General features: G+C 38.0%; 3 protein-coding genes across 6 annotated transcripts; 2 read left to right on the top strand and 1 right to left on the bottom strand.

Annotated features, from left to right (window-relative positions):
• Positions 1-15,413: 15,413 nt before the first annotated feature.
• Positions 15,414-48,757, top strand: LOC109148959 (mediator of RNA polymerase II transcription subunit 34). 4 transcript variants are annotated; one of them, XM_019297735.1, is made up of 21 exons: positions 15,414-15,666; positions 16,297-16,407; positions 16,902-17,125; positions 17,856-18,002; positions 18,082-18,297; positions 29,077-29,181; positions 29,264-29,368; positions 29,521-29,643; positions 29,837-29,925; positions 30,238-30,274; positions 30,350-30,383; positions 34,109-34,161; positions 34,228-34,305; positions 34,382-34,447; positions 41,843-41,909; positions 42,004-42,057; positions 44,627-44,734; positions 46,094-46,158; positions 47,398-47,476; positions 48,024-48,241; positions 48,379-48,757. In XM_019297735.1, the coding sequence occupies exons 2-21, from the start codon at positions 16,335-16,337 to the stop codon at positions 48,559-48,561; spliced, it is 2,124 nt and encodes a 707-aa protein (XP_019153280.1). In that variant the 5' UTR covers positions 15,414-15,666; positions 16,297-16,334; the 3' UTR covers positions 48,562-48,757. The 4 variants fall into 4 exon arrangements, with proteins under 4 accessions (XP_019153280.1, XP_019152480.1, XP_019154403.1 ...); XM_019296935.1 differs by having other exon boundaries at positions 16,305-16,407; positions 48,379-48,677; XM_019298858.1 differs by lacking the exon at positions 16,902-17,125 and having other exon boundaries at positions 16,305-16,407; positions 48,379-48,677.
• A 10,099-nt stretch (positions 48,758-58,856) lies between these two features.
• On the bottom strand, positions 58,857-60,170 carry LOC109171998. The gene is made up of 3 exons (XM_019321158.1): positions 60,024-60,170; positions 59,770-59,898; positions 58,857-59,672 (listed from the first exon to the last, which is right to left on the bottom strand). Exons 1-3 carry the CDS (start codon positions 60,168-60,170, stop codon positions 58,857-58,859), a joined length of 1,092 nt encoding a protein of 363 aa, XP_019176703.1.
• Positions 60,171-66,167: 5,997 nt separating this feature from the next.
• On the top strand, positions 66,168-67,532 carry LOC109171920. Its single transcript, XM_019321053.1, has 2 exons — positions 66,168-67,097; positions 67,215-67,532. The coding sequence occupies exons 1-2, from the start codon at positions 66,168-66,170 to the stop codon at positions 67,530-67,532; spliced, it is 1,248 nt and encodes a 415-aa protein (XP_019176598.1).
• Positions 67,533-72,089: the final 4,557 nt, after the last annotated feature.

Here is a 72,089-nt window from a genome sequence, read left to right as displayed (position 1 = left end):
AAGCTTCGGAAGGGTGATGGTCAGTGGGCTGTGGTGGACTTTCGCTATGAGCGCCTGCCGACTTTCTGCTTTATATGCGGTGTCATTGGCCATGGCGACAAGGTCTGTCCGAAGATCGCACAAGGGGTTGACCCGAAAGCGGACAAGCCTTACGGGGCCTGGCTAAGGGCGGGAACAAGGAAGAATGCGCCTATTGTAGGCCAACGGTGGGTGGCCCCAGAGTTGGATGATGACCGCAAGGAGTGGAAGGCGCCAGGCTGGTGCGACGATGTCGCTACCACGTCGGCTGAAGCATTGGGCAGCGGTGACACAGATGTCGTGCTTGTCGACCCGAAGCGAAAGAGGGTCGATATGGAAGGAATGGAATGTGAGACGGAGGATCCAATGGACAATCAAACGGCGGGACTTGCGGGGCAAGCCCGCCGAGCATTATGAGTCTCCTAATTTGGAATTGCCGGGGGCTTGGCAACCCGACGGCAATTCGCGTGCTAGCGGACTTGGTCCGCTCGAAGAGGCCGCAGGTGATTTTTTTGATGGAAACTTTTTTGGATACGCAGAGAATGGAGCCAATAAGGGTTCAGCTGGGGTTTGACAGTCTGTTCGTGGTGGATGCCGATCGCCATAATGGGGGGTTGGCTCTTCTTTGGTCTAAGGCCGTGAACCTTACTATCATGGGATACTCGAACAATCACATCGACTGTTACGTATCTTTGGATGTGGGCAGCCCAACATGGAGGTTTACGGGGTATTATGGATACCCCAAACGACAACATAGGCGCAGTGCGTGGCAGTTTATGAGGCAGCTGGCAGCGCAAAGCATGTTACCGTGGTTGGTGATGGGGGACTTCAATGACCTCCTCGACCAATCTGAGAAGCGAGGCCGAGCACCGCATCCACCGTGGTGTATCAGGGGCTTCCGGGAGGCTGTGCTGGATTACGGCTTACAGGATCTTCCTTTCTCAGGCTACCAGTTTACATGGCATCGGTCGCGTGGAACTCCCAACATGGTGGAAGAAAAGCTGGATCGTGTTCTATGCTCTGACAGTTGGTTAACCATGTTTGATCACGCCACAACTAGCTCCATCCATTGCCCCTATAGCGATCATTTGCCCATAATTCTAAACCCGACAGCGGAGCAGCGTGAAACAAGGAGGGCCCGGTTTTGTTTTGACAACATTTGGCTGCGGGAGGACATGTGTCGAGAGATTATGTCGCACAGCTGGGAGAAAACAACGGGACTTGATACTTTAACAAGGATAGCGCGGTGTAGCCAGGATGTGGGGCGGTGGGGCCGTAGCTACAACAAACAGTTCCAACGGAGAATTGACCAATGCAAGGTTCGCATGGAAGCACTCCGCTCGTGGCGTGATGCGCGGGGGTTTGGCGAGTATGCTGCTGTTGAGAAGGAGTACCTTTTCTTGCTAGAACAACAACACGGGTACTGGAGGCAACGGGCAAAGGAATACTGGTACAAGGGAGGGGATGTTAACAGTAAATTCTTCCACAACTCCCTAAAAACAAGGCGTCACAGAAACAAGATCCACCAGCTGAAAACTGATGATGGCCGCTAGATTACGAACGAGATTGAACTGGGGGACCTTATGGTTGATTATTTCAGCAACTTATTTACTGCAAACCAAGGGGACATGGAAGAGGTTATTGATTGCATTAGTCAGAGTGTAACGCCGCATGAAAAAGACATGTTGCTCCAACCGTTAAGCAGGGACGAGGTACATGAGGCTGTGAATCAGATGCATCCGGATAAGTCTCCGGGACCGGATGGGTTCGGGCCGGGGTTCTACCAGCATTTCTGGGACATTGTCGGGGGCGAGGTGACTGTGTTCTGTAGGGACTTCATGCAAACCGCGCAACTGCCGGCTAAGGCTAGTGATACACTGATTGTCCTAGTGCCGAAAAAAGATACACCTGAATCAATGAAGGACTTGCGCCCTATTGCATTATGTAACGTGCTGTACAAAATAGCTGCTAAAGTATGTGCTAACAGGCTGAAGCCCCTTCTGCATAAGTTGATTAACAGTGCGCAGAGTACGTTCGTACCAGGTCGCTTAATAACCGATAATGTCATGCTGGCTTATGAGGTGCACCATTTTCTGAAACGAAAGACACAGGGTCGTAAGGGGATGGTTGCGATGAAGGTCGATATGAGCAAAGCATACGACCGGGTGGAATGGGGATTCTTAGAGGCTGTTATGGGGAAGATGGGGTTCTCACGCCATTGGATTGATATTATTCTCGGGACAGTGACGTCGGTGAAGTATCACGTGCTACACGCGCAGCATCAGCTTGGTCCTATAACCCCCAGCAGAGGCATTCGACAGGGTGACCCACTGTCCCCATACCTCTTTCTACTAGTCACTGAAGGGTTGAGCGGGTTAATAGAAAAGCAAATGAGAGCTAGGAGACTACATGGGATATCCATTGCCAGGCACGCACCACCAATCTCCCACTTATTGTTCGCAGATGATTGCTTCCTATTCTTAAGGGCAAATATCCCTGAGAGTCTGAACATGAGGTATGTACTAGACACCTACGCTGCAGCTTCGGGACAACATGTGAATTACGACAAGTCCACAATATACTTCAGTGCAAATGTTGGGCAGCAACACAGGGGAGAAATCATTGACGTGCTTGGCGTGACGGAAGGGGACCCTAGTGGGAAATACTTAGGCTTACCAGCTGTGGTTGGCCGGAAGAAGAAACATATCCTGGGGTTTGTGAAGGACCGTATACTAGCAAGGATTAGAAGTTGGAACGCTAAACTACTATCCCGGGCTGGCAGGGAAATCTTGCTGAAGAATGTAGTTCAGTCAATGCCGGTGTACGCGATGATGGTCTTCCTATTACCGGCAGGCCTGTGCAAGGAGATAGAGACGATTATGAACGAGTACTGGTGGACCGGTAGGCTGGGGAATGGGAAAGGGATGAGATGGCGCTCCTGGGCGGGGTTATGTGCCCCGAAGGCAAGCGGTGGCATTGGCTTTCGACGACTACACGAGATGAATCAAGCTCTCCTGGGCAAGCAGGCATGGCACCTTATAACCAGGCTAGCTTCCCTTGTGTCGCGTGTGTTCAAAGGTAGGTACTTCCCGAACACCACCTACTTTGGAGCCCCGGAAGGTAGCAATCCCTCGTTCATCTGGCGCGGGATACTGGCAGTCAGGGACATCATGAGGCAAGGATGTAGGCGGTATATAGGGGATGAGCGAGACACCATGATAGGTTCTGAACCATGGCTACCTGTGGGGGATGATCCATATATCCACACTGGTCTGCCCATGGTTATTGCTGAAGCACCAGTCTTTTCTTTGATGAATGTACAGGGCATGGGGTGGGATATCGATTGTGTCCAGGATGTGTTTGATACACGAGATGCAAATTTAATTCTCAGCATCCCTATTAGCTTGCGCAAGCCGCCGGACGGCTGGTATTGGTTTTGGGATTCAAAAGGAGCTTACACTGTGAAATCATGTTATAAACACGTTACACTCGTTGATCACGACGCACGCCCCTGGCTGAAGTTTTGGAACACCCATGTTCCGCCAAAAGTGAAATCGTTCTGCTGGCAGTTGGTTTCGGGTTGTCTGCCGACCAGGGATGCCTTAAATGCGCGGAGGGTGAGTGTTGCGGTCCAATGCCACATGTGTATGAATGAGGAGGAATCAACGACCCATATGTTTGCGTTTTACCCAAGGGTGGTAGTGGCATGGAGTAACCTAGGGATACACATACGTTCGCCCAGCAATGATGCCAGTTCGTGGTTTTTCGCTGGTGTGTAGGCGTTAAAGGACGACCAGCTGGCCAAGTTCATGATGATTCGTTGGGGTATATGGCTGAGTAGGAACGAATATGTATGGAAGGGTGCTGCCTTTGACATGGATCACATGTTGCGTCGATCGTTGGTCTATCTTGAGAATTGGTGTGCAGCAAACCTGGATTCCACAGCTACGGTGCCACGCATGCATGCAGACAAGTGGGTGTGGCCACGGAGAGGCATGATCAAGTTGAACACCGATGCAGCTTTCCGTAGTAATGAGGTAGGATGTGGCTGGGTGCTACGTGATGATGATGGCAGGTTCCTGGCTGCGAAAAACATGTGTTTGGCTGGGAGCTACTCTGTGAATAAGGGTGAGGCTTTAAGTGTACGTGAGGCGCTCAGCTGGCTGATGGGTATAGGGATGGGCAATGTAGAAGTAGAAGTAGATTCTCAAATTGTGTTTAATGTTGTACGTTCTGTTCCTTTTGTTTCTGCTTTTGGGTTATTAGTTGGTGACATTAAAGAGTTGGCAGCCACAGTAGGTGGTGTTGAATTCTCTTTTGTAAGACGGTCTGCGAATTGTGCCGCCCACGCTATTGCACGGGAGGCCTTTTCTGTGCCAGGTCGTGGAGAGTGGTTTGATATACCACCTCCTTTCCTTGTCAGTTGTCTGGATTATGATTTAATGAATTAGCATGTGTTTTGATAAAAAAAAAAAAACTAATAATTTACTCAAAATTAAATATGATCCCTAGATATAATTCACTGAACACTGATATTTAAAATCTCTAAAGTTTCAGCACCGGATGCGTACATCTAACATTGACTACGGATGCGTACATCTACGACTATTAATTGAGCGATTATTTGATCGAATTCAAAGATAACATCAGAAAATACCATCAATCCAACTCAATTCTTCAATGAATTAATATTTGATGCACCGCCGGTGTATAGATGCTATACACTAGCAGTTAATGAGAAAATGACACATCATTAAAAAATAAAATTAATTTTAACAGGGTCCTTTTTTACAAAATATCTAATACTTGTATTTTTTAAGAAACTCTTTTATTTCTAATTAACAAAATATATCTACTTTTCTAAATATATTTATTACTTAATTATTATATATATCTAATTATCTAATTATTAATAATGATAACAATTCTAAAACCTTGAAAAGAATTAGACATTCATTACAAGTTTTAAAAGCTGTTATCTTTTGGGGTTATATCTATCTTTAATTAAAACAGATCCTAAAACCGTAAAACAAATGGAATTAACAATGTTAATTAAACTATTATATTATAATTAATAATTTTAATTGATATCTAAAAATAAATTTCTAAATTATTATATTTATAATTAAGAATTCTTTAATTTTAAGTAACAAAAACCATCTAATTTCTTATATCTATCTTAACTCCTAAATCTATTTAAACCCCTAAACTCCTAAATTTATATTACAACCTTAGTCACTATTAGAAACAATTGCAACATCTTGTAAGAATATATATATTCAATAATGTAAAAAATCAACACTTAATCAAATATTATGTAATAGTCAACTGGTGTCTACAAAGGATCAACACTTAAGAATATACATTTTTCTTGATAAGAACCATCAACGGGTGTCTACTCAAGAACTTTTTCCCATTCTACTTCAAAGTCATTAGGGATATATATCCTATGGATACAATGTGAAATTTGAAACTTAAAATTATCAAACTTATGATAAACATGGCTAAGATTTTCTGGAAATTTTTTCTCAATATGCCACATGCAAAAATGATGTGCAGTATTTGGCAAGACCTTTGCAACTGCAGTAGTTATAGCTGCATCTTGAGAGATGAAAAATATAGTCATTACAATGTTCATCATTCCTAGCCACTAACAAAATTATACATATTATGCTCTTAAAATTTAAGACCCAAAACCCATAAATCACTTTACAAACTCAATCTTTCCACTTTACATGGCGTTTTGTTGGAAGGAGGGAATTATGTGGGAAAGGAATTGCAATTACATGGGAAATGAATTACTGGGAATAAAGTGAGAATTTCAATTTCAGTGTTTGATTTACAAGAATATAATTACTGGGAATTTTAATTTCAATGTTTGGTATACACGAGAATTGAAAGGGAATAAGTAGTATAAAGTCCAAAATGCCTATTGTTGTTGTGGGCATCAATTATAAGGTTAAAATAGGAAGGGGTAATTTTGTCTCATGATTACCTTTTTTTCATCCTAAAATCCCAGGGGGAACATGGGATTTTAATTACATGAAAATAAGGAAATTGCAATTCCTTCCAACCAAACTAAGGAATTTAGTGGCCTTCGAAATTAGGTAGGAATTAAGTGGGAATGGAATTTAAATTCCCTCCAACCAAATGCCCTGTTATATCAAAAGTATAGTTCTTTAGAGTTTACAAATTAAAAAATTTATATATATATATATATATATATATATATATATATATATATATATATATATATATATATATATATATATATATATATATATATTAAAAATCAATAGCTTACAAGAGAATTTCAACAATAAAAAATAGGTATAAAAAAATTTACCAAAGAGAACTCTTTACTAATGGAATACTGATAAAGATTCTGACTGAGGGAAAAGATTGACGGGTTGGGTTCTTCTGAAAGAGAAAATTTGGATTTTGATGGACATATATTCTTACAAGATGTTGCAATTGTTTCTAATAGTGACTAAGGTTGTAATATAAATTTAGGAGTTTAGGGGTTTAAATAGATTTAGGAGTTAAGATAAATATGGGAAATTAGATGGTTTTTGTTAATTAAAATTAAAGAATTCTTAATTATAAATATAATAATTTAGAAATTTATTTTTAGATATCAATTAAAATTATTAATTATAATATAATAGTTTAATTAACATTGTTTTTTTTTTTTGAAAAGTTTAATTAACATTGTTAATTCCAATTGTTTTAGGGTTTAGAATTTGTTTTAATTAAAGATAGATATAACCCCTAAAGATAACAGCTTCTAAAACCTGTAATGAATGTCTAATTCTTTTCCAGGTTTTAGAATTGTTATTGATGGAATTAATTAAACCGGAGGTCCGGATTAATTAACCCGAGTAAATGAATAAATGTAACGAATATGTAATTAAAACGATAATAGGGGTACGAATATAGTCACGGGGACTGATATTGTATTTATTGAACGTATACTGCTATTACAAAAGTGTAGAACATGTAATAACAAGACAAGAAAATGTTTATGACCCAAGATAGAACCTTCCCTTAACAAGACAATTACTAGGCTATTTATCCAAAGGAAATTTCAACCAATTACGGCTAAATTCGTGGAGGGCCACGGGACTAAATCCAAGGCCATGTGGTGGGCCGTGAGACTAAGTCAAGGCCCATCATTCCGGGCCCGGAGGTAAGCTCCGGGCTTGTGACTCTTCTTGGGCTACTCGGGTCATACATTCCCGGACCCGCATCTCTATTATTATTGGGCCATTTCCAATATCTCCATCATCAGTCCCCCACTCTCTACGTTGCGAGAAGTCGACAACGAGAGAGAGTAAACATTTGGCCCAATCGAAGCCGCTTCTAGAGGCTCCATGCTTGGATGAATGCTTCAGCGTCAACTTGATAAATATTTCGCTTATTTCAACACCTTCTAGGCTTTTAGCTTTGTGATCCGAGTCTTCGTCGCTCGATAGCGGGTTGTCCGGACGACGCAGGGTCGCTTATTTGATTTTTGCTCGCATAGTTTTGTTTTGTGTTTTTTTTTTTATTAACGTAGTATGTAGTTATTTGGCCAAGGATACTCTTGGTCCAAAAACTCTTCCGTTGGGGTTGGTACGCGAGGTCGGACCTCGTGCCCCCTTAGGGTGATAGCTCTTCGACCCAAGTCATTTGACACCGGGCCATTAGGCTCTTCCGTCGGGGTTGGTACGCGAGGTCGGACCTCGTGCCCCCTTAGGGTGATGTTAACGTTTCCGTGCCCGAGCCGAGGTGACCACGGAAAGGTTCTTCCGTCGGATAACTAGCGGGTACGGATCCCGTGCTGGTCCTTAGGGAATGTATTGAGCGAGCAATATATATGTTTTTTTTAACAACCGGAATTGGCCCGTGGCTCGGACTCCCCCCTCAGAAGGGTAAAATTTGACGAACTCGGAGTAATTTTGCAATTAAAAAAAAAAACGATTGTTGGTCGGACCAACATGTATGGAATAGGCCAATAATAGGCTCTTCCATCAAGTGGTGAGCGAGAGTGGGTCTCGTATCACCGTTAGGGTATGCAAAAGTCGGGGTCGGCGCGCACGACCACGACCATGGATTGACCATTATATTTTATTTTGATGTAATACATATATAATTGGAGTGTACCACGTGGCATATTGTCCACTGATTAACACATATAATTTTATTAGAATGTAGATAATAATATTATATATGTATCCATATGGCGGTGGTGGATGCATGCATATATGGATTCTCCAAATTGTGGCCTTCCATCACACTGTGCATTTCCTACCACATTCCATCACACTGGCCACCACTGGAAAAATGTGCCGAATTAGAGCCTTTGTGTTCACAAGCAGTGGGAATTGTAGAAGCACAAATGAAGCTATTGAGAGACATGTTAGCGCTGCCACTACGATAATAACTTATGCTTTGTTTTTGGACGAAGACGAGATAGACCGTCGTGGAACACGCAGCCATCATAAATATATTACGGAGAAGATCGAGAGTAGGGTGAAGAGACCCCTAGTTAATCTCTTGGGAAAAAACATACAAGCCATATTCCCTGCCATAGCATATCAACCTGAAAGTTATGTTTCTTTCACCAACAAGTGTGTTATAGTTGAAACATTTCTCCAATTATTTATCCACTTTTTGGATAAAACACTCATCTTAGCAATGACATCCATCGGGAGGTGACCTAGGATGTTGTCTAGCACCTCCCATGGCAAACTGCTTATTCCATCAACTATATCCACTTTATGAAGGTTTCTCCACCAATTCATTTTTGGCCTTTGTCATCTTGTGCAGCAGATCGGATGGGTGATCAATAGTCTCAATAGCGCTCGTGCAAATCGAATTCGATAGAGAGATCAAAGCGCTCCACTTCGTGTCTCCTTCATGCGACCGAAACTCCCGCAACTGCCCGGGCAAAGGGGCGGCAGTTCCTGTTTGTTCGCCACACTCATCGTCAACAACAGTAATTTCCTCAGAAGAGAAGTTTCTTGAGTTCAAGGTCTGGAGCGTCGTCGCCCCACCGCGATATTGAATTCGAGCCATTAGCACCCTTGGGGCTATTTCCGGTCGCCGACGTCAAGCCGGATCAAGACTGCAACAGCGAAGCTCGAGGTCGGCGGAATTTTCTGGCTTCTCTTCCTAATACTAGCCGCTCCCCTCGCAGGACTTCTCTACTATTCATCTCAGAGTCCGTTGGCATTTGCGTGCTGGTTTTCGCGACGTTGGCCGGCATGAGAGTCGCATTCGGTGGCGCGTGCCATCCAGCCCAAGTTCTACGTACTCCGGCGACTTGCACCTAGAGATGTGGCATGTTTTCTCATTGTGTGGGAAGAGATGCGTGCTCACTGCGAACCCGATGATCATGGTGGAGGCTTTCCTGGAATCCTCGTCACCAAAAAAGAAAGCCGATGTTCTCCGAAATGCCTTTGCCTCGTCGCCATCTCCAGACGTTGGAATTGGTTATCACTTGATTGATTTTCCTTTCATGAAATTATGCAAGGAAAGCTTCATGGTACCACCAAATCCAAAGGGCATTGACAAATTGCCAAAGCCAATAGTTTCCATGATGGGTTGCTTATTCAAACACCCAGTCCAGGTCTTCTGCACCCAGCGATTCATGCAATCATGCGCCATTCTTCGGGCCTACGACGGGTAGCTCGATTCCGGCGGCGAGCCAGCAATCGGTGGATGACACGAGGGTCATTGATGCAGTTGCGCGTGGCGGTCGCAAACCAAATCGAGGAGAGGTAGAGCAATTAGGCCTACTCAAAATCTATCGCCGTCCTGGAACTCACTTGCGATTTAGCTTCATCATAGTCTTGGTCTCTGCATGCTGGAAAATCTAATAGCTAGTGGTGCAGAAGATGGCTATGCAGAATCCGTCGCTGCAACAGGAAATAAGCCATGGATGGTGCGCATTGCACTGGAGTGTGAGAAATGGACGGACAGGGACAAGATAAGCTCATATACGAGCCGATTTGGTCCATGTTTTGCAATTGAAAACAGATCGATTACGGCAAGAAATGGTATGTGATAGTTGATCATGATAGTCATGTTAGACCAAAAGTAGAGAGCAAGCTCGAGCATGTACAACCGCTCTCAACAAGAGCACCAATGATGGAATTAATTAAACCGGAGGTCCGAATTAATTAACCCGAGTAAATGAATAAATGTAACGAATATGTAATTAAAACGATAATAGGGGTATGAATATAGTCACGGGGACTGATATTGTATTTATTGAACGTATACTGCTATTACAAAAGTGTAGAACATGTAATAACAAGACAAGAAAATGATTAGGACCCAAGATAGAACATGCCCTTAACAAGACAATTACTAGGCTATTTATCCAAAGGAAATTCCTACCAATTACGGCTAAATTCGTGGAGGGCCACGGGACTAAATCCAAGGCCATGTGGTGGGCCGTGAGACTAAGTCATGGCCCATCATTCTGGGCCCGGAAGTAAGCTCTGGGCTTGTGACTCTTCTTGGGCTGCTCGGGTCATACATTCCCGGACCTGGGTCTCTATTATTATTGGGTCATTTCCAATATATCCATCAGTTATCATTATTAATAATTAAATAATTAGTTATATATATATATATATATATATATATAATAATAATAATAATAATAATAATCTATATATATATAAAAGTAAAATCCTCCTATTTCATTTTCCCGCCCAAACTTTTGTAGTAAAACTTATTTGGTAACTAAATGTAAAATAGAAATTAATTAAAATCTATTAATTGATAATATTGTTTCCATATTCACGTATTAACCTAATTGGTAAATCTATTAATTGGTAATATTTTTTCCTTATATTTATTTATTCATTCTTTTATATTGAGTAAGTATATATAGAGATATAGATATGTATACTAACATACAACTGTTACGGTTCCAACGTTTATTCTTGCCCAGGATATTTCTCCATTGAAGACTTGCAGAGCTATTAGACTGCAATTGGTGCGCACCTATATGAAGTCACATAGAGAAAGGGGAGTGAATCCATAAAATCTAGAGAGTGCATGCTTCACGATCAAGAGGTATTTTTTTTTCAATTTTGCTTTTTTTATACGACTCCAATGTTTATTCTTGCCTAGGATATTTATCCATTGAAGACTTTCAAAGCTATTAGATGGTGATTGGTGTGCACCTATATGAAGTTCCATAGAGAAAGGGGAGTGATTCCATAAAATCTAGAGAGTGCATATTTCCCGATCAAATAGTATTTTTTTTTATTTTACTTTTTTTCTAGAACTCGTGTTGTATATGAAATTGGGAAAACAATGCATTACAAAGCTGCTTCCTATACTGCAAAAATAAATTGCAAAATAACACTTTTCTTTTTTACTTCATTGTAGGAAACTTCATGCTCATATACCAAGGGAACATGTTGGTAAGTACTGTAAGTTTTTCAAACAATGAAAAGTTTATGCCATTAAAAATTTTATGGTGATAAGTAATTTCTATATTTTCAAAAAATGCACTCATTATTTTATGTTGTAATTCCACTATGCTACTTTGGTTAAAGAATATAAAAAATGACAACTTTTCTATACAAATTTATTTATTGAAATCATTTTCATCTTTGAAGTCTGTAGATGATAAACAATTCGTTGGTAAGTTTCATTTACACTTTTAATCTACATATGAATTTTATTTTTTTTTTATTAACATGTTTGACGTTATTGGTAGGGTCGTTGAGATATACTCCCCATTGGATAAGATCATTGCAGGGAAGCTTTCTTAACTTATTGATTTTCTAATTGTACGTGGATACAAAGTAAATTATCTAATTTTGTTATTTTTATTGTATTTTGTATATGTATTTTTTATTATGAACTCCGTAGTTTATTTGTTTATAAGGACAATCAATTGAAAGCTACAGTGTGGGATCAACATATACCAAGGCCAAGAGTTGAAACCTTTTTTTTTTTTTTTTTTTTTTTTTGAAATTCTGGCATTGCAAATCCTATTGTTGTTCTTATGCAATTGTGTAGAGTTAATCTAAACACAAGTATTTTAATTTTTCTTTATATTTGAAAGTGTTTGAATAAGGACAAGTAATGAATGTTCTTTTTGATTAGCCAGTTATGTCAAGATATGTAACTTTTGATACACAGCTACTTTTCAATCAGGATTTTCAGAGTTTTGTGATTTTTTGGAAAGGTAAATTTATTATGTCTTAATCATTATCATGATGTTTTTATCATTTATTTTTGTACATATTTTGTTTATGATTATCATTTTTTTTTTCAGTTTATGTGTTGATTAGACCCCTCTAATAAAAATTATGGATATTTATGAGATTATTGAGGTAAACAATAGCAATAATTTTTTTTTAAATTGATACAGTGGCATGAAATTAGAAAATAATCTTTTGCCACTTTTTAAAATGATTTATTAGTATAAATTGTCACACTTTAAAATGTATTTTTTTTAATGTTAATAAATAAATTAGCTTAAAATAATACATTAAAATCTAAAGGATAAGCAAAGTATAATTTAAAGTATAAAATAAAGCCAAAGTTGTACATGTTTGCAAAGTGATGGAGCATTGTAATAGTCTTAGTGCATCCAAATAAAGGCATCATTTAACTGATTATTTCTTTCTTATCTCACATTAAAGGTTCAATACTCCAGATATATATAAAGTATTAGTAATGACATTGGTACTGCTAAATGTGTATATAACTAATTATTTATTGATATAGGATCAAAGAGTGCCCTATATGATCTTAGAGCTCAAATTTTACTTCCAGATATATTAGTTATATTCTATAATATAATAATATTTTTGGTAACATTATTGTTTGCAAATTCTCCATATTTTTTTACGTATTTATAATATCGTGTAGAAAAGACATTAATTAATTAGCTAATAACATAATAGCATAATTGGTAATATTATGTATGGTATTACCGTGTAGAATTTTTGGATGTTTATCACCAACTAATTTTATACAACTTATTTTGTAAGCAAATATAAATTAGAAATCAACTAAAATCTTGGAAATATTGTTTCCATATTCAATGCTCTCACATAACATAATACCCTATATAACAAATTTAAACAATTTATAATATAACCAATTCATCATATATATATATATATATATATATATATATATGTGTGTGTGTGTGTGTGTGTGTGTGTGTGTGTGTGTGTGTGTGTGTGTGTGTGTGTGCGCGTTTGTTACAACCTCACGGTCAAATCTATACTATAATTAAAAACAAAATCCTATTTATTTGATTTCCTGTCCAAACAATAGTAAATAGTAAAGGTAAATTAAAAAAAGAATGAAAAAAGGAATATAAATATTTCACAATAATATTCTACATCATCAATCAAAAATGGAATGGAAATTAGGTAAATTAGAAAAAGAAATGAATATTAATAATTTACTGAAAATTAAAAATGAATAAAAAAGGAATTGAAGTTAGGTTAATTGGAGAAAATTAAAAATGAAAAAAAAAAGGAATTGAAGTTAGGTTAATTGGAAAATGAAATGAATATTAATAATTGACTGGAAATAAAAATGATTCATAATTGACTAAAATGAAAAAGGAAATGGTCAGATCATTGCATTTTAATTTTTCACAATAATATTATACAGTATAATACATCAAATCACAATTATGTCATAAATCTTTCACAATGTTAAACAATAAAATGGAAATTAAAAATAGAACGAAAATATTTTAATAATAATTCTACATCATCAAGTAAAAGTAAATTAAAAATAAAAATGAAATATTTACATAATAATATTCTACCTCATCAATAGTAAATGCATATTTTAAACAATAGTAAAGGTAAATTAAAAATGAAACAAAAATTAAAAATGAAACCGGAATATTTCAATAATAATATTCCACATCATTAATTAAAAATGGAACAAAAATTAGGTAAAAATATCACTGCATCTGATATTCTAATTGACTAATTGAATGAAAATAAAATAACATAAAATAAAAAAAATAATTGGCTGAAAATGAATATGGCATTACAAATTGACTGAAAATATAAAAAGAAATGAATACTAATAGTTGACTGCAAATAAAAAATGATCCATAATTGATTAATATGAAAAAAAATAAATGGTTTGATCATTGCATTTTAATTAAAAATGGAACGGAAACTAAAATTTGACGAAAATATTTCAATAATATTTCTACATCATAAATAGTAAATGCATATTTTAAACAATATTAAATATAAATTAAAAATGGAATGTAAATATTTCAATAATATATATATATATATATATATATATATATATATATATATATATTGGTGTCATTTCAATAATAATATTATACATTATCAATTAAAAATTGAACGAAAATTAGGTAAAAATAACACTGCATATGATATTCTAATTGACTAATTGACTAAAAATATAAAAGAATAATTTGCTAAAAATGAATTTGATATTACTAATTGACTTAAAAATATAAAAGGATCGTTAATTGACTAATACTCTACCATTATATATTTTCACCCGAGTCACCTATCCTGATGGACTACAGGTGTTAGCTCTATACGATGATGGACAGGATTGCGTTGATACAACCAATGTCATCTACAAACAGATTTCAATAATGTGTAAATACAATCGTTTATATTATGTTTTTTTAAATGACAAAATTGCTATATATTTAGACAAATATATGTATATATATATATATATATATATATATATATATATATATATATATATATATATATATATATATATATATATATATATATTTCATACAAATAAATTAAGATAGCAATTCATTCCTATAACCGAGTTCCTAGAGAACGAACATATTTGCCTAATTTATAAAAAAAAAAAATAAACAATGATAAATAAAATCTCCAAAGTTACAGTATCGCATGCGTACATCTACACATTAACTATTAATTTGAGCAATTATTTGCTCAAATTCAAACAATGATAACATCAAAACACATAAATAATTCAAAACATATCTTCAATTGCACTGTATAATATTTGATATTCTTATTTAAATAATTATATATTAATCCAAATATTTTTAATATATTATAACAAATCCATCCCGTGCATCGCACAGGTGAAAATACTAGTAATAATAATAATAATAAAGTAATAAATATGTTTAGGAAAGTAGATATATTTTGTTAATTAAAAATAAAAGAGTTTCTTAAAAAATACAAGTGTTAGATATTTTGTAAAAAAAGACCCAATTAAAATTAATTTTGCATTTATACACTGACAGTGCATCAAATATTAATCCATAGAAGAAGAGATTTTATGATAAAGTGAGATATTCTTTCAAATGAACCCCAACCCTAAAGGCCTGGTTCAACCCTAAAGGCCTCCACATCCCGGCCCGACAGAATGGTGACTCACTGCGAAGAAATAGCGACTACCTTCTGCGTAGTTGCGGCAGACTGGTGGACGAGCTGAGGTGCGTTGGTGGAGTGACGACCGGAAGCTGGCGGTGGAGAGAAGTAAAAACCCCAGCCTTGCTATATCTTCTCCCTCTCGTCGTAAGCAGAGGTAGGGAGGTAGGTGGTTTGCAAGGCACTTCCAACGCATAAAAGAGTGCAAAAGATTCACCACAACCTTCATCACATCTAACAGGTATGCTTACAACCACACTTTTATTATTATTATTATTTTTTTTATCATCGTCAGCTTTGATTTTGAGATTATTTGACTTGTGTTTAATTATTCATCCCATGTTTGTTAAAATTCAGAGTACTCATCTGTCAAATGTGGTCATCTAGGCTCTTCATTGTTTGATTTGGAACTTCTATACAATTACAAGAGTTTTTTTTTTTTGGCTGTTGAGTACTCATTTTCAAAAACTCTGGATTGTATGCCTTACTGTGTTGGCTCTAGTTTCATATCTTGATGATCCTAAATTTTGATGGTTTGGACTTAGAATGGAATTGTGATTGATCTTAGAGTCTACAGATTGCTTATATTTTTACCTTACGGTATCTCTAAGGCCCTGCCTATTTTCATCCCTATTCCTGAATATCCGCTAGGCTGAATTCATTGCATGATTGGGCTTCATAAGTTTTCTACAATGGGTTTTGGAAAAAGGATATCCTTTAATGATTTTATTGGTTTGCTTTGGATTGGGCATATTTGTTTAATACTCCAGTGTTGATTTGGTTTCCTTTGGTTTGGATTTTCTTTCCCTATAAACTTATCCAAATCAATACATTTTAACTTTAAATTTTTGTTAATCTTTTAAATCCTTAGTGTCTCAGGGTTGTCGAATCAGAGTATAGCGCAGAACCATGGAAAGTAACACAACTGATGATGTTTTGGAAGAGCTTCTCAGCATTGAAGTTGAGCTTCAAGATGTCCAAGGTAAAGTTTCTTTGCCTCCAATTTCATTTGATTTCTTTTATATTTCAATTTATTTTCGAGAGTAATCAGAGTATACACATAATTTATTTTGTGTTCGTGCATATGTGTGTCTATGTGTATACAGTACATATAAACGCGATATATGGACCAAGAATAGTTTGCTGTTATACTGGAGCAAATGATATGGACTCCCTTTGTTTATTGAGGTTGAACTGCTAAAACGAACACTAATGAACCTTTTTTCCAAAAATTTTTGGCAGTATATTGCTTTTATGTGAAATTCCATAATGTGCCTTGCATGGTTTAGAATTTCAAATTACTCCAGGTGGCACCTTGTTTAAGGGCTACAAGCTGATTTATTAGTAAGCTATCATGGAGAGTAGTATTTGGTTGTTTTAGCTTTAGAAGTCCATTATTTGTTCAGTGGTTTTATTAATTTCTAATTGGCGCTATTGGTGTTCTCAACTAAATGATTACTTTGTTTCCTTGTCTAGACCAAATAAAGTTATTGCTTGATCAACAAGAGAAATTGCAAAACAGACAATCTGAACTTAAGGCTTTGTTAGAAAGCCATGAATCATCTAGAAGCAGCTCTTGCAATGATAACACTACTGTTTCAAGAGAGGACTGGTCAAGAGCATTCCCATGGGATTCTCAAGCTGATGATATTAGGTTCAATGTTTTTGGAATATCCAAATACCGTGCTAATCAGCGAGAGGTCAGTGTTGACTCAACTATGCTGTCTATCTTCTAGGTGAATTTTAATAATCAACAAGAAAATACTAATAAATTTCTTAGTGTAATAGAATTTGTTTGGTAGTGAATATTGGATTTTGTAGATGCATTTCTTGTGCTATTTGAAGTTTAAGAGTGTTTGCATCAAGTTTGAGTTGTTTTGGCATCATAGTTCATGTTTCATGCATAAAGAGAACCTAGAGAAAAGATGTCTTGTTGCTGTGTTTTGTGGAACTTATTTGTAATTATAGCAATGTAATTTATGTTGGGACAATGCCTAATTATCTTGGTTTGATGTTAACAAATAAATATAGCCCATGATTGATTAAGTATGCATGAGATAGGTTATTGACTCCGCTTTGAAGAAATCCTCGGTTTCAAAGTTGATTATGTTGAATATTTAGCACCCAAGTGTAGTTGATAGGCTAAGTATTTGGTTTCAAAGTTGATTTCTGCTGAAGATTTAAGACCCAAGTGCAGTTGATAGGCTAAGTTTAATTTTACAAATATTGGATGTTGCCATTCTATGAGAAGAAGAAGAACAAACTTTTCAAATTTCTATCCAAGTAGGTGGACTTCTCCCATTCCTTGGAGATTTTGCTAGTTTGAAACTTCTCGAAATTGTTTATTACTTTCTTGTCAAATGGTAATTGTGATTTCACTAAGTGTTCATAAGCCTTCAAACAATGAGCCATGTGTTTTTCCTATGATAGATTATTAATGCAATCATGACTGGAAGAGATGTCCTGGTAATTATGGCTGCTGGTGGGGGAAAGAGTCTGTGTTACCAACTCCCAGCGGTTCTCCGAAATGGAGTGGCTCTTGTTGTCAGCCCTTTGCTTTCTCTTATTCAGGATCAGGTCTTCTTAAATCATTTGAACTATGCATTTCTACCTTTATGGTACTTATATAGATATTTGACATTATTCCTTGCTGTAGGTTATGGGGTTGACTGCAATAGGCATCCCAGCTTTCATGTTGACCTCACTGACAACTAAGGATGATGAGAAGTTCATATACAAGGCCCTTGAAAAGGGTGAAGGAGAGCTTAAGATTTTGTATGTCACCCCAGAAAAGATATCAAAGAGCAAAAGGTTTATGTCAAAACTTGAAAAGTGTCACAATGCTGGTCGTCTTTCCATGATTTCCATTGATGTAAGTACGAGATTTCATATTTCAAAATTTAATATCCTATTTGCTGATCCAGACATCCAGTGATAATATCTAGATGAGTGTCTTTCTAACTATCCTTGAAAGACCGTCAAGTTTCAAATCTATTGTTAATCTGTGTGTCCAATCCAATGCAGAACACTAGATGGGACATATTAAATTTTTAATGCCCTAGAAATATGATAGTTAATGTATTGATTTCTTGGTCTTCTTCTTTTAATGTTTTTCTTCCATCTAGAATATTTTTATAATTTTTTTAATCTTATTTATAAAGGACAGTTTTTAAGAAGGAAAAGGATCACATAAATGAGATCAAGTTCCCCTGTTTAAGTAAATTGAAGAATATATATGATGGGTTTTATGTTAAGGTCCATTTGGTGTCAAATGGCAATCACCCATTGGCAACGTGGAAGCTTTGTGGTTAAGCAAGAGACAATAAACTTGCTAGATATATTTGAATAGTCTAGACTTTTAGTACATTGAAGATGCATAAGAGAGTCTAGATTCAAATTTTGTTTTACCACATGTGATAATATGGGACTTCATTTTATATTTCTTATAAACTAAGATCGGGCTAGTGATACGCACCCAAAAGAAGGGATAATTTACTCAGAAAAAGGAACGAAGAAAATCAAGCAAATTAGAATACACAAAGAAAGGCTTAACTCAAGGGATTTGACAAGAATAAATCAAAGGCACAATCATCTCCTTTTCTATAATTATTTATTTCTTGGGACTATAAATTAGAACCTCTAGATGAGCGAAAAAATCATCAAATCTTTATCCTTAGTCTTTAAGCTTTAGTAGCCGGGCAAGAGCCTAAAGTCTTGTTAGGAAAGTCTTGTGACTTCCTGTTTCTTTCTTTTTTTTTTTTTTTTTTTTTTTTTTAAAGTTTCCAGCCAATAAAAATACCTCCTTGTTCTTTTCTCTAATTGCTAGGGCAATCATTATTGCATGGACCATGGTCCACACAATTGTATGCACCATATATAAAAAGTACATTTTTAATATATTAAGGGTACATTATTTATCAGCATTTCCAAACCAAGGAAATGCTCTTAGACACCAAGTAATGCACTTAATTCTTTGATCTCCTTAGGTATATTAAACTAAATGAAGTATGAGATCTATCCACACATCATCCCTATTGTTATATTGTGATCACTGTTTGAGCCTCATTGATCATGTTTGTTAAGCTCTAAAGTGAAGTGTGTATATTGCACTGTGAAACATTAACACTGTGTAGAGAACAAAGAAAGCCTCCGCTTATATACAAGGCAATGGATACTCCTAACCACTCATTTCGAAATTCAAATGGGTAGTTAGGAGGATCCCTCTAACAACCTACTAACACTCCCCCTCAAGTTGGAGCATAGATATCAAACATGCCCAACTTGTTACATATATATGAAACCCGATTCTTACACAACCCTTTCGTGAATATGTCAGCCAGTTGATCACCGCTCCGAACATGTGTAAGTGATATTAGTCCTTGCTCCACTTTTTCCCGTATAAAATGGCAGTCCACTTCAATATGCTTCGTCCGCTCGTGAAAGACCGGATTATTTGCGATGTGTATGGCAGCACAGTTATCACACCACAAATCTACCGGTAACTTCACTTCAACACCCACTTCTTTTAGAATGTTACGCACCCAGACTATTTCGCTCGCCACATGAGCCATAGCCCGGTATTCTGATTCAGCACTCGAGCGCGACACCACATTCTGCTTCTTACTCTTCCACGAGACCAAGTTGCCTCCTACAAACACACAATAACCTGTCATAGACTTCCTGTCACCTGGTGACCCAGCCCAGTCTGCATCGGAGAAAGCATTCTTCACATCAAGCTGATGCAAGGGCCAACGACTCGAGGCTGCCAAAGAGATAAATATCCGTACAGATGTTAACTTGGCCACTGGAGAGAACGTCTCGGTATAATCTATACCATACGTCTGGGCGTACCCCTTGGCTACCAAGCGTGCTTTGAGCCTAGCCACAGACCCATCCGGGTTCATTTTCACCACATACACCCATTTACATCCAATAGCAACCTTACCAGGGGGAAGCTGCACCAGATCCCAGGTCTGGTTCTCCTCAAGGGCGTTTATCTCCTCTACCATCGCACGCCTCCAACCGTCATGGGACATAGCCTGACTCAAAGATTTTGGAACAGGGACAGACTCTAACTGGGACACAAAAGCACGTGAAGACGCCGATAAATTGGTATATGACACAAAGGCCGGAACGGGACGAACACAACGACGCGTACCTTTTCGAACAGCGATAGGAACATCTTGGTCTGTCGACGAAGATTCTGGTAAGGGAGGATTTACTGGTGGAACCGGTGGGGCTGCAAGCGCATCAACTTCTCTGGGCCGCCTGTGATAAACCTGCGTAACAGGAGGCCTAGACTCCACTCCTACGGAGTCCGGGATAGTAACAACATATGTCAGAAACTCATCTGTCTCGGAACTACAACCAGACGAACTAGGGGACTCTTCACTGAACAAAGTATTTTCGAAGAACGAGACATCTGCAGAAACCAAGTATCGCCCCAAATCCGGGGAGTAACATCGATACCCTTTTTGAGTACTCGAATATCCCAGGAAGATACACTTTAATGACTTAGGATCAAGTTTCCCTCTTTGAGGACGAACATCCTGGACAAAACACGTACACCCAAACACTTTAGGAGGAAGGGAGAACAACGGTTTGGACGGATAGATAAAATGACAAGGACTCTGACCCCCAAGGACCCTTGTAGGTAGGCGGTTTATTAAGAAACACGCCGTATGAACAGCATCTGCCCAGTAAGCCCTAGGGACTTTCATTTGAAACAGCAAGGCCCTAGCAACCTCCAACAGATGACGGTTCTTACGTTCTGCCACACCGTTCTGTTGGGGAGTGCTGACACAAGAGGACTGATGTACCATCCCATTCTGACTCATATAACTCGAGAAGGAACGAGAAAAATACTCAGTCCCATTATCACTCCGCAAAACCCGTATCATTTTATTGAATTGTGTTTTGACCATCGCACAGAAATTACAAAAGATCCCAAACAACTCATCTCTAGATTTCATGAGATATAGCCAAGTGTATCTAGAGAAATCATCTACGAACGTTACAAAATATTTAAACCCAGATTTCGACACTACTCGACATGGTCCCCATATATCTGAGTGAACTAATTGAAATAAAGACTCGACTCTATTATTGACTCTAGGAGGGTATGGTACCCGACAATGCTTAGCAAGCTCACACGACTCACATTGCAAGCCAGACAGAGATTCTAACCCTGGACACAACTTCTTTAAGACAGACAAAGGCGGGTGACCATACCGGAAGTGCAGCTGCAGCGGAGACATATTTCCCAACAAACCAACCGGAACACTTCCAGAATCTTTGGACAACTGTTCTAACATGTACAGCCCACCGACTTCCTTCCCTTTACCAATAATCTTCTTCGTCAACAGATCCTGAAAAAGACAATATCCAGGGAAGAACATGACACAACAATTTAGGTCCCGGGTAATTTGACTAATTGACAATAAATTGAATGGGAACTTTGGGAGATATAACACGGATGTGAGAGGGAAAGACGAATTAACACTCACACTACCTTTACCTAAAACAGAGGTGGATGAACCATCTGCCAAGGTAACCGTAGGGCCATATTTAAAGGAACAATATTCGGAAAACATACTTAGATTACCTGACATGTGGTCACTGGCTCCAGAATCAATGACCCACTGTCGAGACGAGGAGGAAACACAAGCAATAGGATTACCTGTTTGAACAAAGGTAGCTGACGGGGACGGCAATGACCCTGGACTGGCTGGAGACTGCGAGGATGACAGCTTTAACTGATTAAACAAAGCCATTTCTTCTTCAGTTATCACAACCGTCCCTTCCGGTCTCGAGGCAGAATTAGCAAACCTCCTATGGTCGGAGAGCTGTGGGCATTGATTACGTAGATGGCCGGGATCACCACAATTATAGCAAGCCCTTTGCCCTCGACCTCCTCCGCGCCCTCTACCTCGTCCCCTGGACCGACCTCCTCGACTATTGGCACCATCAGTCCCACTATTTCCCTGTGAGAAGAAAACTTGTTTCTCCAACGCACTATCAGTACTAAGGTTCACCGACGCATTTTGGACCATAGAGAACACTTGGTCGAGCGAGTCTAATTCCTTATTCCCCAACAACTGTGATTTCAAAACATCATACTCCTTATCCAACCCAGAAATCCAACTAAAAATATGCAACTGATCACGTTGTTTTTTCATTTGATCCACCTTATCAGTAATCGGCATAGCAGCACATAATGCCTCACTCACATTCTTGAAGTCATAATAGTAATCCCTGATGTCCCGCCCTTTTTGAGACGGTCGGTGAACATCCTGGGATAACTGATATAACTTCCTCAAATTATTCACCCCGCTAAACCACTTATTCACTAACTCCCACACGTCTTTTGCACTCGTACAATGCTGTAAAGATAGGATTATCTTCCTATCAATACAATTTATTATACGTGAAAACAGGGCGTCATCATCCTTCTGCCACGCTTGGGCTTCGGTAGGGTCTGCCGGACATGTCTCAGTTAAATGTCCAGCTTTACCCATACCCTTCAAGTTCACTTCAATTAAGAACTTCCATTCCCCAAAATTAGACCCATCGGGTGCCAACATCAAATCAACCAATTTAGATTGTGTTGACACCACGGTAACGGTCCTATTTTCTGCCATAATAAACACACACAACACCAACCTGGAAACACAGCTTTTGACTTCTATGTAGACGACAAAACACACAACCCAGCTTCACTTCTTACTCAGCAAAGCAGCAGATCTGGAAATCTGGAAAAAACAGCCTGACGCAGATCTGGAAACCTGGAAACCAGTCCACTCAATCTCCCCTCAACACCGGACGGAGATATCCACATAGGAGTGTTGGGCGCACGGAGACGATCCCAGCCGTGTCAGCGGCGACCGGAGGCGACGTCGGAGAACACCGCACGCGCCGGCGCGTGGCGTCGGAGCTCCGGGAGTGCGGCGGCGCGTGGACCTTCCGATGACAGCTCCGATCCTCCCGTCGGCGGCGCCTCCTTGTTCCGACCAAAGCCCACCACCCGCAGGCCACATCTATGGCTCTGATACCATGTTAAGCTCTAAAGTGAAGTGTGTATATTGCACTGTGAAACATTAACACTGTGTAGAGAACAAAGAAAGCCTCCGCTTATATACAAGGCAATGGATACTCCTAACCACTCATTTCGAAATTCAAATGGGTAGTTAGGAGGATCCCTCTAACAACCTACTAACAATGTTTCTGTTATGGGTTCTGCGTCATAGGCTTGGTAGAATTACAGAAAAACAGGATAGAAAGAAAAGAACAATTGTGAGAAGGATAAGCTGGGTTTGCTTGAGTTCCCAGAACTCCCTTAGACCCTTTTGGGATTAAATTTCTCCTTCCTTTTATTGAAATAGATACTCCCTTATATAGGGCAGTACAAGGATTCCAAAACTGATCTAATTACTAAAACTAAATTAGGAAGCTTTCTAATACTCTTAACTTTCTAAACTATAATATAGTAATAAGCTAACAACTTTCTAAACTATAATATAGTAATGAAATAAAACTAACTATAGTATGGTAATGAAATAGAACTTCATTACTGCAATTTCCCAAATTACAGCTTCTCTTCTGATCTGTTTCTGCGAACATAACCACGCCCCCAGAATGCATCATTACTCCCCTCCGGGACAACAAGCTTGTCCTCAAGCTTGAAGTTCGGGTATCGGCTTTGAAAGTCTGGTAACTGTTCCCACGTTGCATCTTCTTCCAACATCCCTTGCCATTGTACGAGAACTTCACGACTACCCCTATTGACTCGACTTTTGAGGATGGCTGCGGGCTGAAGTACAAGACGACCTTGTAGATGACAAACTACTGTTGGCAGTGCACCTTTGAACTCTTTTAGGACAGACACATGGAAAACATCATGAATACTTGATTCTGGTGGAAGTTCCAGTTGATATGCTACTTGCCCAATTCTCCGTACCACTTGATAGGGGCCATAAAAGCGTGGTGAAAGCTTAGTCATTTTCCTCTTGGCAATGGAGCGTTGGCGATATGGTTGCAGCTTCACCCAAACCCACTGTCCTGGCTCAAAGGTTACTTCCCGGTGCAATCTGTTATATGTTTGTTCCATTCTAGACTGCGCAAGTTGGAGATGATGTGTTGCATCCTTGAGGATCTCATCTCTGCTTTGCAAAGCATCATCCACTGCATCTAGTTTAGAAACACCTGGTTCATATGATAACAAACGAGGAGGTGGTCTGCCATACACCACTTGGAATGGGGTGGTACGAAGAGCAGAGTGGAAGGATGTATTATAACAATACTCCACCCACGGAAGCAATTGAACCCATTGCCGAGGGTGCTCACCCACCAAACAGCGTAGGTACATTTCGATAGTTCTATTAACTACTTCCGTTTGACCATCCGATTGTGGGTGGTATGCTGAAGAGAAGTTAAGCTTCGTCCCGCTAAGAGTGAACAATTCCTTCCAAAAATTTCCTGTAAATGTTCTGTCCCTATCACTCACAATTGACTCTGGCAGGCCGTGTAATTTGAAGACATTGGCATAGAATGCTTGTGCCACAGTAAGAGCTGAATATGGGTGTTGTAAAGCCATGAAGTGGGAATACTTAGAGAAGCGATCTACGACCACAAAGAGCACTGATTTGCCCCCAACCTTTGGCAGCCCCTCCACAAAATCAAGTGAGATATCAGCCCATATTTGGTGAGGGATCGGAAGTGGCTGGAGTAGCCCCGCGGGGCGGAGATTTTCCCATTTCTGTTGCTGGCAGGTAGAGCAATTAGAAACAAATTCGCGGACCATTTTATTCAGCCCTGGCCAGATAAAGTCTCTGCGGACACGGTGGATAGTTTTCTGCACCCCCTCATGGTTGGCGCTATGGATTTCTTGCAAAATTCGCAGACTGAGGTCTGAGTTTGGGGGAATAAAAATTTTCCCTCTATAAAAAACCAATCCTTCCTTCAAGAACCACATTTCCTCCGTTTGATGGTCACAGTTTTGGACGAATGGCTTGTACTCCTCTGAGTTACGCACAACAAATTTAATGTCGTCTAATAACTTTGAACGCAGCAGGGATATGGTCAAACATTCTGGTGTATCCTGGTGCCTTCGCGATAAGGCATCTGCCACTACATTCAACTTCCCGGGCTTGTATTCTACAGTAAAGTCATAGCCCAATAATTTGCTCATCCAGTGCTGTTGTGGGGAAGTTGTAAGTCGCTGTTGCAGAAGGAAACTCAGGCTGTAATGATCTGTTCTAATCACGAACTTCCGTCCCCAGAGATAGTGCCTCCAATTCCGGACTGCTAGCGATAAACCAATCAATTCTCTTTCATAAGCTGGAAGCTTCAAGTGATGATCTGCCAACTTCTTACTGAAAAATGCTATCGGGTGCAGACCTTGTTGTAACACTGCCCCAATGCCATTGCCTGAAGCATCACACTCGACAACAAATGGGAGTGAGAAATCTGGTAAGCTTAATACTGGTGCTGTTGTCAATGCGCGTTTTAACCCCTCAAAAGCCTGGGCAGCTTCTTGGGACCAATCAAATGCATTTTTGCGTAGCAGATTCGTTAAAGGAGCTGCCAAAACTCCATAACCTTTAATGAATCGACGGTAGAATCCTGCACCCGAGGAAACCGCGAAGGCTTGTTGGCGAAGTTGGAGTTGGCCAATCTGCCACTGCTTGTACTTTGTCACCATCAACAGATACGCCATGGTCATGGATGATATGCCCAAGATAACGAGCATGGTCCTCTCCGAAGACACACTTCGACCTTTTGAGAAACAAGTTATGCTCCTGCAAGCATGAAAGAACCATCCGAATGTGTTGCAAGTGCTCAACCCATGTAGCACTATATATGAGAATATCATAAAAAAAAACTAATACAAACTTTCGTAAGAAGGGACCAAAGACCTCATTCATTAAAGACTGGAAGGTCGAAGGGGCATTAGTAAGCCCGAAAGGCATTACCAGAAACTCAAAGTGGCCATGATGGGTTCGGAAAGCTGTCTTTTCCACATCATCTGGATGCATTCGGATTTGGTGGTATCCTGACCGAAGATCAAGTTTGGTAAAGAATTTTGACCCATGCAGTTCATCTAGTAACTCATCTATCACTGGAATAGGAAACTTGTCTTTGATGGTGCAGTTATTCAATTCTCGGTAATCGATGCAAAATCTCCAAGATCCATCTTGTTTGGTCACCAAGAGCACAGGGGATGAAAAAGGAGATCTGCTTGGCCGAATTATTCCATTTTTCAACATGTCCGTGCATTGCTTCTCAATTTCATCCTTAAGTATTTGTGGATAGCGATAAGGACGCACCACTACAGGATCTGTCCCCGAAACTAGAACAATTCTGTGGTCACACTCACGGACTGGAGGTAGAGAGGAAATCTCTCTAAAGAGTGCATCAAATGTGGTTAAAATACTGTCCAAAGCTGCGCGGTTGGAAAGTGGTTGGAGTGTATGCAATTCCGGACCAGCAGTGTAGTGTTCACCCAACCAGGAAACTAGCCTCCCATTCAATGAAAATCGCATTGTTAATGTGTGAAAATCCCACCAAATAGGTCCCAATGTACTTAGCCATTTAACTCCCAAGACGACATCAAAACCTGCCAAAGGAAGCACATAAAAATCTGCCAAAAAGCAATCAGATTTGTGGTGAACCAGCACTTGCTCGCAGATTCCAGAACTTGGGAGGTGTTCCCCATTTGCCACTGCTACTCGCATGCCTGGACGAGGGCTGGTTGCAAGTTCCAAAGACTTGACAGTGGTAGCATTGATAAAATTGTGGGTGCTGCCTGTGTCAATTAGTGCAAGCAATGGTTGACCTGCAATCACTATCTTTAGTTTCATCATCTTGCCCGTAGAGACTCCTGTGATGGCATTCAAAGAGATTTCTGCCATATCTGGGGCTGCTTCCTCAGAGTCTAATGGGCCATCCTCATCACACACATTCAAAATGCAAAAGAGATGCTTACAACGATGGCCGCGAGACCATGTTTCATCACAGTTAAAACAAAGGCCTTTTGCCTTGCGTTCTTCTTGCTCCGCAGGTGTCAATCGACGTAGCGGGGGTGGCTTAAAGCTTGGTTTAGGTGCTGCTCGGGGCTTTGTAACTGTGATTACTGGGCTGCTCGGCAAAGAAGAAACCGGACGAGGTGGTTGTCGAGCCACAGTGAGACCCAATAATTGGAATTTCCTTGCAAATTCACGGGTTGTATTCACAGCTTCAGCCAAAGAGGCTGGCTTGCTACGCTCCACATCAATTCGTAAGAGCTCGTCCAGTCCCGCCGTGAATAAATCAACTTGCTGATCAAAACAAACGGAGGTCGCACGAGCCAACAACGTCTGGAAATCCTCCACATACTCATCAATATGCCTTCCTCGCTGTTTCAAATTGGCTAACTCCCCCAAAGGATTGTTGCTACGTGGCGGCCCGAAACGCAGCTTGCAATATTCTTTAAACAAAGGCCAAGAAAGGGGAGGTTCATCCCGCAGGACTTGATAATACCACAGTTGTGCTTCACCGGTCATGTTGAATGCTGCGAGGCCCACTTTTTCTTGTTCTGGAGTATGGGTTGTATGGAAATAAAGTTCGCACCGATGTAACCAGATTAAGGGATCCTCCTTGCCCGCATATTGGGGAAAATCAAGCTTGGTAAACCGAGATTGAGGAGGTGTGTTGTCCACCGCAAAATTTGCATTTTGAACTTCGGATCCTGCAGGTGGGGTTGTTGGTTGCTGGGCTCGAATATAGTCCGCCAATAATTGTTTCAACTCTTGAACTGACTCAGAGAGGTCTGTGAATTCCTCCCTAGAGATTGTGTTACTGGAAGAACGATCGCCCATGACGCCGGCAACGGAACCAAATGTTATGGGTTCTGCGTCACAGGCTTGGTAGAATTACAGAAAAACAGGATAGAAAGAAAAGAACAATTGTGAGAAGGATAAGCTGGGTTTGCTTGAGTTCCCAGAACTCCCTTAGACCCTTTTGGGATTAAATTTCTCCTTCCTTTTATTGAAATAGATACTCCCTTATATAGGGCAGTACAAGGATTCCAAAACTGATCTAATTACTAAAACTAAATTAGGAAGCTTTCTAATACTCTTAACTTTCTAAACTATAATATAGTAATAAGCTAACAACTTTCTAAACTATAATATAGTAATGAAATAAAACTAACTATAGTATGGTAATGAAATAGAACTTCATTACTGCAATTTCCCAAATTACAGCTTCTCTTCTGATCTGTTTCTGCGAACATAACCACGCCCCCAGAATGCATCAGTTTCACAACTCACAAGTGTGATGAACATTTACTCCAAAGATAATAAATATTACACTGATGGCTATTTACATAAAGAATAATGGATATTATAGATTCACAGTTCAATTGCAATGAACATTAATACATTATAGTGATAGAACAGTCATCATAGTTGTGATGAACATCTATCATGATATATATATGCTGCTATCTCTACTCTCCTTGATATTGATTGCTGAGTGCTTCTTTCCATAAAGAACTTTTCCAATATTATCCAATTTAGTTTTGTGCCATCACTGCTGTAAAGAAGTTTAAGCTTAGGTTCACATTATCGTAGACCTATTTTAACTTTAAATATCCAAATGAATTGTTTTACAGGAGGCACATTGTTGCAGCCAATGGGGTCATGATTTCCGTCCTGACTACAAGAATCTCGGAATATTAAAGACTCAGTTTCCTAATGTCCCCATGGTTGCCTTGACCGTATGCCTTCCCAATTGTGTTCTCCTTTCCTAATATTACTTTTCTTGATGCTTAAAGGTCTTTTTTTTTTTCCTATAGCCAGGCCACTGCTACTAGGACAGTGCAAGATGATCTGATGGAGATGCTTCATATTCCAAGATGCATAAAATTTGTTAGTACAGTGAACAGGCCAAACCTCTTTTATATGGTATAAGTGTATAACTATCATATTATGGTCTTAATCTTAAATCAAATACATCTTCATTCCTGCACACCTTTGGTCTAGTTCAGGTTTTTTCTTGTTTGAGTATGGGTGCATTTTTTCTCTTTTTATATATATGTTTTCTCATTTCCTTCTAGGTACGAGAGAAGTCATCCATTGGAAAGGCTGTCATTGATGAAATTGCAGAATATATTCAAACATCATATCCGAATAACGAATCTGGGATAGTGTATTGCTTCTCCAGAAAGGAATGCGAACAGGTAGCATACCATTTCTTCATCCAATACATATTTGTAGTGTCATTTTCAATGGTACCTAAACAAGTGATCAGATGTTAGTTCAATTGATAATAAAACAACACAGCTAGTTTCATGTGATCATGTTTCCACCAAAGTCTTACCACATCTTGAATGTTGAATTATACGGACTGTATTAAGTACATAACTAATTTAGGTTGCTCGTGAATTGCATCAAAGAGGAATTTCAGCTGATTATTACCATGCTGATATGGATGTATATGCTCGTGAAAAAGTTCATCTAAGGTACTATTTTTTGCATGCAATGTACTTCATGATCATATATATTAGTCACAACTTTTTGAAAAGAGAGTTGGATGTTGCATTGCTTAATATTAATTTTAAAATGCTGTTGGGGCCACAACTTACTCTGTTTTTTATTATTTTTAATGTGAGATTGAAAACTTCCAAAAATTTTGGGATGATTTATTTTCAAATACAAGCATCCATAATATGTCTCTTGTATGCTCAAAGTTAACATTCCATGTAAATTAATTAGGCACTCTAATTCTCTCTAGTATAACTGGTTAGAATTGCTACTCTATTTTGATGTCATAGGTGGAGCAGTGGAAAGCTACAGGTTATTGTTGCAACGGTATGTAAACCACAATATAGCTACTTTTCAATTATTTTAATTAACTATTGTATTGATTCTGTTATTCTTCTTCAGGTGGCGTTTGGTATGGGGATCAACAAACCTGATGGTTGGAACTAATTCCTTAACTTTTTCTTTGCAATTTTTTCCTAGTATCAGCTTTTACATCTTTGTCGTGGAGATACCACCAATACAACAGTGCCCAAGTGATAAGTATTTTGCCTTTTGAATGCTTAACTGGCATAGTCTTTATAGGATTTATAGGCTATGAGATGCCCTCGAGTTTAAATATGAAATGTCAGAAGGCTCCTAGAAATAGGGACCGTTTACTAACGGGAGAATTTTTCTAGTTTTTTGGAAAACTGGAGAATTTGAAAATGGAAAACAGAAAACATGTTTACTAACATAGTTTTCCATTTTGAAAACTGAAAACATTTTCTAGTTTTCTAGAAAACTTGTGAACTTTTAAAAACTATTTTCTAAATGGAAAATAAAATCTCTATCATCTATTTGGCTATATATTACTATAATCACATTCTCACCATTATCTATTTACATTTTTATTCATTACTATGATTACATTCATTATCATCTTCTTTTACTTATCACCATCTTCTATCTTTTCTACTCGCATTTACTTGTATAAACATAACTTATTTGCTTACACTTAAAAGCTAAACATTACTCACATCATCACAATTAAAACTTGAACTCTACACCAAGTTTTAGATTTTGATTGAACTCAATAGATCATTGGTTCAGATATTTTTAGTTATGTTATATCGTAATATAAGTTTGGTCCAAGTATCGGATATTGAAATTTCACATATATTAGACTTCAAAGTAAAAATTATGTATATACATTTCATTCTAATGAATATATCCAAAAATATTTTAATATTAATAATTTTTGAGCTAATATTTAAAATAACCATTAAGCTATTAAGTTCACCTAAAAATCACTTGAAATTAAATGTGTTAATTTTATAATGTTAGTCTAAAAAAATAAATTTTAAAAAATGAGTGTTAGTAAACAAGTTTTCTAAATAGAAAACAGAGAATGAAAATTGAAAAATTAGAAAACAAAAAACAGAGAACAGTTTCCTGAAGTAAACAGGCATCTTTTACATTTTTACACATGATTATTTTCAATAAATAGTTTCTGCTGGAAGTTTTAGATCTTTCTCCTTGATATTAATAGTAGTATGCACAAGCTTTATCTAGTAGTGTAATTATTGATCTGCCTGAACTATTAGAGTTTGCTCTTAAGTAGCTTGGTATCCAAAACTCTTGTCCCTTCAAGTAGGTAGTGCTGATCTGTTTCAACATTTTGGGAAAACATCAAAGTTGCAGTATTGTTAAGAATATTGTTATAGTCCTAGTACTATGAGTATTTATTTGTTTCACATTCCTTTTGTATGGACATTCTATGGTGCAAATAGTATAAATATACAAGTCTTCTCATTAACATTATGCCCTCTAATTCCTAATTAAATCATCTCTATTATCTTGACAGATGTCATAAGATATATTTCTTGGTTAGGAGTCTACTTGCGAACGCAATACTTTATGGGAAGTACAGGAGATGAGTGTTTTAGCTAGGGCAGTTTGATGCTATAATAAGCACACACATATAGTTAGAGACTACAATTAATTCTATTTGTCACAATTTATGAATGCAACGTTAAGGGACATTCTGAAAAATGTGGTTAAACCATTTTAGTAAATAGTTTTAAATTATTGATATTGAGGAAATTTCCTCATTTTCTTCTTTAACATGGTTAATCGTTCTTGGTGCTTAAAAGATTTAGAGTATACTAATTTTATGCACATAGGGATACTAAATTAATACCTAACCTTGGATTGTGCATATGATGCTTTGCATTGTGATAGTGCAATGCAGGGTTCGTTATGTTTTCTATATGATTTTGTTGGACTTCAGTAGATTAAATATATGTTTTGCTATTCAGTTTTGGAGTTTTGATGGAATGTTGAGGGCAGTGGAAGATTTCGGGGGTGTTTGTAAAATGGCTTATCAGCCAAAGTTTGGCTTGTTTGACCAATTTTAGCTGTTTGACTGGTCAAACAGTTAATATGAGTGTTTGGTAAACAACTTTTTGACTTGGCTTATTGATGCCAATAAGGTGAAAATGAAAAAGCTACTTTGAGTAGCTTATTAATATAATATTATTGCATTTTCGTTTTAAGAGTCCAATTTACCCTTAATAGCTATTGGTTATTGTAGTGTTTATATTATTCAATTTTTATTTAAATTTACATTTTTAATATCACCAAACCGCCTAGAGCCTGACATCTGAATTGACAACTTATATTGAATTATTATTAACAACTTATATTTATTCTATTTTTATTTGAAATTGTATTTTTAATAGTGAATTATTATTAATTACATATTACGGAGTATATCTTTATAATTATAACATTATTAATAACCAAACAAAAGATAATAGTTAAAAAATAATTAATATGCACACAACAATAATAATAAATTGTTAAAGTTAAGTAAATAGTATAATATACTTGTGTCCTTTTAGGTCATTTTACATGTAATAAGTTAAGGGTCCCTTTGGAAAGCAAGAAAATGACTTCTGGAAAAAGTTCTCTGGAAAATGAGTCATTTTTCGGAAAACATTTTCCTTTCCTGTGTTTGACTGCACAATGGAAAACTATCTTTTTGTGTTTGGCTCATTTTCCAAAAAATGTAAAATATAACAATTTTTATTTCAAATTTCATGCAACATAAATTTTGATTGTATTTAATCACAATGTCTTTGCTCTCAATCTATCTTTCTAGTACTCAAACTATTCTCAATCCATTTCCTCAAGAAATAAACAATTTAGCATTGGAAACTCCCAAAAAAAAAAAAAATAGCATTGGAAACCAGTACTGGTTTCCGCATCGGCCAGTACTGGTCTCTAATGCGGAAACTGGTTTCTCCAGCGGCCCAGCCGGAAACTAGAATTAGAGGAAACCAGTTAAGAATATCACAACCGGTTGATGAAGCTTTTGTGGTTGTAGAATTTTTGGAGGAGGAGGTGTTGGTGGACTTTTCTCTTCTGAATGTTGGAGGAGGAGGCGGAGGAAGTTGAAGCAGTGAGCAGCGTGAAATTAGATGGAAAATGACTTCCCCAAAAAAAAGGGCAAGTCATTTTCCGGAAACTTTGCCCCATTTTCCATTGACTTGTCTCCATTTTCCTTTGACCACTCAATTTTCTGCCTAGCCAAACACAAAAAAAACCCGGAAAATGATTTCCGGGTTTCCAAACAGAGCCTAAAAGTAAACAACTAATTTACCAAACACCTTTCTATAACTAGCTAATATTATCGGCTGGTCAAACCAGCTAATATAATTAGCTATCAGCTAATTGCCAAACACCCCCTTCATGTGAATGCATATTTTAGGGCTCCCATTAGTTATAGAAAGATGGATTACAGATTTACAGTCCAGAATTTTCCATGTATGAGTAGTTCTGGTGCTTGAAATATTAAGGACAAATATGGATGAGGGGTGGCTAAGTGCTAAGAACTTAGACTGAACTGAGACAAGATCAACTCAATCCATCAAACAGGGATTTTATTTGTGGGGATTGTTAGGTATTATTTTTGTATGCTTGTGAGTGCTTCACAATGAGATCTTTTCAAGCACATCTGTACATGTGTCTAATTTTTCAGTTCTTTATAGAACAAGGAACTTTCTTTGTTACCTACTTACCTTAAATTATGAGAACAGCACTAGCAATTTGGTTCAAAATGCAAAATTCTAGGCATTGTTTGGTTACAATTTTTTTTTTTTTTTTTTTTTTTATAAATAGTCAGGTTTGTTATCCATCACAGCTTAAGCAAATCAATGGAGACTTACTACCAGGTTTGAGTGTCCTTTGGAACTTTCTTTTAGTTATGTACTCTTCCTTTCTTTAACTTTCTGTCACAGGAAAGTGGTCGAGCTGGAAGAGATGGACTTCCTTCAGAATGTGTACTTTACTTTAGACCTGCTGACGTTCCCAGACAGGTAAAATTCTATGCATATTCCTGCTTTCCTTGTGTGCTTATTATCTCACTTTCTTGCTGTGTTTAAACTTTGTTAGAGTTCAATGGTCTTCTATGAAAATTCTGGATTAAAAAACCTTTACAGCACAGTAAGATATTGTCAGGTAACATTTTCATATTTTTTTCCCTGTGCCATTGACTTTTACCAAAATATTATGCTTCTGGTGCGAATATATTCATGAATCCCCTTTCTTTACTGTGGATAGCTTGATCATGCATAAACACATACATGCATTTTTTTCCTTTTGACTGTTGGTATTGATTGAGAAGGGAACCGATAACCATAACAATGTTATTAAAATCAAACCATGTATCAACCCTTGAAAAGTTAAGGCTCAACTGTGGGTCATGAGTTAAACTTTGGAAAAACTGCATTTTTTTTTGTAAGACATGAAGCACTAGTCAAATCTATACTATATTTTCAAATCAAAGCAAATATTGATTTATTGATTTATTTATTTTTTATTTTCCCATATTCTAGTGATTTTAGTCCCCCGAATGACTGGGCTGGGCGTTTAGCTATTGTGAAAGTGTGAAGGGTTTCATCTATTTCTCATAAAAGATTACAATAATTTATACAGGACAAGCTATAACCTAATGGGCCCACTATAACGGGCCTAGGGTTTCAACACTCCCCATCAAGCTGGAGAGTATAGATCATATGCTCCAAGCTTGTTACAAATATATTCAACTCTAGGAGCTCTAAGCGATTTTGTCAAGATATCAGCTAACTGATCTGCAGAATTGATAAAGCTAGTTTTGATGCACCCTGACACAATCTTCTCTCTAATGAAGTGGTAGTCAACCTCAATGTGTTTAGTCCTTTCATGATAAATAGGATTTGATGCGATGTGTAGAGCTGCTTGGTTGTCACATATCAATGTCATTTGAGCAACATTGTCACATTGCAATTCTTGTAGTAGGTGTTTAAGCCACATAAGCTCACACGTGGCAAGTGCCATGGCTCGATATTCCGCTTCAGCACTGGACCTAGCAACCACATCCTGCTTCTTACTTTTTCAAGATTTGAGATTACCTCCAATGAGAATACAATAACCTAAAGTAGAGCGTCTGTCAAATGCAGCCCAATCTGCATCACAATACCCAACAACTTGTGAATGTCCTCTATCTTCATATAATAAGTCTTGTCCTGGTGCTCTCTTGATATACCTTAGAACACGAACAGCAGCATCCCAATGAAAATCACAAGGAGTCTCAAGAAATTTACTCTGCAAAAGAGATATCCGGTCGTGTGATCGTGAGATAATTCAGCTTTCCAATTAATCTCCTATATCGCTCTCGGTCAGGCAATGGCAACCCCTGTCCTGGTAGGAGTTTAACATTCGGATCCATTGGATTATCAACCGGTCTACTGTCCAACATGCCAATTTCTTCTTAAATATCCAAGGCATACTTCTTTTGAGAAATAACAACACCACTGCTAGATTGAGCCACTTCAATTCCAAGAAAGTATTTCAGCTTGTCCAAATCCTTGGTCTGGAACCGACCAAAGAGATACTCCTTCAACTGAGATATGCCCTCTTGATCACTCCATGTAATAACAATGTCATCCACATATACTACAAGGTATATGCATTTCCCATTAGAATGACGATAGAAAACAGAATGATCAACCGCACTTCTAGTCATACCAAACTCATACACCACAGAACTAAACCTTCCAAACCAAGCCCGTGGAGATTGCTTTAAATCGTATAACGAATGGCGAAGTTTACATACCAGACCAGATTCCCCTTGAGCAACAAACCCAGGTGGTTGCTCCATATAAACCTCCTCATGAAGATCACCATGAAGAAAGGCATTCTTGATATCTAGCTGGTGTAAGTCCCAATGATGAATGGCTGCCAAAGACAAAAGTAATCGAACTGAAGCAATTTTAGAAACAGGGGAAAACGTATCAGTATAATCCAAACCAAAAATCTGAGTATAGCCTTTTGCCCCCAGTCGTGCCTTAAGGCCCGATCAATTGCACCATCAGGGCCTACCTTCACCGTATAAATCCATCTACAACCAACAACAGTTTTACCAGGAGGAGGAGGAACCAACTCCCACGTGCCCCTAGACTGGAGGGCCTCCATCTCTGTTAACATAGCTTGACGCCAACCTGGATTCGAGAGAGCCTCATGAGTGGTTTTGGTATGGACACAGAAGATAGGTGAGAGAGAAATGCAAAGTAAGGGGAAGAGACACGATGATAACTCAGAAAGGTATATATAGGATGTGGGTTACGAGTAGAACGTGTACCTTTTCGAACAGCAAGAGGTGCCTCAGTGAGATCAGTGTCAGATTGCGGTGGAAGTGATAGAACGGCAGCCGGAGGATCGGACAGCACAGGCGAGTCACCAGGAACGTAAGGAACTGCAGGGCGAGGACGACAGTGATAGACCTGAAGAGGAGGGTTAAGGACAGTCGGTTGAGCTGGAGGAACAGTGGACTGGACAAGAGGAAGAGGACCAAGATAAGGTATGGGAAGCACATCAGAAACAGGGGTCGTGTCCCTTGAGGTGGGCTGGAAAAACGGTGTGGATTCAATAAAGGTGACATCTGCAGACACAAAGTGACGCTTGAGTGCTGGAGAATAACACCTATAACCCTTTTGGACACGGGAATAACCCAAAAAGAAACACTTGACAACTTTAGGGTCTAATTTGGATCGACCTGGAGTCATGTCATGAACAAAACAAACACACCCAAAAACACGAGGAGGAATAAGGAAAAGATCAGCAGAAGGATACACAATGGAATATGGGGTGTCATTGTTAAGAGCAGAAGATGGCATGCGATTGATCAGGTAACAAGCAGTAAGGATAGCATCAGCCAAGAATTGGGAGTGAACATTAGAGTGTAACAACATAGTACAGGCAATTTCTACTAGATGTCTATTCTTACGCTTAGCCACCCCATTTTGCTGAGGTGTGTAAACACATGACCTTTGATGCAATATCCCACGAGATGTCATATATGACTGAAAAGGATTAGAGAGATATTCTTTAGCATTATCACTACGCAAAACACGAATGAGTTTTCCAAATTGAGTTTGTACTTCAGCACAAACAGTTTGAAAAATCTGAAACAATTCAGAACGATCTTTCATAAGGAAAACCCAAGTGCATCTAGAATAATCATCAATAAAGGTTACGAAATAACGAAAACTCAAAATAGAGTTGACACGACAAGGACCCCATATATCTGAATGAACTAAATCAAAGAGGGACGCAGCCCGATTATTGACTCTTCTTAGAAAAGACTTACGTGATTGCTTTCCAAGATGACACGACTCACATTCAAAAGACTCAATAGACAGATTTGGGACCATCCGTTTTAGTTTAGAGAGACTAGGATGACCCAAACGACTATGAATAAGCAAGGGAGACTCTTGTAGAGGCAGAAGCAGCAACATCACCACCCCGCATGTAATAGAGGCCTTGTGACTCATTGTCGGTGCCAATCACCCTCCCCATACTGCGATCCTGCACAACAACCGAATCAGCACAAAAGGTTATGGAACAATTGAGAGTACGGGTAATTTTGCTCACAGAGATAAGGTTGAAGGGACTATTAGGGACATATAAAACAGACTCCAAAGAAAAAGATGGCATAGGGGAAGCCTAACCAACACCAATTGCTGGTGTTTGATGACCATTAGCTAAGGTGACCATTGGTAAAGTCTTAGACTTAGACACATTATGCAAAAGAGAAAGGTTACTGGAAATATGATCTGAAGCACCTGAGTCCAATATCCAAGATTTTGGAGTATTGGTGTTTGAAAGACAAACCAAAGATGAAGTACTAGCATTCAGTGGAGGTGTGGAAGAATCAAGGCGGGACGCTGTTTTAAGCTGGAGATACTCTTCATACTCCCTAGGGGTCATCGCAATTGGGGTAGAGCTTGGTTCATGAGTCTGACTCTCGGATTCAATGGCTTGGACCAGATTAGCAGAACGGGGAGGTCGACCATGTAATTTCCAACAACGATCTTTGGTATGACCATCTTTGTGGCAGTAGTCACACCGAGGTCGTCTCCCACGATGAACACCACTACCACTAGATGGTCCAGAGGGTCCTCTATCCGTAGCCTGAGTAGCTAAAACTAATGATTCTCCAATAGGCTCAATTGAGGGAGCTGAGGCAACACGAAGCAGTCTGGCAGCGGTTTCAGTGAAGGTAGGCACAGTAGGACTAGATAGGATCTTATCACGAACGTGAACCTGGTCAGGCCGAATGGCAGCCAAGGTCAACACCATAAAGAACCGATCACACTGCTTCGCATGATTTTCTGCTGTCTCCTGATATGGTAGTAAATTATTATACTCCTGTTGTAAAGCTTCAATCCGACCCAAAAAATCCTGTGTACTCATATCAGCAATTGAACGGAAATTAAGCATATTAGATATTAGGGTATATAGTCTTTGGATTTCATTAGTATACAATGACTTAGCTTTATTCCAAGGCACAGTAGGCTCAATTGAGGGAGCTGAGGCAACACGAAGCAGTCTGGCAGCGGTTTCAGTGAAGGTAGGCACAGTAGGACTAGATAGGATCTTATCACGAACGTGAACCTGGTCAGGCCGAATGGCAGCCAAGGTCAACACCATAAAGAACCGATCACACTGCTTCGCATGATTTTCTGCTGTCTCCTGATATGGTAGTAAATTATTATACTCCTGTTGTAAAGCTTCAATCCGACCCAAAAAATCCTGTGTACTCATATCAGCAATTGAACGGAAATTAAGCATATTAGATATTAGGGTATATAGTCTTTGGATTTCATTAGTATACAATGACTTAGCTTTATTCCAAACATCATAACAAGTTTCATAAGACTTGTAAATGAGATAGAGTTTAGGGTCAATAGATTGCCACAACATGTTGCACAACAACGCATCTGCCTTTTCCCAATCTGATTTCTTCGATTCTTCAATTTCCCCAACCTTTTTGGTTAGATGGTCAGACATCCCCTGGCCTTTGAACCAGAGTTTCACAGAAGCAGCCCACGAAGTGTAATTTTCACTCCCAACCAACTTGTCCATAGTAATGGTGGGATAAGAGGTAAAAGACGAAGCCATAGAGGTTACCAACAAAATCAACAAACTGTTTCACTGTTTCTGGCCGGCGGTGGTCGGAGAACGGCGGTAGGGAAAACGGACGACATTGCCGGAAGCGTCACGTCAAGACGAGTCCAATGGTGGTGACGGCGTCTCGATCGGAGATCGGAGGAGAGAGATATGGACGGAAAACAGCGACGGATCTCGGCGACGGCAGACGGCGACCGGACTCTGGGCTCAGACTCGCGACAAAGCTCCGGTGAGGCCTGTGGTCCCGGTCTCGGTTTGGGAGAAGAACCACCAGGCAGATGTTGCAGAGCAAAGATCAGTCGCGGCGGCAGTGAACTCCGGCAGCAGCGGGAAATAGAGGAGAAAAACTATTTAGGGTTTAGGCTCTGATACCATATGAAAGTGTGAAGGGTTTCATCTATTTCTCATAAAAGACTGTACATAATACAATAATTTATACAGGACAAGCTATAACCTAATGGGCCCACTATAACGGGCCTAGGGTTTCAACAACTATCAAGTATTAGTTGCAATTCTTACAACCTTAAGATATGGTATCATAGCAAGTAAAAAGTTGTGGGTTTGAATTCCAGGCAAGAAGCAATGTGCTGAAAATAATTAAAAATAAAAGCTTGTATCCTCATAATAGGAATTTTATTGAGAGAGAACACATTATTCAATACTTTGTTGGAAAACTAATAGTGGAAGAATCAATGTCAAATTCTCATCTCATGGTAAAAAGAAGAGTTCAAACAAAGTACCATGAGATAAGAATTTGACAAATTACAAAGGTTTGGTATTAAAATGTCAAATAATTGGCATATAATTGTCACAAAAATGAGGGTTTTCACCATTAACCCATAAATAAATATGAAGGCAATAGTGAAGACAATATTTCCTCAATCTCCAAGAAGATGAGAAAATACTCAGAAACATACTCTTAAACATTCCCAGCAATCTAACATTCCGTGAACCAAGCGCCCCTCAAATGCTTTTGTGATGTTATTGCCATAGTTATCATGGCGCCCTTTTAAGTCACGGCGCTCCCCGACCGCCTTGTCGCCTAAGCGATGAGTAATATATATATATATATATATATATATATATATATATATATATATATATATATATATTCTCATATTATACAACAATTACTGCCAGCATATTTTATATATTATATAATAATAATAATAATAATATAATAATAATAATAATATGAGAATATATATTGGGAAGAATTAATTATATATAATATATGTGGCAGCAGTGCAGCACAGTGCACTGCCAGCACATTATATATATATACATTATATATATATTTTGTTGGAAATAAGCAGCCTTATTTATTATACTCTAGGAAGTTGTAGCTGCAGTAGCTTTCATTTACAAACAGAAGCAGAAAACTATTCCTTTTCTCAAGGCTACAACTTTCTAGGAGTAATAAAGTAAATATAAAGTAAATAAGTCTGAACGAAGAAGCCAAGAAGAAAGAAAGAAGGAAAAGGAAGAAAAAAATCAAGAATGGCAGTCGACGACGGCGGTGGGAGAAGAAAGAAGAAGAGAAAAGACGAAGAAAGAAACACCGATGACGACCCACGGCAGTGGGAGGGCGACGGCGGTGGTTGTGGGTCACTGGGCTGGCTTTCTTCTTCTCTATCAATTCGAGGGAAGTCGCCGACGCAGTCATACCATTTTTTAAAAAAAAATAAAGTTAAAAATGGGTAGGGTTTATGGGTTTGGACGCCGAATCGGCGTCCTTGGCGTCGTCTGGGATGCCTAGGCGACGCCGGAGCTCGCCTCACCATTTTCAGGCAAGGCGAAGCCTCCAGGCGTCCTGTCTCCACCGACAGGACGCCAAGGCGTCGCCTAGGCGATGCCATGATAACTATGGTTATTGCCTTACTTGTTTTCCTAGCCATCCCACCGTTTACTTGAGCGAGGCTGACTTAGCTATTGTGAGGAAAGAATAGCTAAGGTTGCACGAGACATCGTTATATCACTTGTTCGGTCCACTTTGGTTGCATCTAGAGCTTTCGTTTCAGCAGTTGGGTTCAACCCAATTTCAAGTACCGGTTAGATTCAAAATGGCAGTGTCACATTGAAAAAATAAGGGAGAATATATGAGTTTATAAGGTCATGGGTTAGACTAGCTAATTGATTGGATTCAATCTTTTAGTGTGGTTTGACCCATGTACATTATAGCCCCATTATACAATTTAATAGAGTTTTTTTTTTTTTTTGGCTTTTATAGAGTGTGTGTATATTTTACAAATCTAGCAGTGTTATGAGGCATCCAATACACTGCATCAAAAGTTGAAGGAAACTAGGAACTAATATTGCACTATCTAGTAGCACTGTAGCAGTAGTTTACTTGAGCATGATGTCATACTTTAGTTCTTAATAACTATGGTGTCTTACTTGCAGTCTAAAAGAGAGTGTCGCCGAAGTGCCTTCTTCCGGCATTTTGCTGAAGCTTTACAAGAATGCAATGGTTCCATTCATGGACTTTTCTGCAAAACACACAATTTTATGATGTTTTAAGTTGAGAGTCTAATTTAATTTATTTTATTTTATTTTATATTCAGGAATGTGTGACAACTGTGCTTTCTCATGTGAGGTGAAAGAATTGGATGTCTCTGGTACGTTGGTTTGACTTTATGATAAGGAAATAAGTCAAGATTTGCAGCATAATTCATGGGATTAAAGCAGAAAATTAGGGGAGGACAAATCACCTAAATTATGATATTTACTTATCTATTGATTGTATTAGATTATAAATATTATGCTGCAAATTTTGACGTATTTCCTTGTCACTTTATATGTAATTTTGTTGTGTTCTGGTTATTAGAAGTATCCCATAACCACAACGAATAAATAAATAAAATAAAATATTGCTTGTTAGTGCAAAAAGTTATAGTGCTTCCTGGAAAGTGCTATTGCATGCAATATGGAGTAAGAGAACATATTGTGTCTATAAAGCTTGATTTACTAAATGAACATTCAATGCTCTCTCTTTTTCATTTCTTGTTGAATATTAGGAAAGTTGTCTTAGTTTCCTATTCTTATTAGTAGTTTCCTAAATTAATTTAGTATCTAGTTTAGTATATATAGAGGTCCATAGAAGTATAGAATATACATTAAGAGAGACAATCTATTGTAATCTTTCATTATAATATATTCTCTTTATTCTCTTGTTCTTTGGTTCTCACATATTTTGCTTCCGCCTAACTGGCGGGTGGTGGTTATTCTCCACCCGCCAGACCTATCAATCCCTCAATTTCAACATGGTATCAGAGCCTAAACCCTAAATAATTCTTTTCTTCTTTCCCGCCGCCGTCACAGCCGCTGCTGCCACCGGAGCCAAAACCACCGCCGTCGAGATCTGCTATCGTTTTTCGGCCAGATCTCTCTGCTCCGATATCCGTTCGAGACTTCGTTGCCACCATTGGATTCGTCTCGAGGAGACGCATCTACCTGTGTTTCCCGATCTTTCGTCGGTCGCCGGTCAACTTGGCCGGTCAATGGTCAACGTCAGTCAAACCTCCCTTGAGGCAGAATCTCTTGCCATTTTTGGACTTTTTGGTGAAATTTGAAGGTTCTTTTTTTTTGGATTTGTTGCTGAATTTCTCCCCATGTGTTTGTGTTTTGGTATAACCGTGTGTTTGTTTCCTTATCTCCGGTAATGCCTTATCCCATGGGCCTTCAGTTTCAGCACTGTTATAAAGACCTTTGATTATTTCCCATGTTTCAAGTAAGGGGGAGTGTAACTATCTACAATCGGTGTGTTATCCTTTGCTATTTTGTCTTCATTGCTATGGGCTCTATTGCATCCTTTGCTATTATTTGCTCCCTTTTTGTCTCTACCGCTCTCTTGTGTTATCGGGAGGTTGTTCATGTTTAACTCTATCCTTGGTGTGTTCATCTTCATTCCCGAGGTTCGTGTTCAGTTCCGTCCTCGGTGTGTTCATTCCCAAGATCGTGTTTAGCTTCGTCCTTGGTGTCTTTATTCCCAAGGGTCCTTGGTGTCTTCGTCTTTATTCCCAAGGATTGTGTTCAGCTCCGTTCTTGGTGCCTTCGTGTTCATTCTCAAAGAAGGGTCAAACATAGTGCAATCTCTTTTGAAGTCATCCATCCTAGAGTGCTTATGTTGCTGTGATGGTGTTCGTGTTTTCCCTTGGTGCCTCCATTCCCAAGGATGTTCGTGACAAGCTTTGCCCCTGGTGCTTAATCCAAGCTTGGAATGTCAGATGTTCCAACTTGAGGGGGAGTGTTGAATATTAGGAAAGTTGTCTTAGTTTCCTATTCTTATTAGTAGTTTCCTAAACTAATTTAGTATCTAGTTTAGTATATATAGAGGTCTATAGAAGTATAGAATATACATTAAGAGAGACAATCTATTGTAATCTTTCATTATAATATATTCTCTTTATTCTCTTGTTCTTTGGTTCTCACATATTTTGCTTCCGCCTAACTGGCGGGTGGTGGTTATTCTCCACCCGCCAGACCTATCAATCCCTCAATTTCAACATTTCTCTCTCTTCACCCTGGTCACTTACTAAGGTTGCGGTCACCCTGGTCTCTTGCTTTGGCCATTATGATGTCTCATAGCCTTAATCCTAGATTTTCTATCTTCTCTTAATGCTTTGGCCTTCCATGTGTATATGCAAGCTACTGATTCCTTAGCTTCATTTGGTTGTAATCTTCATTCAGCTTTGTTGTTAATGTATCTAGCATATATGGATGAGGTTGACCTTTAGCCTTAATGGACGGGTATGGATATACCTAACCTCTGCTTATTCAAAGGAAAAAAAAAAAAAAAAAAAAAAAAAAAAGTAAAATGAATATTCCAACAGCTATAGCTCTACTTTTCAATCTGATACCAAATTTCCTTCTAGCATATGCCCCTGTTAGGCTTTGAGGGTCTTTGAGGGGATGAGGTTGAGCTATGTTGTAGAGCTTATAATAATGGCCTTTGGTTTCAAAAAAAATAGTAATGGCCTTTTGGTTACAGTATTGTCTTTTCAGGAGGCAACCCATTTTTCTGATCTTCTTCCCAATTCTTTTAATTTTCCTTATTTTCTATGTAGAACTAACTCATTAATATTTTTTCCAAATCTCAAAATAGGCTTTCTTGAATTCTATAAATTGAAATCAAGGTTTCTCTCATTGATGCACTATTTTGAGCTTAATATAGATTTAAATTTACAGGTCATGCAAAACTTATTGTTTCTTTTGTGCAAGAAGTGCAAGAAACAGATAAGAGGGTGACAATGTTGCAATTGGTGGAAAAAGTTAAGGGTTTGCTCAATGGTATAGGTTAGTTGTTTTGCCACTGATAATCCTTTCTTCATATCATTCATTCAAGAAGAGAAATAAAAACTCAAAAGAAACTTCTCTGTGGGGTGACCTCTAATCATTTATCCATAGCTGAAGAAGCATCTAGATACAATTTCCTCATCCCTCTCCACACTAAATTTTTTTCTGAGTTATTCTCTACAAGTAATAAAAACCTTACCACCCATCAGTAGCTGTTGTGTACATATTATGTACACAACATAGGGGTGGGCACTTCGGTTCAGTTTATCTGAACCGAATCGATCCGATCCGAACCAAACTAGTAATAGAAAACTGGATGGTTTGAGATTTTGTAACACGAACGGTTTAGTACCGAACCGAACCGAAACTGAACGGTTTGGCAAAAACCGAACCGAATGCTATATAATTTTTTTTTAATAAATAAATAATAATAATAATAATAATAATAATAATAATAATAATAATAATAATAATAAAGAAGTAAATCCAAGTTCCTTGGTGCCTTCAGTTCTCATTCTTACTGGTACCGAACCTTAAATTTTTTATTTAATTTATTTATAGCTTGTTTTCTACATTGTACTTTTGTTGTTTGTCGCAATTGTTCAATACCTCACAATTATATCTTACTTGAGTTATATTTACAATATTCAGTATTTTCCTTAGTTTCATGTTTTTCTATAAATTTAATGTGCTTTACAGTCATTCTAATTTTGATTTGCAGTGCACTATAATTATTTTCTAGTATTGAAATATATTTCAAGTGCACTAGCAATGACAGATTGTGTCTAAAAATTAACTATATAGTAATTGACACTTGTTCTTTTAATATCAACTATACAGATAGATAATTATTCATCTTATCAATAAAAATATTCCAACTGAAGAGTCGGTTGTGCAAAAACGTTAACTGATTTTTGGTAATTAGTACTTAGTATTGTGTTTGAACTTTGGATTGCTATTTTGTTATATAATGTTTAGAGTTTGAATTTGGATTATGTGAATATGTATTGTTTGGTAGTATGTTCGAAAAATTAGGAAATGTTGAAATTTGGGGATCTTAAACTGAACCGGACACCGAACCGAATTAAACCGAACGAAACCGAACCGTTTCAAACCGAACTGAAACCAAACCGAACCCTAATGTTAAACCGAATGGTTTAACTTTTTTAAAACCGAAAAACTGAAACCGAAACCGAAACCGAAAAAAACCGAACCGAAACCCGAAACGCCCACCCCTACAATATTTAAAGGGGTTACTGGTAGTATTTTTAGATGGATTCATTTACACTGACTGCAAATCTTTGCTTTGATGTAAGATTCTTTATAACCACATCTTAGATTTAGCGTTATTGTGATCAGATCCCGAGCTAAAAAGAGATGAGCTGGAGCAAGTTGTCATTCAGCTTATAGTAGACCATGTTTTGGTAAGGAGACAGCTTTTCTTTACTTTTATTTTCCATACTCTTATTATGGTGCCAAAATTCAATGAAGAAACAATTGTATTGACCTATTATTTGATTTATTTATTTATTTCTCAGTTTGCAATACTAGAATAAAAAAAAAAAACTACATTATATGATCAAAAGATTCCCAAATGTCATACATCTCTTCTTATTTTTTTTCTTCCCTGATATGCTCTCAATTTTGATGGAAAACAATAAAGGTATTGACTGAAATCAAGAATAAAGACTAAATTTGAGATTGCTTTTAACTATTTAATCTAAATGGGGTTTCTTTAAAATCTTAATTTAAATTTATTATTGTAGTAAAGCAACAGCTACTGATTTTCGTTATAATAATATCACTTGATGAGAAAATTTCCTGTAAAATCCTTTCTGTCAATAATAGTAATGATGTATGTCTGTGTATAAGCTTGAGAAAATGTTAATGTGTTTATTTTGGTGCATGAAGTGATATTAACAAGAAGTGTTTGCTAGAGGTTTCTTTGCCTCTTTCTAAATAAAATAATTTTCTTTAATATTTAAGACACAGTAAAAATATGTGAGAGGTCAGATTATGTGAAATGGTGAAATTCCTGCATTGGTTGAAGAAACAGAATTTAGTGCTGTTGCCACAGCAGACTTCAGAATCTAGCAAAATCTATTATTTCATATATTGTGCTCTATACGGAGAAAATGATAAATGTTTGCCCCTAACTTTTGAATTTGGTCAGTTTAAGCTCAAATTATCAAAAAATTTGTCAATTTTCACAATCTTTTAGCTCTTCCATTGAGCTATTCTTTCTTAGAGAGGAGAAATGATGACTAGGTCAGTTTTTTTGTTTACTTGTCAAATTGTGCATTCAGTGATTTTGGAAGATGGTCAGTTTTTTGGAGCTATGTGGCCAAGACTTGGGTCATGGAGGACTGATTAAGTTTTGGATAACATCATAACATGAGATGAGAAAGACTGAATCAAAACATCAAGGACCATTTAGTCAAATCTTTAGAAAACATAACCAATATTTTATATGTTGCCCCATTATAGAATTAGGGCATAGCCCAATTATAGAAACAAGAAGACAAACTTTCTATTGTTCCACCCAATAATGTTCCCGTTACTATACAAGACATCTGGATTACAGATTCACAGAAAGTTCCCCCATTCTGCTCTTTATTATAACAGTCTAACCAGATATTTCCACATTTACCACTCCCATGCAGAAAGAAGAATTTCAGCATACTGCTTATGCTACGAATGCTTATGTGACAGTAGGAGCACTTGCAAAGCAATTATTGCAAGGTAAAAACTACTTACCTTTCTAAATTACATAAACATGGCAAACTAAAGGAACAGGACGAGTTTTTCGCACTTTTGGTCCCATGAGTATTGTGGCACTAACATGACTGCTCCATGACTTCCAAACCTTGCAAACTTGATCCACGACTATCATTTTTTTTAGCACAAATGGTCCTTCCGGCTAAATCTCCGTCAACAGCTCAACCCTACTCTAAAGGGGATTTTTTTTTTTTTTTTCTGGTCACACGGAAATTGAGCTGGAAGGACCATTTGTGCTAAAAAAAATGATAGTCGTGGATCAAGTTTGCAAGGTTTGAAAGTCGTGGAGCAATCCTGTCAGTGCCACAATACTCGTGGGATCAAAAGTGCGAAAAACTCGAACAGGGCTGAATAGCTTTCAGTAACTGTATATTTTTTTGGCCTGCTGTATTTGTAATTGATAGTTATATATCATTTATATGCTGCAGAAGAAATTTACCTCAGTTTGTTTATGAATAAGCATTCAAGGTCTACAGGCATTAGTTTTATATGTTTTTTTATTACCTGTCAGGGAAGAAAGTTATTAAGCTTGAAGTTTGTAATAAACAAGTGGGTAGCTCAAGTTTCATAAAATCATCCAAAAGAAGCAGATCTTCTGGATTGGAATCTATGCTTGATGAACTACGAAAGGAACTCGCTGCCATCCATGGGTCAATGTTTCCACACTCTGTATTATCAACGCAACAGATCTGCACTATTAGTATGCAGAAACCCGATTCAGTGGAAGAGGTGCATTACCAGCGAATTTCCAATTTACTAATGAGACTACATGCTAAAAATATGATAATAATGCCTGAATAAGTAAAATGACCGTTTGGTTCCTTGCTTGACAGTGAACTTTTATTGTTTATATTCTACTTCTGCAGCTGGAGAAGATAATTGGAAAATTGAAGGTTGAGAAATATGGAAGCAGAATTCTTCAAGAAATAAAAAGTTACGAGTCCAAGCCTGAAGCTGTGGAAAGTGTAGATGGTGAAGAGGGTGCTTCAAAAAAATTGAAAAGTAGAAAAAAAGCTTTAGTAGTCATTGAGAGCAGTGAAGAAGAGTGAGGGAAAATAGAGTTTTAAAAGCAAAGCTACATGCACTACAAACCAAACATCTCTGTGTATCAGTATCTACTTTGACTCTTTTGCTAGTGATTATTGAATTCTACTTGACCTTGTAATGATCTCTCAAAAACCAAAAACAAAACACGCATACTTTATTTTGCATTGTCATCAGAGTATATATAGATGGCTTTGGTAATGGCTCGAAACTGTAGCAATTGGTATTTGCTAGTTCTGTCAGACTGGGATTTCATTTGGTATACCACGCTTCATGTCTAACATTTACCGAATGCATTGCTGGGAAATTGACTTAAATATGAAGAAATTTAAACTTGTGGATAAACATATAAAATTGGAAAATGTGTTTTTGGTGTTGATTGGATCAAAAATGCATTAAAAACTTTAGGGAGAAGTGTCAAATAGCCCCATCTACTATGGCGAAGTGTTCAATTCCACACACGGACTAAAATATAGTGTAATCAGCCCAACTAACTTTCTAAATTTGTTCGTTTAGCCTGTTTCGCAGGTAACCACCCGGTTGCCTCTCACTGCTGGTTGACGTGAAAATATTGCTTAATATGACATGGAATATTAGCAAACCCTAGAGTTTAATGAGCCACGTCCTTCTCTTCAGAGTTCTTAACGAACGAAAATTGTTATCCATTCTTGAAGCTTCATTCGCGATTCTCCTCACAGAGTTGGGTTTCGTCTTCAAAGTCAACAGAACTGGGTTTCGTCTAGCTTCAATTGTATAATGTCATCATCATCGGCTTCATCTAGTGTGTGAACAAACTTGGAGTATGAGCCTCCTATATACTGTAGGTGTGGATTGAAGGCTCCAATCTGCACAACCCGAGAATCTGGGAAGAAATTTTATGGATGTCAAAGGTGGAAGGTGCGTTTATATCCATAATTTTATAGATTGTTGTTAATTTTGGATTGAGACTTTTTAAAAAATTTGTTCAGGAGGGTCTTGAGTGCGGTTTTTTCGTATGGAAAGAAACTGAAAACGCAAGTGGAATGGACGAATTGAAGAAATTGGTTGCAAGCATGAGGGATGACTTGATGAGTGAAATAGGTGTTCTACGTGCAATAGTTGAAAGTGAAGTGCAGTGGAGGAAATTGAAGGAGAAAAAAGATGCAAAGAGAAAGTGTTTTTTGATTTCTTTATTAATTGTGTTAGTATTAGTGAAGATTATGTTGTAGTGAATCTTGTAACCCCTAGTTAAGATTATGTTGTAGTTTTTTTTTTTTTTTTTTTTTTTTGAGCAAAACATCGAAACTTTCATTCCTGGGTTAAAACATTCTCAATACAAACAGGTGGGATACCAAACCACACCCCGGAGTCAGACAAAGAAACGGTCGCCCGAGCTAACTCATGAGCCACACGATTCGCTGATCTCTTCACATGGGATACTTTCACCGTTCCCATGTCCCTAACAATCGACACACATTGCTTCACAACTAGACCAACATACGAAAAATCAGAAATAACAGAATTAAAAGCAGTACAAAAGTTTAAACAATCAGACTCTAAAATAATGACACTATGATCCTGAGCTTTGAGCCACGTTAGAGCTTCCCTTACACCAATTGCTTCAGCCATATAGGGATCGGCCACGTCATTCAACCAACCACTCTTCGCCGCAATGAATCGCCTCCCATGGTCCCGAACAACGATGCCAAAGCTAGCGCCTGCCCCGAACACCGTTGTATCAACATTAAATTTAACGGCATTGCTTGGAGGTGGGACCCAACTTTTATTGATTGAAACGGTAGAGTCAGAAAGAGGTTTAATGTATACCTCCTTCCAACTTTCCAGCAGCCTTGCAACCTGTTCTCGAACTTCAGGGCCCGGTGGTTGTTTACCTTTCCACACTACATCATTTCGTGTGGACCAAACAATCCAGAGAACTGCAGCCGCATGCATGACGACATCCACCGTCGCGTTACCAATCACAGTCGAAAGAAATTCGAAGAAGTTACGGCCCTGTAGAACATTCTTACTGCCCCAGACAATCTCAGCAAACACACAACGAGAAAAAAGATGCTCTTGTGATTCAGTCGGGTAACTACATAGTGGGCAACCACCACCAATCCACACCATCTTTATCCGCAAGTTATCTCGAACAGGTAAGATATTTCGTGCGCACCGCCAAAGAAAGTTTTTCACCTTCGGGGGGATCGGCGCTGACCAGAGAGCATTCCACGCTTGAAAGCCATCGGCGGTATTCTGTGAACTCGCCTCCTCCGTAAGACGCCGATAACCATTTTTGACAGTATAGCAACCACGTACATCGCCCACCCAACGCCAACTATCTCGAAATTGGCTGCTCACCGGAGTCGCCAAAATCCTGGGCACATCCTCCTCCAAAAATATGTCCCTAAGGATATTTAAATCCCACTGTCCCTGACCATCCAACAGTCCGTGCACCCTCGCGTCTTGCAAATACTCCACACAAGGAGTGCGTAAGTTTACATGCGAGTCGCCCGCTAGCGAACCCCTACCCCAAAATTTCGTATCCATCCCATCCCCAACACGCCTAGCGACTCCCAAATCTAAAACTTTCCGCCCCGCATGGATGCTGCGCCATATAAAACTCGGATTACACCCCAACTGTGCGTCCATGAAATCCTTCGTGGGAAAATAGCGTGCTTTTAACAAATGACTGACTAAGGACTCGGGATTGATTAATATCCTCCATCCTTGTTTAGCCAGAAGTGCCATGTTGAATTCATGCAGTTTTTTAAAGCCTAGCCCGCCCCTCGACTTGGGAATGCACATTCTTCCCCAGCTAAGCCAATGTATCCCTCGTCTGTCCTGTCCTCCCCCGCCCCACCAGAAGCGGTTGTACAATTTTTCCAACGTGTCGCAGACTCACATCGGGAGTAGGAACACTGACATGGTGAAAATTGATAAGGCTTGTGCTATGCTCTTAAGTAGGACCTCCTTACCGGCACGAGAAAGAAGTTTATTCTGCCACATCCCAATCCATGCACGAACATTGCCTTCGATGTAACGAAACACTCTTGTTTTGTTACGTCCCAACATCGACGGCAGCCCCAAATAACGTCCTAGATCTGCCGCTTCGGGAACCCCAATGAGTTCAGACACTACCGCCCGGACATGAGAGGGAGTGTTTGAGCTGTACACTGCACTAGATTTCTCGAAATTGATAAGCTGTTCCGAGGCCCGGCTATACACATCCAAACACTCTTTAACTTTAAGTGCTTCTCGTTCACTTGCCCTGAAAAAAAGCAAGCTGTCATCAGCGAAAAATAAGTGAGTGATGGCCGGAGCCCCCCGGGCCACCCTCACACCATGAATATCCCCGCAAGCCTCCGCCATTTGCAGGAGGGTAGAAAAACCCTCAGCACAAATGATGAAAAGATACAGTGACAGCGGGTCACCTTGACGAATGCCCCGAGTGGGACGAACTTGTCCTGCCACCCCGCAAGAGAAAGTGTTTTTTGATTTCTTTATTAATTGTGTTAGTATTAGTGAAGATTATGTTGTAGTGAATCTTGTAACCCCTAGTTAAGATTATGTTGTAGTTGTTAGTGAATAAAATGACATTCTGCAAACATTGAGCATTTTGTCTCTTTGAATCAAATGGCCAGTAGGATTTATGCATCTGCTTTTAGTGTTATTATGGGATTTATGCATCTGCTTTTATTCACTTTGAGTTTAGGAAAGCAGTAGCAGTGATTTTATTGTTATTGGTTTTTTTTTTTTGTTTTCATTCTAATGGAGATATGAATGTATATCTAGTATCTACAGATTGGTTAATGAAAGATGGCATATGATGGAAGATGACTTGTACTTCTGTATGATCCTAAAACACACTGCCAAACTTCCACTTCTCTGCCAAACAAAAACTTCACTGCCTAACATCTACTTCACTGCCAATTTCCATTCAAAAACACTGCCAAAAACTTCACTGCCTAACATCTACTTCACTGCCAATTTCCAATCAAAAACACTGCCAAAGTAAAATAGCACAAAACATACTGCATTAATGCATTAACACTAAGATAAATACATCAGAGTTACCAAAATATACTGCCAAACATACTGTTGGCAATTTCAGCCTTGTCTACACAAACATACTGCCAAACATACTGCCTTGTTTACCAAAATATACTACTAATACTAACAGTTACAAGCCAAGGCAAAACATTGCTACTAAGACAAATACATCAGAGTTAATTCCCTCCACTTGAACTATTGGCAATGCTACCTGTGCTAGGTGTGTTCGTCCTCCCCCTTCTAGGTTTATATATCACTCGTTGACTTGGTAGTCCACGCTATACAAAAATAAAACAAGATGTTAATTACTTACAAAGTAAGATAACAATAGTGCAAGTAAATTAGTCTACATGATTCCTTACATTTAGTGTGACTTCTCCAGTGTGTGGGTTTGTATATATACCAAGGCCAACTTGTCTTCCACCTCTTGCAGCAGAAGTACTTCCTCTTGCATTTGAACTTCCTCCTCTTGCAGCAGCTATATTAGAACTCCCTCCTCTTGCATTTGAACTGCCAGTCTGCCTTGGTTGAGTATGACAATTACGTTTGATGTGTCCCTTTTGCTTACACAGTGCACAAGTCATAACTCTTCCCTTTCTGGACAACTGAGTAGTGGACTGTGAAGGCCTAGGTTCTAATTCTTCTAGCTTTCTTCTTTTCTTAGGCCTTCCAGTCATCTTCTTGGGAGCAGGTGCATGTAGCTTCTCATTTTGAGTTTTTGGCCAAAAGATCTCACCATTTATGGGTTGCATCACATGTGAATATGTTCTGATATACACAGCCTTAGAGTACCAATCATGCATAAACTCTTCTGGTTGTTTTCCTTGGTCAAAAATAGCACAAATTGCATGTGCACATGGGATACCAGTGAGATCCCAAGACCTGCAAGAACAACTCCTCCTTTGAATGCTGACCTTAAACTGATGCTTCCCCTTATTTATCTCATATCCATCATCACCATTGAAATCAACCTCCCATCAAGCACTCTCAAGAATGTTATCATTTAATTTTTTCATAATAAAGGACCCAAACTGTCCATTCCACTTTTCAACAAAAGACTTCTTTGCAGCAATCCTCTTCATCATTACAACTCTAATGTCTTCTAACATTGAAACTATTGGTTTTGACCTAGCCTTTAAGAGTGTGCTGTTGAAGGCTTCTGAAAGGTTATTGTCCACAATGTCACACTTAACCTCTGTTCTAAAAAAGGCTTTACACCACATCTTCATTGGGTATTTGTCCAAGTCTTTCCTTGCTTTGATGTCTATCTTCTCTAATGCCTTGAGTTCTTCTTCAAGTTGTGCTTCAGTGGTAGCCTTAGCAATATGCCAGAAGTGTTTTTTCATAACCTTGCCTCTATGACTTTTACTCCAGTTAGCATGGACATGCCTTGCACAATTTCTATGCTCAATCCCAGGAAATAATTCTGCAATTATTTTACTTAGACCCTGCAAAATAGAATACACAATCAATTATAGGCAACAACCAGTAAATTATAGAATACCTTTTGTTGATCACTCATAATTGTCCAATCACTGCTGTCCCACATCCTTAGATCTGCCTTCAGCCCCTACATCCCCTCTTATTTCTGCCCCAACATCACCCTCACTACCAAATTCAAACCCATCCAAGTCTATTTCAATATCACTCAAACAACCAGATTGGGCCCTATTATCATTTTGTGTTTCTGCAGTTTCAGGGTAAGGCAAAGTCATAATGGAAACCAGTTCTGGATCATCTAAGCCATGTTCAACATATATTTCACATTTCTTACCCTTCAAAGTAATCTGAACTAAGTGCAAACTGCTGGCATCATTATTTAACAGCTTCAAACACTTAAAAGATTCTTCAGGTAATTTGTATGTTATTGATACAATGTTTCCATATCTTTGCTCTTTTATGTACTTCATAAGATGTGGATAGCATACCAAGTCTGGGTCAACTTTTACAGATTCTAATTCTCCACCTACATACTTAAGGCTAGGGGTTTTTACAAAGTTACCACCATGGTGAATAAGTAATTCAATACAATCTGACATCCTGAAATAGAATAAGTAAATGCACAATATAAAAATCACAAGCAGACAAAACTAATCTGTTTCACATGTTTTTACAAATATTAAATACACAAACTCAAAAGCAAAACAACCAAACCATTAAAGAGTAGTGTTTTGTAGGACCCCCACAGGACCACATTACACTTTCCTACAGATTGTCTGGACCACACACAACAACAAGCATCTTTCTTTTTCAAAAAACAAAGCAAGACCACTTAAACTATTTACCACTTTATATAACAGCAAAGCAACAAGAGAAAAGCAAAGCATTTGACAGTAGCAAAGGAAGCATTCGACAGTAGCAAAACAAAGCTTACCTTGGTGCTCGTCAATGGCGTCGACGGGTAGTCCACCACGCAGGTCTTCTATGTCGTCAATTGTTTGCTTCTCCACCAACGTCAATGTTGTCGAGCTTAGTATTCGAACTGGGGATTGGGTATTTGGAAACTAATTTCTCCACTATATGTACGCTAGGGTTTAGGAAGTACGAATTGGGGATTTGGGAGCAATTTCAGGAAAATGAATGAGTTGTTTGTTTGTTTTTGCCATGTGTTTTTTATTTTTTGATATTCTTTGTCATGTCAACAAGGCACCTAAGCTTAACCGGAACACATCATCAGCAATGGGGTGGTTACCTGCGAAACAGGCTAAACGAACAAATTTAGAAAGTTAGTTGGGCTGATTACACTATATTTTAGTCCGTGGGTGGAATTGAACACTTCGCCACAAAGTTTGAAATTATTTATTTATTTTTGACCAAATGCATTTCTCAAATGTGTTGGTCATTTTTGGTAACATAGTTAGTTTATCAGTTAATTTTGACTTTTTGACTATTATTAGTTGTTTCACTTGGTTAAATAATTAATGTAAGTGTTTGATTAATTAGTTTTTTGTAATAGTTTATTGTTCCAAAATGTTAAAATTCAAAAAACTGTTCAAAGCAGCTTTTTAAAAAAAAAAAAAACAAAAAAGTTATTTTGCATGTAATCAACGAATAGTTAATTTACCAAACATCTTTCTACAATTAGCTAAAGGTATCAATTAATCAAATCCATTAATTCAGTCAACTAACAGCTATTTACCAAATACCCTTTAGTTTATCACACAGGTTAGAAAGTCTATTCATCTCCCCTAGAATTTTTCCTAGTTATATGGGACCATCCAATAGTTGTAGAGCAAATCATGCATAAAATCCTTCCAATATTGTAGAGCAACTAAATGGAAAATTCACTTGAAAGAAATTTATTTTCTCTATAATATGTAAACCAAACAAATTTTTTTTTTTTTTTTGGATTAAGGGTCAAATAGGCCATCGAACTGCACATGATAATACAATTAATCTGTTGGAAACCTACAAATTAGAAGAATTGTTTGAAATTGGTTAGTTTAGGGACCGAATTGTTGGTTTTTTAGGTTCAGTAACCTAATTGCATTATCGTGTGCAGTTCGATGGCCTATTTGACCCTTATTTTTTTTTTCTTTTTCTTTTTTCTGAAAGCTACTGTTACACCAAACAATGTAAATTTTGTAAGTTACAAATTAGTGGTTCTACAAAAGAGAAATGAGAATAATAAAGTGCTACGATATAAAATGAGATTAGTAGTTCAATGGTTTATGTAGACACCTATAATTATTTTTTATTAAATATACTCTCACAATGGATGATATTAAATTTCGCTAATTAATATCATTAGCAATAAATAATAAATTTATATATGTAATTGATGAATGTCATGATCATATATTTATGAGTCATTGGATGATAATATTTATTTATGAGAAAATGTCACTTTTTTCCACTGAGTTATATGCTTATAGCACTTTTTTCCCTGAATTATTCATGTAAGCACATTAGCCCCCTCAATTATTCTAACAGTGACGGATTTTCCCTCTGATATATTAAATTAACATTTCTACCCTTAAAATAAACATCTTATTTATTTTTCTTCTTCAACAAATTATTGCGTATACGTAGGGATGACCACAGTTCGATTCGAATTGAACCGGACACTTTAGCAATCGAATTAAAAGTTTTCGGTTATGATTCAGATCCAGAACCCAATATTTGGATTTCAGTTTATTAAAATTATGAATCGAAAAAACTGGATCCTGAACTGTGAACCGGCGATTTCGGATCTGGTTCGCGATTTTGAACCGTCTTTATTTTAAAATTTTATTTTTTATTTTAAAATAGCCTAAATTCAACAATAAATGTATTTTTTTTTTCAGTTCGGAACATGAACTTGCCGTCTCGGTTCGCGATTTTAATAAACTCTAAATATCGGGTTTCGATTCTAAATTGTAATTAGAATATTTCGGTTTGGTTGATATAGTGTATGTTTGGTTTGAACCAAATTGTGGTCATAATTTGTTGGAAATATGTACATTTAATATTTCAGGGGGGAAAACAGTCACTTGAATAATTCAGGAGGAAAAAAGTGCTATAAGTATATAACTCAGGGGAAAAAATGTCATTTTACCTTTATTTATTTAAAAAGTCCTCACTCGACGTTTGGTTAGAGGGAATTTAAATTCCATTCCCATTTAATTCTCCCATAATTTCAAAGACCACTAAATTCCATAGTTTGGTTGAAAGGAATTGCAATTCCCTCATTTTCATGGAATTAGAATCTCATGGCCCCCTGGGATTTTAATTCCATAGATTTTATGAAGAAAAAAAAAGATAATCATGAGATAAAATTACCCCTCCCTCTTTTTAACCTAAAATTGATGTCTCTTTCCCTTCTAGATGACAGCCACATATTATTCTTCGATCAACAGAGCTCTTGAGTAGAGCCGTCAAAAATGGGTTTTACCCGCCGGGTCGACCCGTCCCGTACCGCCAAAGATAGGGGAGGTAAAATTACCCCTCCCTCTTTTTAACCTAAAATTGATGTCTCTTTCCCTTCTAGATGACAGCCACATATTATTCTTCGATCAACAGAGCTCTTGACTCAAGCCGTCAAAAATGGGTTTTACCCGTCGGGTCGACCCGTCCCGTACCGCCATAGATAGGGGACGGGTTCTTCAAATTTTGATCCGCCAGGAGGCGGGCTTTTTAGCCCGTCCCGCCTGGGTCACGGGTCCAGGCGGGGCGGGTCAGGCGAGTCACGGGTTTAGCCCGCGACCTGCTAATACATATATATTTTGTATATATATTTAGTATTTAATACATGTTATTTTGGTTTGTATAATTGTGTTAGTGTGTTATAACTTTATAGGATTATAGATTTATAAGAATACAATACTAGGTAGTGTTACTGTGTTAGTGTACTGTATGTCTGTACAGTGATTCTTTTATTTTTTTTAAGGATATTGTACAGTGATTTTTAAAAAAAAAAAAAATTAACACAGCGAAAAATTTTGATTGGCGGGCTAGCCCGCCCCGCCAGCGGGCTTTGACATGGCGGGGCGGGCCAGCCACATTCCAAGCCCGCTAAGAGGCGGGCTTTTTAGCCCGTCCCGCTACGAGGACGGGCTTTGGTGTGTTTTGGCCCGCCCCGCCCTGCGAGACCGTTTCGACGGCTCTACTCTTGAGCAATAATCATTCTAGGTCAACCTTAATCAAGTATGTTTTCTCAAAACTCTCACGTATTTAAATTTGATGTGTATATAGCGTAGGTGATATGTTTGTTTATAATAGCGAATGAATCTATCCTATAGTGAATGACGTCAATTGTGTTCGCATTATGAATAGTGTCAATTTTATAATTGCATTATTTCATTCTTAAATTATGAATGTCGTGAATTTTATAATTGCATTATTTCATTCTTAAATTATGAATGGCGTGAATTTTATAATTGCATTCTGCCATTCTTTATATGCATTGTTTATATACAGCTAGGTCGTGTATGTTTAATGATAATGATAATGATAATAATGATAATAATAATAATAACAACAATAATAACAATAATAATAATAATAATAATAATAATAATAATAATGATAACAATAATAATAACAATAATAACAACAACAGCAACAACAACAACAACAATAATAATAATAATAATAATAATAATAATAATAATTTTATACTACTTATTCCTGCAAACCATACACTACTTATTTTATACTACTTATTCCCTTTCAATTCCCATGTATACCAAACATTAGAATTAAAATTCCCAGTAATTTTATTCCTGCAAACCAAACACTAGAATTTAAATTCCTACTTTTTTTTTTGAAAGGAAAAGATGAAACTTCATTAAGCATCAATAAGAGATGAGATACATGTTGGTGACACAGAGAACCACGAACCTAAGCCAGACACAGAATCCATAGCCCGTGCTAAGACATGAGCTAAATGATTCGTTGACATGTTGACATGGCGAACACAAAAGTTCCCAATGTCTGAGGCAAGCACTCGACATTGCCTTACAATCAAACCAACATAGGAAAGGTTCAAAGCAACAGAATTAAAAGCTGAGCAGAAATTTAAACAATCAGTTTCTAGAATAACATTATTAAAGTGATTGATCTTCAAGCATTTGAGAGCTTCCTTGACCGCCATGAAAGGATCATTAAAACAGTTTAACTTTGCACCATGAGCAGCTACGAACTTACCCTCCTCATTTCGTACAACCACACCAACTCCTACACCATTAGTGAAGACAGCTGCATCAACATTGCATTTTAGGTAGCCCGCCGGGGGAGGACTCCAGACCGGTGGATTAGACCCAGTTCTGCTACCTCCAGCCTGACCGTACGCCTGCATCCACAACAAACAAGTAGCATGCATCCACATGGCTTTGCCTGGAAGACAACGATGGAATGTTGTTCCCCATACTGCCTCATTCCGTGAAAACCAAATAACCCAGATCAGAGAATCGTCGCCACCTTCATCATTATATTTCTGCAGAATTGAAGTGAATGAAGCCACAACAACATTCATAAATTGGTATAAGTTCACAGCTCCATTTAACCCATTAACACCCCATAACGGCTTGGTACATTGGCATTCGCAAAATATATAGGTGATCAACGGTTTCATAATCATAATCACAGAATGGACAACCACCACCTGCAAACGTAACACTCGTTTTGTAATCAAAGCTTCTCTAACCGGCAGCACCTTTCTCATACACCTCCACAAAAAAAAAAAAAAAAAAAATCCTTACTTTTGGCGGTATGGGCATTTTCCATAATTTCTTCCACTCCATAAATTCATGCTGAGAACCCGTGTTGCTTCTGTTCACCATCAAGGATCGATACCCATGGCTGACTGTATAGCTTCCATTAATGTCATCCTTCCAATACCATTATATTTGTCCTCATATATAATCCAACGAAACAGGAGATGCAAGCTAAGGATTCTAGGAATATCATTAGCTAGCTAAAAAGATGTCATGCAGTATCTCCAAATCCCACTCACCCTTTCATTCCTCAACTCCTCCACCATGGGCGTACTAAGCGCTGGATTTGTTCTATCCACCAGCGCAGCCAGGGGTACGGTACGGTACCCCTTATTGATGTGCCAATTCTCCTTGCCACACTCTTTCCTGCCAGTATTGATCTCCATAAATAACTTGGATTATTTCCCAATTCCGCATCCAAAAAGTCAGTAGCAGGATAATAACGTGCCTTCATAACTCGATCTACTAACAAGAGAGTCCAAGCAGGTCAACAAACGCCATCATATCCCTGTTTAGCTAGGAGGGCTATGTTGAAATCATGAAAAATTTTTGGAGTGCAGAGTCTAACCCTCTACTGGTAGTTCCATTATTCTCCCACCAAAAATGACTCATAAGACTTTCAAGCCTGTCCTGTCACATACATTCAAAGGGAGTAAATAAATTGACATAGTAAAGATTGGTAAAGCTTGACCTATGCTCTTCAGCTTGCTTTTGATATTAATTTACTTCGCCAGGAGGTCACACCATCCCTTAATTTCTGCTCAACAAATCGAAGGCAGCCCTAACTAAATATTTTCCCAGATCATTCGTTTGACACACTTCAAGCTAAGGTAGATGGCAATAAAGTGTCGCATATCACTTGGAGTACTTGCAGTACTGAACATAATATTGGACTTATCAAAATTAATTCTCTGCCCCGACGCTGCACAGTAATCATCCATAGTCGTTTTCACCACCTCCATTTCGCGTGGACAAGCTTTAAAGAAAAGGAGGGAATCATCTGCAAACAAGCTAAGAGGTGGCCGGCCTGGGAGACAGACGGTGCGTTTCTTGCTATTTTAATACCGTGCAGATCAGATCTCCACAAGATTCTGCCCGATTAAGAAGCGTAGTAAGGCCTTGAGAACATATGATGAACAAATAAGGTGACAAGGGATCCCCTTGACGTAGGCACCACATTCCCAACCGATTCATCATTCACAGTGACGTTATACCTCACTGTCGTCACACACATTAGTAATAACTGAATCCAGGTAGGATCAAACCCTAATCATAGCAACATACCTTAGCTTCTAAAAAAATTCCACTCCATCCGGTCATAAGCCTTTAAGGCCGCCCAACCAACAGCACCATGTCTCGTCCTCCGAAGATAATGGCCTACCTCCCCGGCTAACAAAACATTATCTGATAGCAACCGGTCCTTGATGAACGCATTCTGAGTCGTCGGAGATATAACACTATCAAGAACTTCTCTCAACCGGTTGGCTATGACCTTGTAAGCCACATTACAAAGAGCAATCGGCTCCCCGACTTTTTCTGGTACTTTTTTCTTCGGTATGAGAACAATGGTGGTACGTGTTATTTAACCCCTCGATCTGGAATTTCCCTTATGTTCAAACATCCCAGAACAAAGCAGCATAAATCATGGCCAACAATAGACCAAAACCTTTGATAAAAAGAGGGTGTCATACCGTCCGGTCCGGGGGATTTCTCCGGTGCCATTTGAAAAAGGGCGTCTTAATTTCACTTCCTCATGCGTAAAGGTGCGGAGAAGCCGGGCATTCATGTCATTTGTTACACGCTTCTGAACATGGTGAAGAAAATTATAAGAAGTTGGAGCAGTACTAAAGATGCCGCAATAATAGTCCAGGATTACCGATTTCATGCAAGCCCCTTAGCTTCTACCCAATCATTATCAGAATTTTTTATATATGCGAACCAGAAAGTTTGATCGCTTAGCTTGCGTGTAGAAGCAGATTTATGAAAAAACTTTGTATTACTATCCCCCTCCTTAAGCCATAGCATTTTAGATCGTTGCCGCCAATATACCTCCTCCGATCCTGCAATGATAGAGTAGAAAGTTCATGCTGCGCTGTAAGGTAGTCACCGACGGCCACGCAATCTATTAAATTCCTTACTTTATTTCTACATTATTTATATTACATGAATTAGTCAATAATTGATCATGCGTTTTCTTCTTGAAAAAAGAATATGTAAATAATAACATGTGCCATTGTGCATGTGTTCATTATAGACTTTCATAATGGTGTTATTTATTTTATTATTATCAGTGTGTGTTGGTTATATTAATATTATTAAAATATAAACATTTTGATAATATTACTCATGTCTAAAGACTAAATTTTATATGAAAGATCTATCAAAACTAAGTATTGTATCGACTTGTAGATTGAGTATCTAAAAATTTTTTACACGAGTTAACTTACCTTAAAAAATATCTTAGAGAATCTCTCGCAGTATATAAGGAATCATTTAGACTTAAAGAAGATAATATAAATATTTTAGGATCATAAGTCCATTACTCCATTATTGCTTAAGCACTAGTTCAGGACTAGAAGTTTCATAATCGCATCAAACTTGCAATTGTATTTGGTGTGAATTTGCTAGCAATATTTAGAATGTGTTTGGTTTGCACATGCAAAAGAACCGAAATTAGAATGAAAATCAAATACTTGATAATGACAATGAGTTTTGATAGAGTCGGCGCTAGACATGTTACCCAGGCCATTGCATAGGACCCCCAATTTTTGGGGCTCCATAAATATATATATATATATATATATATATATATATATATATATATATATATACATCAGGCAGTAGCCTGCTGTATAGTATATATAAATATAATATTTTGTCTTTTTTACAATTGGCCCCCAAATTTTGGGGGGCCAATTGTAAAATAAAAAAAAAATTATATATTATGGATGAAGATCAAGTGAGGATAGTGTCTTAGGTGAGGATTGTGGATTATTATTAGTCTTCAAATGAAAGAAATAAACGGTTGAGATTATACAAAAGGTGAGATTTAAAGCCCAAGTTGTGGGGGGGGGGGGGGGGGGAGGGGTAAAAGGGTAAATGGATTGTGACTATGGCATGGTCGAGTAAGGCAACTGTGAAAAAACTAATAGAATTCCTTAGGGATCAAAAGCCTTTTTTTGGGTGAGATGTTGATCTTTAACACTCAATTGAGGCAAACCTATGCATAATCGAACAAAAACCTATAGAATAGGCGAGTAGGTTACCATCGGAATCCATGGACGAGACAACACCCTGGCGAAGTCAACGGCGAGCAACGTTGGAAGTAGCGAATAGAATCCGTAAGTATCTGTTTTTGGTTTGTTTTAGATTTTTTTTTGTGGTTATTAAATCTTTGTTGATGTTGTCGTTGACAACAAGATTAATTTTAAAAAGGGAAAAAATTATAACAAAAAAATCAGCCACACATCAAGCAAAGATCAATGGTTAATATTAATCCACACTCCTCATACGAGCAAGTGTCCTCATTTGATCCTTTACCTCATGAGGATAATCTCTTTTCCTATTATCTAATTTCTAGGTCAATAGGTCATAATCAACAATTCATTACCCTCATTGAGTCCCTCCCCCCCCATCAAACAATTGATAATTATTAATTAAAACTTATTAACTTAATTTTACATATTTGATTTATTTCACAATAATTATTTATAGACATGGCTTATTGACTTAATAATTTTAAATATTGAATAATATATTCAAGAGTTTGTTTCTTAATAAATTCCTAAATTATTTATTGATAGAGATTCTAAACAATTTTTTTTCTTAAGATTTTGTAACGATGTTTTCTAGAAATATTCATCTGGGTCTGAGAAGCATAATAAAAAAAGTTGAATTGAACAACTAACTCAATCTAAAAAGGGAGCTCTTGAAAAATTCACTACAAAAGAATATCAAATAGAAGAGCAACAGAATGATGCCAATGAAAATTTGTTACATGCTAATCTTCACAAAGAAAATCAAGGTGATTGTGAGACTGAAAAAAATTTAAATGATAATGTGCACAACAATGATAAATATCACTGTGACATTGAAAATGATAAGAATGTTGATGGTTTTTTAGATGATGGTGGTCACAATGATAAACCAAATAATTCGTTTTTTAAGAAATAAGGATGCCCTTAATTCTAGATTAATAGATATTCTTATTAAAATGGACCCAAAATTAGATGTTGCACAGGACCTCTATTTGTATTGGAATGGCCCTGAGTTTTGGTGAAAGTATTTTGCATGTTTGGTAATAGGGTGGAATTGGAATGATTATCAATATTGATGCTTGGTTATGTATGACCCTATAATGAAAATAAACGTTTTAAAAATGCAAAAATAAAAAATTAAGGCAATTGATCATAATATAATGTCATCCAAAACACCAATATAAACAATAAAAATCAAAACAAAAATCTAAAAGCACTAATACAAACTTAAAAATCAGATGACCAATAAGATAGAATGATACACATCTTTAATTATATTAGAGAATAAAGTTTTTAATTGAAGGGGTAATTAATTCACATAATTGTGTTTTAAAAAGTTGTCAACCAAACACTAACATGCCATGTTTGGTAACATAGTTAGCTTATCAATCAATTTTGGTTTATTTGACCACTATTAGCTGTTGGACTTGGTTAAATAATCAATATGAGCGTTTGATTAATTAGCTTTTAAGTAACAACTTATTGCTAAAAACTTTGTGATCAAGTGGCATGAAGTGACTTTTTCAAATGGAAAATCATGGATTTGAGTCTCAATGGAGGTAATATTAACTTGATTTTTTTACAACACTATTATTAGAATTGTTTATAAATATCATTTTGAATTAAGTTCCACAATACAATGTGGACCATAATTCATGATATAACAATTGATCAAATATAACTTTATTCAGGGGCGGAGTCAGGATTGAATAGTGCAGGGGGCCAACTACGGTTGAAATACTAAATCAAATATATTGATATCCAGTTAACATATTTCAAAATAATGATTACATTACAAATTTAATAAAGTTTAGAATAAATAATTTATAATTGAATCTATATTAAATTATTTTGTAATATGCTTTTCAATGCACATTATTTTGTACAGTTGAAAAAATGAAAACATTTACGCATGTTTTAAAAAGACTATTTATTATTTCTTGAAAACTACCATATTCACAACATAACATAATAACAATTATTTTCTTAAATACATATACTACACAATTTTTACATTATTATGCATGTTAAATTAAATACAACATTTATCACGTAACCACAAATCTGCATAATTAACCAAACAAATACACCTTCAATCATATTAATCATATCCATTTGGGTCTAAAATATACAATTTGAATGTTCAATTCACAATTTTATAAAAGATAAATTGTGAGCATTAAATATATAAATTGTGAAATTCAATAGATAAATTGTGTATTTTAAGGTTTGAGATCTCAACGCTGTAGACAAGGAGTTGAGATTCAATGTGTATTGGATTCAAAATCAAGTCACAGAGATGAATTCTGCTTTCAAAAAAAGATTGGCAGGTCTAGCCCCTCAGCTCCCTAGCAGATGTTGGAGGTTTATTAATTGGTTGAAACTACCAACGGGGTGGACGAAAATTAATGCTGACGGAAGCTTGAATCTGTAGAATAACATGAGTACAGGGTGTGGTTGGCAGGGCCGGCTTTTAGATTTTGGTGGCCCCGTTCGGGTAAATAAATGAGACCCTTCCAAAATCACAATCTTTAAAATCAATACCGTATTTTGGAATAATAATAATTGTTGACTCAAATACCTTGTCAAAGTTATGTGCAAAAAGGATTCCAGTTATATGAAGGAATATTGTCCTAAAAGGAATAGATATTGAAGAATACTAGTTCTAAGAGGAATTGTTATTGAAGATCTTCTAGTTCTAGTTTGACTAGGAATAACATTATTATTCACAAATCTGTTAGAAGTAGCTACTATAAATAGGGGTTGTCCTTTATCACAGAAATCAAGCATTCAACATTAATCTGGTGAGGTATGAGAGTCTTTGAGAATAAGATACTAAATTCCCCTAGAAAGTAGTACACGTGTTTAGGTTTCAATAGTTTGGTAGGAAAGATCATTCTATTGTGTAATCTCAGGTTCCAAACAGTGTACTTTAAATATTGAGCTTTTAGTGGATTTAGGTAAATTCTCAAATTGAGAAGTGCCTCGCAGATTAGGGTTGTTTGCCCGAACTGCGTTACAAATTGTTTGTGTTACAACTTCAGTTTCGAAATTACAGTGTGCTGCGCTCTACAAATTTTCAATTGGTATCAGAGCCAAACTGCTTAAGTTACTAGCAGGATCCTAATGAAGTTTCCAAGAGAAGGACTATCTAACACAGAAGGGATACAGTGCTATGAGTGCAAAGGGTTTGGACACATTCAGTCAGAATGTCCAACATACTTTAAAAGGAAGAACAAAACATATGTGACAACTCTAAGCGATGACTCAAACAGTGAAGAAGATACCAACACTAATTTCGTAGCATTCACCACAAATCATGAGAATGACAACGGAAACGAAAATGATATACAAGAACTGCTAGAGTCATATACACAGTTGCATGCTAAATGGGAACAAATCATCAAAGTAAATCTTGAACTCATACATGAAAATCAGTTTCTAAAAGATGAAAAAGAGAGTAATGAAAAACGCCTTAAAGATACTCATAATGAATTAATGGAATCGAAAGGCAGAGAGGCCAAACTATTACAAGAGATCAAGGCACTAACTGAGAGGCCTAGATCTCCAAATCCAGCATCCAATGAAAGTCATTCTTCTGAAATTCCTGAAGTGTCGCAACATCACTTCCAACACCGAAAGAGGATCAGATGTTATTACTGTCACAGACTGGGGCACATAAAAGCATACTGCTTCAAAAGACAAAATGATCTGTATTACAGACAAATCAACAGAGATTGGTCAGTACAAAGCAAGAAAATTTGGGTAAGAAAAGATCAAAATGTTGCCTACACCTCAAAAACTAGCAAAGAACAAAACGTATGGTATTTTGACAGCGGTTGTTCAAGGCATATGACTGGAAATCCAGAAAATCTGGAAAACATTCAGTATAAGAATAAAGGACATATTACATTTGGAGATGGAGGAAAAGGCCAGATCATTGCAAGCGGCATCTTAAATGTCCATGGGCTGCCTAGGTTGCCAAAAGTCCTCCTAGTACAAAGTCTAAAAACAAATCTAATCAGCATAAGTCAGCTTTGTGAAGATGAACTCAAAGTAGAATTCTCTAAAGACAATTGCATTGTGTTTAATCAGAATCACAAGTGTGTCATGATGGGAAAAAGGTCCGCAAACAAATGATATACATGGGATGGTGACCTATCTGGTTTACAGATAACCAACAAGCAAAAACAATCACGGCACCAACATATGAGACACATAAATTCTCATGACATCAAAGGGGACCTAGAAATATTCCTAGACTATTCAGGTTATTCATCAAACAGTAAGACTTTCAGTGTAGACAGTACTATGGAATCCATGAATGTGGTTATTAATGACACAATTTCAAGAATAATCACTAATGATGACGAAAGTCCCAGAGTTGTTGAAACAACTGTTCTAACACCTTTGACTACTGTTATGCAGAATCACAAAACAGAAACAGAACCAGATGAAAAAAGGATAATGGCTCTGCAACGATCATTATGAGCCCTGTTCTGATTTCACAAGAACCCTACCAAAATATTCAAGACGAACGCGAACCACCTCCAGCCTGTTTGTGCGACACAGCCCTGGAGGGAAAGGGTGGTCTGGCGGTGGAAACGGAGCGTTTTCCAGCGATGATTATGTCACCGGAAATTGGAAAAATTCCAGTTTCGTCTAGGTTATCCCATGAAGATCAGATCGGATATTTTAGAGATCATTTGGAAGAACTTTCACCGGATTTTGTGTTATTTCCAGAAATTAATGATGGCGCAGAGTTAGTACGTTTGAAATTCCGGTCAGGAAATATAGATGCGATCGTAAGGCAGAAGAGACCGATTGATGGAATCTCAGTGGATTCATGTTTGCATGGCCAGAATACATCTCCGATTAAAAGAATTCTCGACAGATTGTCTCAGCTTTAGCGTCGCGCTCCTCCGATGTGCAATTTCCCTTCGGGATGTCGTGATTGAGGAGAAGTGATGAAATCAAAGGCGTTGGCGGTAATAACAGAGGAAGAATAAATCAGAGGAGAAATAAGTTGTGATAGGCTGATTTAATTGGGAATTTAAAAAAAAAAAACAAAAAACAAATCATACTCAAAGATAGCACTCACCAATAACAGGAGAAACATGGAATCAGTTAAAGGGGAAATGAGTCAAATGACAAGCTTTTTATGGAATCAAGGATTTTGTCAAAAATTTGACAAAGGGGGAAATTGTTGACTCAAAGACCTTGTCAAAGTTATGTACAAAAAGGATTCCAGTTCTATGAAGGAATACTATCCTAAAGGAATAGATATTGAAGAATACTAGTTCTAAGAGGAATTGTTATTGAAGATCTTCTAGTTCTAGTTTGATTAGGAATAGCATTATTATTCACAAATCTGTTAGAAGTAGCTACTATAAATAGGGGTTGTCCTTTATCACAGAAATCAAGCATTCAACATTAATCTGGTGACTTCCCGATGTTCTTTTATAGAACTATTTGAGTGTCTTCTTGATGTTTCGTATGTCTAGAACTATATGGTAGGATTCCATGTAGGTTTTGGTGTCGTGAATCGTGCTAAGTGTTCAACATTGTGATTCGTTGAACCGTGATGAGTCTTGTGTGTTCTTCGGAACTACGTTTGGTTTACCTGTTTGATAAGCATGCTAGTTCGGTGTTTAAATGCTAGCGTGTGTGTTGTTTGTACCTTCCTATTGGTTGATGATAACTTGTGTTATTCATCGTTGTTGTTGTTGGGCTGTGACCCATTCCTTGATTGAGTATGGTTTCATATCTTCGTTGTGATCCTTTGATTGATTCCGGTTGAGGTGTGATGCGTGTGTGGCTTTACCTAGATTGCACGATTAGTGGTATGGGACCCTAGTCACCAAGGTATTGCAGCAGTCCTCGTGGTGGCCGTGACGTGATTATGGAGTTGTGACCTTTGTGTAACGTTCACGTGATTCTTGGGTGGCATGTGTTGCCGTGTGTGTGTACGGTACCTCGTGTACTATGAAATTGGTGGTCTCGTTGGTGGGGGACGACGGTCCCAAGAGGGAAAAGGTTGGACTTGGTTGTACAGGGGTCTTGGAGGTAATGGTTGGAAGAAGATACAAGGTTGGGGGTAGCCATAAGGTTGGAACCGGGCATAAGGAAGGCATATCAACTCGTGATGGGTGATGTCACGAGGGCTTGTGTAGCCGTTGTTATGAGTTCTCTTTCTTGTGACGTGTGTAGTCACAAGGGCATGTGTTGCCATCGGTCTTGTCTTTATCCTTTGTGTGGTGGTTATCCTTTGTGGTTTTGGGACGTGTTCCCGTATCCTTGATTGAGAGAGTGTTGAGTCTTGTGTTGACTACTGCTCTTGGTTTTGTACTTATATACTTATGTATTCCGTTTCGAAAATGGCTTTACAACTTATATCTTACTTATGTATGTTATTTCACATGTATTGGTGGGTTACCAGCTTTATTCGCTGACCAGGTGTCGTCCCATGTTTTATTGTGTTCTTTCAGGTGATGTCTAGGCGAGTGCGCAGTCTAGTGCTTGCTAGTGTAGCTTCTCTCGTTTGTTTTATGGCCTGTGTGCCGGTTTAGTTGTAGACTTCTGAGACTATGGATTAGTTGTAAACAATGTAGATATTGCCGTAGCGTTCATCCTTTTGGTGAACGTGGCATAACACCCCCGTTGTTTTGGGTTTATGTTTATCTAGTTACCTTTCAGTCTTCCGCTGTGATTGTTGTTTAGTTCAGTTATCTGCTTGTTTAAGGCTTTTAAATAGCTTGTTTTTAGGGGGTGTTACATTATGGAATAATAATAATAATAATAATAATAATAATAATAATAATAATAATAATAATAATAATAATAATAATAATAATGTTTGCAAACTCGCAATGCAGAAATGATTTAAAAAAGACTAAGTCGCAATGCAAAAATGATTATTAAAAAAGGTAAGAAGCAGCTCTAAAATTTCGATCCTCTGACCTTTAAGTTAAATTAAAATACAATAAATACATGTTCCTACCATTCCTCCATGGAGCCTTTTAAGTCTAGACTTACTAAGTGGCTAAGTGTGGTTTGAGGATTTAAGCGACCTTAAGAATCTAAGTATTAGGCTTAAGACTCTAGGTTGCTCGGTGAGCTGAGTGTTGCCTTCTGTTCTTTGCTTGTTTGCTATCTTTTGGTAACCGTGTTGTTTTTGTAGAAGTTTGCGATGCCTCCTCGTTCCCGAGCTCGCACCCCGGAGACCCAATGAACGAGCAGCTCGCTCAGAATCTCTACCAGCTGACGCAGACGATGTAGACGCTCAATGAAGCCTTGCTGAACAACAACCACGTTGTGCCGCCTCCTCAACCTGCTGGGCACCGCGATATGGGTCGCTTGGTGTCGGGACATAAGCCGCCAACCTTCGCGGGTGAGGAAAACCCGGTGGTTTTGGAAGAATGGATGAGGGCGTTCGACAAGATCTTCGCGGTTGTAGGTTGTCCCGATGAGAGAAGGGTAGAACTAGCAACGTTCTACTTCTGCCAAGAAGCTGATCTGTGGTGGGTCCACGAGGGTCCGACCTTCCTTGAAGAGCCTGAGTTTGGTTGGTCCGCGCTTAAGGATAGGATGCGCGAGAGGTTTTACCCAGCACATGTGCGAGCCGCCATGTTTGATGAGTTCCTTCACCTGCAGCAAGGATCCCTGTCTGTGGTCGAGTACCACAAGAAGTTTTTGGAGTTGGCGCGCTTTGCTAGGATGTTTGTGCCTACGGAGCTTGCTAAGGTTGAGAGATTCGTTGCCGGTCTGAATTATGAGGCATGCAAAGCATTGACGGTAAGTAGACCAAGTTCCCTTAAGGATGCGTATCTGAGTGCCGCGGATCTGTATCGCGTTCAGCAGCTTCAGAAAGGATCTTATGAGCTAGCTAGGAAAAGGGTTGAGAGCGGAGGTTCTTCTACCTTCAAGAAACCATGACCGGGTTTTCAGGCCAAGAACGTGTCATCTTCGTCTCAAGGACCAATCAGGTTAGAGCACCGGGATCAAGCCAAGACGGTTGTTTGCCGTAGATGTGGGAAGGTGCACGCTGGTCAAGATTGTCACGGCCAAGTGTTTCGGTGTTTCCGATGTGGAGATCGTGGTCACAAAGTCGCGGAGTGTCCCCAGCAAGCCGGTCAGAGAGCGTTGCCACCACCCCCGGGAGCCAGAGGAGCCCAAGGAGGTAGTTCGGGTCGTGGAGCAGTTGGAGCTAGGCCACCAGGGAGAGTCTTCGTGATGGGGCGTTCGCAGGTAGAGTCTGAGGGTCTGGTGGAGGAGGAGTTGACAGGTAATCCTATCCTAGCCTATCCTTGTTTTTCGCGAATATCGTGTTCTTTGTTGTCTTGAAGTGTCATCTTGTGCTTCGTTGTTGTCTATATGAGTTACTTGGCAATCTTTGGTATGCTTTTCTTTGGTAGTGGTTCTTTTGGAGTTAAGTGTAAACTCTTCTTGTTAAGTGACTTCTTTAGTTTGGTATATAAGTTTTTTTGTGAAGTTAGCTATCCATCTTTGGAATGAGTTGTGCTTGGGTTAATTCTACAATCCTTGCACTTAGCTGTCCTTGCAACCTTTCCTTTGTGAACCCTCTAAATTTCCCAAGTATTCTTTGAAAGTTGAAATAGCAAATCCATACCAAAAATACTTCCCAAGTATTCTTTGAAAGTTGAAATAGCAAATCCATACCAAAAATCCTTTCTTGTGTAGCTTAAAAACCAAGCCAAAATGTTTAAGTGTAATCCTTAAGTTTCAAACCCAAGCTTACTCTTTGCTAACCTAACCTCTAAACCACTTAAGCTAATTGTCTTCCTTAGAACTTACTCAATTTTAATCCCATTTAAACCATAAATCCTCATCTTTCCCCAAATCCCCAAATTAAATCATCTTTTCCCCAATTTTTTCCCAAAATCCCTAAATTTCCCAAAGTCTTCTTCTTCTTCTCTTTTCTCTACCCGTGAGACCACCGAAACCCACCCCCCTACCCGTCGCCACCAGCAGCCCCACCCGCCGACACAGCTGCCCGACACCGCCTCGCCGTCTGCCACTGTGACGCAC

The sequence above is a fragment of the Ipomoea nil genome, unplaced genomic scaffold, assembly GCF_001879475.1.
Source record: "Ipomoea nil cultivar Tokyo-kokei standard unplaced genomic scaffold, Asagao_1.1 scaffold0019, whole genome shotgun sequence".
Taxonomy (NCBI): domain Eukaryota; kingdom Viridiplantae; phylum Streptophyta; class Magnoliopsida; order Solanales; family Convolvulaceae; genus Ipomoea; species Ipomoea nil.
Note: the sequence above shows the minus strand (reverse complement) of the source record. Positions and strands in the feature narration are given on the sequence as shown.

What these genes read in the sequence shown, in the direction of transcription:
- LOC109148959 (XM_019297735.1), top strand. Translation starts at nt 16,335, where the DNA reads ATGGAAAGTAACACAACTGATGATGTTTTGGAAGAGCTTCTCAGCATT. An exon ending in CGTGAAAAAGTTCATCTAAG is followed by an intron (nt 29,926 to 30,237) that starts GTACTATTTTTT and finishes TTGATGTCATAG; the next exon opens with GTGGAGCAGTGGAAAGCTAC. An exon ending in GCACAGTAAGATATTGTCAG is followed by an intron (nt 34,448 to 41,842) that starts GTAACATTTTCA and finishes TCTTACTTGCAG; the next exon opens with TCTAAAAGAGAGTGTCGCCG.
- LOC109171920 (XM_019321053.1), top strand. Translation starts at nt 66,168, where the DNA reads ATGAAGTTTCCAAGAGAAGGACTATCTAACACAGAAGGGATACAGTGC. An exon ending in TTTGTGAAGATGAACTCAAA is followed by an intron (nt 67,098 to 67,214) that starts GTAGAATTCTCT and finishes TCTGGTTTACAG; the next exon opens with ATAACCAACAAGCAAAAACA.
- LOC109171998 (XM_019321158.1), bottom strand. Translation starts at nt 60,170, where the DNA reads ATGGAGATCAATACTGGCAGGAAAGAGTGTGGCAAGGAGAATTGGCAC. An exon ending in AGGAGTTGAGGAATGAAAGG is followed by an intron (nt 59,899 to 60,023) that starts GTGAGTGGGATT and finishes TGGTATTGGAAG; the next exon opens with GATGACATTAATGGAAGCTA. An exon ending in AAATGCCCATACCGCCAAAA is followed by an intron (nt 59,673 to 59,769) that starts GTAAGGATTTTT and finishes TTACGTTTGCAG; the next exon opens with GTGGTGGTTGTCCATTCTGT.